The sequence below is a fragment of the Hibiscus syriacus genome, unplaced genomic scaffold (genome assembly GCF_006381635.1).
Source record: "Hibiscus syriacus cultivar Baekdansim isolate YM2019G1 unplaced genomic scaffold, ASM638163v2 tig00110580_pilon, whole genome shotgun sequence".
Taxonomy (NCBI): Eukaryota; Viridiplantae; Streptophyta; class Magnoliopsida; order Malvales; family Malvaceae; genus Hibiscus; species Hibiscus syriacus.
Window position 1 is genome coordinate 819,904 of NW_024062791.1, and position 55,641 is coordinate 875,544.

Below are 55,641 nucleotides of genomic sequence, written 5' to 3' on the forward strand. Positions count from 1 at the left end.
TTAAAAGGCTAAAATGACACAAACAAAAATTCAAAGACTAGAATAATAAAAATATAAATTTTGAAGACCATTTTTGAGTATATATATATATTAAGGAAAATGTATATGTCAAACGAACTAAAATACAAATAAGTTCAACCAAAATATCATAAATTAATTAAAATTTATTATTAATATGTATTAAGTAATATATATATATACACACACACAAATATATCATAATATTAATTCTTACTAGATAAAAATAAAGTAAACTAAAACTCAACATAAATAGTAAAATATTAAACATATAATTAACATAGAATCTAAACAATAGCAAAACCAAACAAGCAAATACATCCAAAATGGAATGAATGCTTTCAAAATAATGGTGGACCTCGTATAGTGGTAAAATTAAATAATGGATTCTTGATATCAAGTATTTGAAAATGGGTGCCACTAAAACTAAAAAAAATAGCCTAGGTGCTCATCTCAAGGTTTTAAAAATTAAATATGCACAACATGGGTGAAATTTAAATATTGATGAAAAATATACCGATTATGTTAAGGAAAAAAATATGTATAATATAATATGGTCGAATTGAAACAAATAATATAAATAAACCTGAAACAAATAATATTATAACAATAACATGGCTAAAATATGATATTTAAAAATTTAGTGGTTAAATTAAACATAACCAAAAATATTATAACAATATAAATCAATGACTAAGATACAATAATTACGAACATTATAACTAAAGTCAAATAATAATATAACATATAATAGTGTGACTAAAATATAAATATTAAAAATAAAATACTTAAAACAAAATAAACATAACTTTATTTTATGACATGAAAATAAGGATACAAATGCATAAGGACTAAAAAGAAACATGCAGAAAATTAAAAATCAAATGTATAAACAAACAGAAACTAATTACATTAACAATTAGGACTGAAATTAAATTCGGATAAAGCATGGAGAAGAAATTAGAAATACAAAAATATTGATCTAAGGACTATAATATATAAAACTGAAATGTTAAAACTCAAAATAAGATAAATAAGACTTCATTTAATGACTATAAGGTATGGATACAAATCAACAGGGACTAAACGTGTGGTTATTCCATAAGCTAGGTGTATGGAACCTTACTATCAAAACATCACGGTATCCTTGTGTATTTTCTCATTTGCTAAATCCCTAGGCCACATTCCTTTTCCTCTTTACTTTCCCTCTTGCCGTTTTACACTCTAACTCATCACTTTTCCTTTCTTTCTCTTTCTAGCAGACAAGGCACAAGATGGGATTCACCATGGCCTTTGTCATCGGCTCCGTTGAGGAGTTAAACGACACTCCCTACTCTTTCGGAGGTTTTTTCTTTTCGATTTAAGGTAAGCTTTTCGAATGGATTTTTTTTCAGTATTTTCTCACAGTTTTTCCTTTTTTTTCTTGTACTCTCCCCTCTCTAATTATTTTTCATATTATTTTCTGTTATTTGTGGGCAACTAGGTTAGATTCGAAAACAATAAAAATGTATATCTATGTATATATATATATATATATATATATATATATATATATATATATATATATATATATATATATATATATATATATTCCATACCCTAAGAGAATCGAAAAGAAATTTTACTCAACCTAATCGAACATGAAAGGATTTAAAGTGAACAAATCAGAAGAAAAAATGCATTAAAAATGATGAAAATAATAGGAAAAATAGTAAATAATTGATACCTTTTAGTTTGTTATTGCTTGAATATAGAGTTTACAGTGTGTCGTTTGCCAAAATTTTCTCCAATCCCTGTTTCAATCTATTTTTTTTTGTTATTCCTATGCTCTCTGATCAGTTTTTTCCCTTTTTCTTCTCAATTCCTCTTCTATTTTATTGTTGAAATCTTCACCGAATCTCATTGGATGCATCTGCATTTTCTTTGCGTTTGGTATGATATTGATGGGTTAGGTGAAATCATTAATTTTGCTTGACTTTGGTGCATGCGACTTTATGAATTTTGTTGTTTGGTGACCAACATGATGATGATGATGTTTCAACTTGCTCGGAGGTGACTCGCTTTGGTGACTCGTCGGTGGAGAGGCTTGGTACTGTTGTTGATCTGGGTCTGTTGGGTTGCTTATAATTGGGCCATATTTGGCCTGCACAAAAATATAAACACACTTAATAATAATAATAATAATAATAATAATAATAATAATAATTTAATAATATTCTTTAACCCTGATAAAAAAATGGGTGTCTATAACTTTTATTGATGTTTATGGGTTAAGGTTTTAGGCATTTGGAGTTTACTATCTTGTGCTCTAGAGGTTTTTTGTTTATCGATTTTAATATGCTTAAAGGATGAATTAAGGTTATGGTTTATTGTATTTGCGATTTATTGGTTTTGTTTTGTTGTAAATAACAATGATTTATTTAATGTTTTTTATTATTGTAAAGATTTATAATTTATTGACTATTGTTGAATTGTTATATAATTTTGAAATGTAAAGGTAGCCTTAGATACTTTACTATCTTAAATTGTTGAATTGAAAAAAAAATACCAATATCAATATGCCAAACATTTCAATAACCCAACTATGCAAAAGTTCACAAATACTTGTTTGAAGGACTTTAAAGGACTAGCAAAAGTTCCATCAACCAATCTAGTTTTATACGAAACAAAACAATCAAAGACTAAACATGATTGGATCTTTAAGAACAAAAACCAAAATTAGTTTCACTAATCAACATAAAACTCAAAATGTCTTTGAAATCAAAGATTGCATTCATTGTATCCTTCGAATTTCGGGATGCTTTCGAGAGGCATTTGAATGTTCATCTCGAATTTGCATAGTACTGACATCCTTTTTCATTTCCACTTCAATCTAAAGACCCTTCCATGTATATTGAAATTGGAAAGTATGAGTTTCAATCTTCTTTGGGGCACTATTAGAGCTTATAATAACCTTTTCATGTAAAGAACCAGTCTGTAAACAAATTTAACATCAATGTCAAACAAATTGTCATAACCTAAAATTCAAATATTTATTGCTATTCAAAATCTATATAAATAGTTATATTCATAACCCAGTTAAACATTTCAGTATAAACTGTTATATTCATAACTCAACTAAACATTTTAGTATAAACATTTCAGTATATACAATTATATTCGTAACTCAATTAAACATTTTAATATAAACATTTCAGTAAAATTTCACTATAAATGGTTATATTCATAAACCAATCAAACATTTAAGTATTCATAACCCAACTAAACGTTTCAGTATGCCGCAAAAAATACAAATATGCATTTTCAATTAAAACACAAAAATTACTCGCATTCAATATTTCTCCCCCAGTTTTCTGATTGGTATAACGACCAATACTAACAATATAAACACTTATATTCATAGCTTAACTAAACATTTTAATATGTCACAAAAAATACCAATATGCCATTTCAATTAAAACATAAAAATACTCACATTCAATATTTCTTCACTAGTTTTCAAATTGGCATAAAGATCAATACCAACAGTATAAACACTTATATTCATGACCCAACTAAATGTTTTAGTATGCCACAAAAAATATCAATATGCATTTTCAATTTAAATACAAAAAATACTCACATTCAATATTTATTCACTAATTTTCATATTGATATAAATACCAATACTAATCTGTCTTTTTATTTTTTTTATGGTCCAATATGATTCTTAGCAGTAGAAGTCGAAGTGGTAGACTTCTTAATTGTTGAGGATGATCCTATAATTGTATTTGTATTAACCTGTAAAACCATATAAGTTAGTGAATATAAAACCCCCCAAAACATAATTAAATAAGATTGAAGTATACCTGATTTGGAGCCTCATTAGTTCTCATTTGTGGACAAGTTTGCTTGTTGTGGCCCACTGTTTTATAATGATCACATGTAATTTTAAGCCATGATCTTGTGTATTTTCCAATTTTCTAATTTTTTGGCTTATCTTTATATTTTATTCTATTTTTCTTAGGCCTTCCAGGTTTTAACCTTCACTATAGGAGGTAAAATTGAAGCAAGATCCTTGAGCCAAAATTTATTTCCCCTCAATGGTTGTAGTATATGTATATAACTTGCCATATACGTTTCTTTAATGTTCCATTCAGAAACATAGTCTTCAGGTGCTTTTGAGTATTAATACATTGCACAAATGGCATGACAACAGGGAATCCTATTGATTTTCCATTCCCTACAAGTGCATGTCAACTTCTTTAAATCAACTAAATGTTTGCTATCTAAATGAATAACCTAAAACCCCTCATCACCATTTCATTGAAACTTACATTGAGTGAAATTGACCACGTTCCTTTCCAACTTTTCAAGTACTCTTGGTGAGATGTTGGTTCTCCACTTTTCTGCCCAAGTCAACATACATCCTAGTCATTACTATGGTTCTAATATTCTCCAGCATGTTGATGATAGGCTTGCATATTGTTTCAGCTATCCATCCATTAAATGCTTCAACCATATTATTGTTCACCACATCACACTTGTAAGTCCCTTTAAAGTAAGCCTTTGACTAATATTGCACAAGGGTCTTTAAAAGGTATTTTGAGGAATCATGCCCCAAATCTTCCATTTTTTTGTAACTGTTCATCGAAACTCAATAAAGGTTGCTCTAACCGTGTTCTAGAATTGAACTTTTTTGTTCATCCATTTCCATTTATTATGTCAAGATGCATAGATGTGTCGTGCACACATCCTATGATATATATTAGGGAATGATTCCCTTAGAGCTGATATAAGGACCTATAATAACAAAATAAAAAAGTTAATTTGTATTCAATAATCAAATAATAGTTAAAAATAATAATTAAATAATGAAGCTCAACCTTTTATATGTCTGACATTAGTTTAATTCCCTTGTCATTAGGGTGATCTAAGTCAATCATAGGTTTTTGTGAAAATTATCTCCATGATTCTTTTATTTCTCTTTCAACAATTGCCCATGCAATTGGAAACATCTAATTATTACTGTCTCTACCAACAGCCACAAGAAGTATCCCCTTCGTAACAGATTTGAGAAAACATCCATCAACACCAATAAAAAGGCCTACAACTTTTTTCCAACCTTGCTTCAGTGCATGTAATCAAACATACATCTTATAGAATGTTGCCACGCTAACATTATCTATATTCACTTGAATTGTTATTGTACTTCCAGGGTTAGAGTGTAGTAACTCCACAGCATACCACCAAAGACTAGCAAACTCATCTATAAAAGAACCACACATCTCCTTTAAAACATCAGATCTAGCTCTTTTGACACATATTATAGGTTGCATAAGCCTTCAACTTTGTTTTGCACAGTTCCTTCAATGTTGATATTTTCATTTTTTGTTCCATTAATATCCTATCTTTGAATTTGTTCTGAATCATCTTGCAAGATAACATTGTGCGTCTATTACTCCTATAACACTTGTGCACCGAATAACATGTCTTCACAACATAACAATCAAATCGACTATCATGACTAACAAATATTTTCCAAGAATAATTTACCTTACAACACACTCTTGGCTTCATTTTTCAAAAATCTTCGGACACCTTTTGCCATAAAAGACTTCTTCAGAACCTCTTTGAACTGAAGATTGTTTTCAAATCTCATATCAAATTACCATGCTGAGATTTCACATTTTACATCATATATAAGTCCTAATGTTCGGGTCCCAGAATATGCCTTACAAATATCCAAAGAGTCATCACTGTCACCATATTCTTCCGGATCTGAAGAATCCGAGTAGAAACAAAACTAATACATCAACTAAAATAAGTCAAACAATACAGTAGAAATGAAAACATGTAGTACCATAAATTCCAACCACACTAAAAATAAATATAAATTATTATAGTAAATAAATAATGGCAAACAAAAAAAAATTCAATACATAAATTATTATAGTAAAACTATATTTGACTGAACAATAACATATAGTAACATAATGAAAACCATAAATAAATACATCAATTAGAAGAAGTCAAACAATACTTGACCAAACATTACCTTGATGATATTATATAGATTCTAACCACGTTCACATGTGAGAGCAAGAATAATTTTTTTTAGGTTTTTTGAAACTAATACTAATAATCTATAATAAACATAAAAAATTAAAATATTTGAACAAAATCTTTACATTTTCTAAAAAAAAATCAAAGTCAAAATCCCTAAAAAGTCAAATTTCAAAATGTGATTATGTTTTTTAGGGCTCCACTTCCTTCGAATTCAAAAAGTGGAAATCCCTAAAAAAAAATATAGTTGCATGGGAGTATTCCTTCGAATAAAAGAATTGTCAAAACTCACTGATTTTACGACTCCACTTCCTTTGGAATAATTTTAGTTTGTAACAGAGGTTTTGATTTTTTGACTGAGTTTTTTGAAAAAACAAGAGTAGATTCTGGATTTTGATTCTGAATTTTCACATAAAGTTGTTTGGGATAAATCGATTAGCATTGGTAACAAGAAAACAATATTGTCTGGGTTTTTTGTGGGTTGTTCAAAGAATTTTTTTGAAGGGCTTTGACAATTTAAGGTTTATGTTTCAAGGAATTGATTCTGGTTGATCCAAAAAGCCTTTTCATTTTTTAGAAGCCACATACCCACTTTCAATCGATTGCTTTTTGATTTTTTTTTTGTTTAATGCAGTGAATTGAGTACACGACAAGTTTAATTTAGGCTCCCCAGGCAAAAAAATATTTAGTTTTTATTAATTATTTAATTTCCTAGTTAGCATTTTAATCTTAATCATCATCAAGTCATCACTAAACGGAGCGAGGTGACGTGTTTAACGTATCACGTCATCAAAAATTAATGATACTATTGGTCAAAGACGAAAAACGTTGATCAAAGTATCATATTGAATTTTTTTTTTTGACTTCAAGGTTCACATTGAGTGCAAAAAAATGTGATTGGTCATATTAATTTATTTTTTTAAATCAGGTACCCTTTTATTAAAAAAAACTTAAAATTTTCTAAATCTTAAAAAAAACTTTAATTTTAATCTCGTTGCCACCATCGTCTGACACCAACGCCATTAATTGGCCAAACACTCAACGACATGTGACCAACCAGCCACCCACCACCAAAATCCCCATACTTCCGCAACCAATCGAATGCTAAAAATGGTGTAAATGAAAGATTTCACTTTAGTGTTTTGAAGGATTTATGTTTAGGAATTTATTGATTTAGGGAAATTTGTTGTTCGATCAGTTGCGAAAATATGGGGGTTTTCGTTGTAGGTGGTTGGTCGGTCACACGTCGTTGGGTGTTCGACCGATTGACAACATTGGTGGCGGTCGTTGGTGACAAAGGGATTAAAATTAAATTTTTAGAAGCTTTGGGCTTTTTTTTAGATTTGAAAAAAATAAGTTTTTTTAAATAAAAATTCTCGCAATTACCAGAACGGTATACGTGTTACTTAACATAGATTTTTAACGGTGTTAACGCTCGGGCACCTAAAATGAAACGGAGAAAACGTTAGGCACCTATTTTTAACGAAAAATTCTTTAAGCACTAAAATATTTTTCGAGACATAGTTTAGACACTTATTTTTATATTAAACCATAAATAAAAACAATAAAAGAATAGTATATTTGTTTATCCATCAAATGACGTTTTAAATTTTTATTGGGTAAATTATATGTTTAGTACTTTAACTATTACTTTTTTCGTTTTGGTCATCTAATTACTTTTTATTTCAAAATTATACTTAACGTTACGTTTTATTTTTATTTTGTTCACTAGTTGTTAAAAACATAACAAAACTATTGATTTGATATTTTAATTTTTTTTATTGATGATGTGGTATTACCTTGTGACATGTCAATATCACTATTAAAACTAAAACTAAAATAGAATAAAACTAAAAATAAAACATAACATTAAGTATTATTTTGAGAGAAAAAAATAGTTAAGTGACTAAAATAGAATAAAAATGATAATTGAAGTATTAAATATGTAGTTTACTCAATTTTATTTTTTCGAATCTGATTTTAAACAAATCAAACTTGTTAAACTACTGTTGTATAAACAATTAAAATAAAATTTAAAGAATGGTTCAATTATAAGTAATTCAAAGGACCGTACGAATATTTGGAGAAAATATGGCAGTAAAAATAGTAATAATCGTGGCGGTAAAGGGCGAAATGATTTGGGAGAAAAACAAAACAGCAATTCGTTTGCATCAGAATTATTAAGATGTGAATGTGACACATGGAGTTTGGCTTTGCCTTCAGGAAACTACCCCCTCGCCTCCGCATATTCGACTTTTTTAGAGTTGCGTTGTCCGTCCCTAACGCTCTCCACGTAACTACCAACTTATGGACTACATTTCTCTTCCTCTACACTAGTCATTCTACATTGATTTTTTTTAAATAATCATACTAGCTTTTTAATTTACAATATAAGTTACTTTCATTAAATAAATAAATAAAAATCGTGATAATAAATATACATTTTATAAAAATATTAAAATTAATTAATTATATTAATCAATTATTTTTTCAAATAAAAAATATATAAATTAAACATTGAATCTTAAGTACGAACTAAATTATTTCAGTGGTCAGAGGGATGATTGTTATCCTTAGTGGTTCCAAGTTCGAGCATCAGAGGTTGCATGAGTATTTAAACTTTTATTATCAAATAGTTAATAATCTTTAGAACACATACTACCTTGTAACTATCATAAACTAATAAAATAAATTAAGTTATAAATTTAAGATTATATAAAATATATTAAAAGATTAAATTAAAGTAAAACATATAAAAAATATCATTATAGATGATGATCGACGAATATTATCAACAACGTAAAAATATAAATATAACGATGATAAAACCTCGATAGTTAATATCAATGATAAATGTTATCAAATGACTTTAGTTGTTAAAAGGAATATTCTTCTTTTTAAGGGTCACGAGTTCGAACAACAACTTTTGCAAGGAATTATAACTTTTAATAGTTGAATTATTTATTAAAGTACCTCATATAATCGAAGACTATTTGAAGCAAACCCCTGCGTCATTGCCCTCTCCCCTCATTTTTTTCGACATCCTCTCTCCCAACTTTGCAGTTGTAGACACTCATTTTCGTTCGGGGCTTATTTAGTATATATAATAATATAGTATAGTTTTTTAAAACATATTTTTAAAAAAACATATAATATACAGTTTTTAAAACATTTTTGAAAACATATATATATAATATAGTTTTTTAAAACATATAGTATATAGTTTTTAAAATAATTTTGAAACGTATGATATATGGTTTTAAAAACATTTTTGAAAGCGTATATAATATATGGTTTTGAAAATGTTTTAAAAACGTATATAATATATAGTTTTGAAAACATTTTTAAAAAACGTATAATATATGGTTTTGAAAACATTATATTTTGTAAAACATTTTTTTGAAACGTAATATATTATATTATATTGTATTATATAGTTATATATTTCATTTATTTATTATTATTTATTTTTTTCACGTCCATTTCAAGTCCAAGGGTCCAAGTCCAGAGCCCAACCGAGTAGCCTACCACAATAAACCCGACGGGAGCCCAACAAAGGAGAAAAGGGCTTGACCCAACCCAAAAGGAAACTAGGGTTACACATGTTAAGCACCAACGCCGCACGACCAGGGCCATTGGATCTGGTCTTTTGATCAAACGACCGAAAATACACCAGACCGTCAATCAACGACGCATGGGAGTCACGCGCCAGCAAGGCCACCAACCGGTCAAAATTTTCTGAGTGGAATAAAAGCAAAAGGGAAAATATTTCCTCGATTTTCGGTCAACTTCAACAACGAAGTGAAAACGTGTAAAATCCCCAACATATCGAGACTGCACCATCCCACTATAGTCGGAAACAATCCCGTCGAAGGGGCTGTATATACGACGGAGAAAAACCAAGAGAGATACAGAAAGCAACCCAACAATATATAACAAAAGTATCACACAACAAAGAAAAAGGGCAAGACAAGCAAAAAACATTCGCACAATTAGAAAAAAATCACAAAAAAAATTCAAGGTTATCATCGGTCTGGCGTCGGAAGGAGAACGGTCACCGTGAAAGTGAAAAGACTTCGTCGAAAAAAGGTAAACCCGAAAGTATTTTTTTAGATCTACGCTGATATAGTTATTTTATGGGTATTTGGGGTTCGCTTTTGGTCTTGGGGTGTCAAGAGGAATATTTGGGGTAGTTTTAAAATTTTTAACCATAGGAGGAGGTGGGCGGAGCGACGATGAGTGGCGGTCGGTGGCTGGCCATCGGGGCCTGTTGAAGGGAGGGTTTGGTTGAGAGAATTTAAGGGAAATGGTTGAGAATATTTTCGGTGGTTTGATGCAAATGAAGTGAAAATGGAGGCTTGGGGTTTTTTTTTATAGAGGGGACACTTGTGTAATTACAGGATTTCTAAATCCTTTTTACAGTCCTCCCATATTTGAAGTGTAGTTCAATTCGGTCACCATTTGTAATTTTACCTCCTAATTTTAATTTAGCTTCAATTTTATCCTTTTTGTTATTTTATTCATTTTACTTGGGTGCCCTAGTTTTGTTGTTTTGCATTATTTTATTATTTTATTTATTATTTCTTTTATTTAATTATTATTATTATTATTTTAATATTTTTAAGACTTCAATTAAATCGCTAACGTTCGTTAAAGGTAAGTAATTTGAATCGAGACTCTAAATTTGAATTTGAATTTGTTTTTTTGCAATTAAGACAACCAAGAAATTAAATGATAACGAAAGGGCAGTTCAAGGGTACTAATCATTCATTGATTGTAATTGACTCCCGAATCCGACACATTTATGGTAAATCACATATCAGGTAAGATGGTGTCCGATCAACCAATTTTTTGTTTTTAAAAAAATGATCGGTGGCGACTCTAACGTTTTTATTTAAGTCGAAGCCTAATTTCAGTCCTACTCGAAATACGGTTGCGACAACGTCAGGTTGTTGTTAGCCCAAACAGTCGATTGTCTAATTGTTTCGGTCAACTAGAGAGATTTATGAGACTTTTAGGGATTTGAATATTTCAGATTTTAGTTTAAGAATTGAGGGGATTGGAACAATGACTGGTCATTAGGATAGTTATTTATCGATGACGATGATTAGAACCACGATGGAAGCGATCAAGACAGCGGTAGTGATGGCGATGACTGGTGTTTTAAATTATTTTTTTTAATATTTTAGGGTTTTTAAGATTTGAGAAATATTTGAGGATATTTTTTAAATATAATAATTTTAAATTTTTATTTTAAATAATTTTTTTTAAAATTTTATAAACATGGCACTATCATATAACGAAACTTTTTAGCAACCGTTACTAATTAAACGCTTAAAATGGGAGTCTTTCTTTTTCCAAAATGTATATTGAACAAAAACTGAAATTTATTTATAAAATAATAGAAAGAATTAAAATTACAATAAATCTAAGAACAATAATAAAAAGAGAAAATCGCCTCAGTGACCAAAAAAAAGTTATAATATACGATTTTAACCAACTTTTTTTGGATTTGCCAAAATGACAAACAAAATCGCAACGCGAAATAAAAATCGCAACGCGATCCCCAGAATCGCAAATCAGTTTCCAGAATCGCAACGCGATTCTTGAAAATCGCGATGCGATAGTACAAATTCGCATTGCGATTTTCCATAATCGCAACGCGAATATGAAAATCGCAACGCGAACACATAAATCGCAACGCGTATCCGTAAATCGCAACGTGTATCCGTAAATCGCAACGCGTATGGGTAAATCGCAATGCGTATCCGTATATCGCAACGCGTATCCGTAAATCGCAACGCGTATCCGTAAACCGCAACGTGTATCCGTAAATCGCAACGCGTATCCGTAAATCGCAATGCGTATCCGTAAATCGCAACGCGTATCCGTAAATCGCAACGATAATCCGTAAATCGCAACGCGTATCCGTAAATCGCAACGATAATCCGTAAATCGCAACGAGAGAATCGCAACGCGAGATGACAATCGCAACGAGAGAATCGCAACGCGAAATGAAAATCGCAACGAGAGAATCGCAACGCGAAATGAAAATCGCAATGCGATTTTGGTTTCGCGTTGCGATTCTCTCGTTGCGATTTTCATTTCGCGTTGCGATTCTCTCGTTGCGACAGTCATTCTCTCGTTGCGATTTTCATTTATCTCGTTGCGACTCTTCTGCAAATTGAAACTTGAATGGATTGCATTACTTCAACCAAAAGACAGAACAAAGACAAAGACAAATACTAACTTGAAAATCGCAACGAGAGAATAGCAACGCGAAATGAAAATCGCAACGACAGAATCGTAACGCGAAATGAAATCTAAGTGAAATGGTTAATCTATTATTGAAATGACCAGTAAACTTATCATCAGTTTCAATATGAAAAACCTACAATAATGCAAACATTTCAAAATAAAAATAATTAAAAAAACTAACCCTCGGAGGTTGATTTTCCATTTCTGAATATTGTGAGGGATTTCTGACCGTGAATGGTTGTGAGGGATTTCGCCGGAGATGGGGACGGAAATCTTCGGAGATGGGGACGGATTTCTTCGCCGTAGAGAGTGAGAGATGGAGATGGGACTGAGTTGTGATTTTAGGTTTTAGGTTATGAGTTGCGATTACGGGATTTTGTCTTAATATTCTTTTTGTAATTTGAAAATAAAATACGCGTAGCGATTATAATGGCGCTTTAAATATCGCGTTGCGATTTACGGATACGCGTTGCGATTTTATGTATTATCGTTGCGATTTACGGATACGCGTTGCGATATACGGATACGCATTGCGATTTACCCATACGCGTTGCGATTTACGGATACACGTTGCGATTTACGGATACGCGTTGCGATTTATGTGTTCGCGTTGCGATTTTCATATTCGCGTTGCGATTTTTGAAAATCGCAATGCGAATTTGTACTATCGCATCGCGATTTTCAAGAATCGCGTTGCGATTTTGGAAACTGATTTGCGATTCTGGAAACTGATTTGCGATTCTGGGGATCGCGTTGCGATTTTTATTTCGCGTTGCGATTTTGTTGGTCATTTTGGCAAATCCAAAAAAAGTTGGTTAAAATCGTATATTATAACTTTTTTTTGGTCACTGAGGCGATTTTCTCTAATAAAAAATATATATATAAAATAAAAATTTTAAACTTTGAAATACAATATATATTTTTAGCGTGCAGTAATTTTTGGTAAATAAATAACTAAATTATTAAGTAAAGTATTTATCATCATCGATATCTCATGATTCACGGCCTCTTCTCTCTTTATAGTTTTTCTTCCTTCCTTGCATCACTGCATTTTTCTCTCCATTGAACCACTAGGGTTTTGATAGGTATTTATTTCTTTTTCTCTACTACAGTTGCATCTATTTTACTGGTTTGATCAGATCTTGAAATTTCTTAGTTAAACTCCTTCACTCGATCAATATTTGATCGGATTCGTTTCATTTTTTATATTTTCAGTTACGAAAGTAGAAAAAAATGCCGGCAGCTTTCGGAGCCAGATTGACGACGTTTGAGGATTCAGAGAAAGAGAGCGAATATGGTTATGTTCGTAAGGTGAATTCCCCCCTCATTATATTATTTCTTACCCCCCCAACCTCGTTTTGATTTGTTTTTAGGTTGGATTGAGTTTAACCGGTTATGTTTCGAAGATTTTTATTGGACGGTCTGCATTCTATCATGTGTAAAACCTTTGTTTTTTTAGACGTTTTATGTGCTTTATGATTTATTTGATCTCTTTTTTTTAAAAGTTTGTGTTGAGTTTTTTATTCTTGATTTGCGTTTCCTTTGTTAATATTAATTATAATGATTTGGAAATTTTGAATCTTTGATTTCTTTTTCTGGGGATTTTTTTTCTTTAGATCTTTGCAATGTTTGATCAGTGAATTTTGGACTGATCTGGATGTCAATTTACACGAGTATTCCGACGCTTAATTTTACATGTTTCTATTTTTATTCAAATGACTAGTTAGCCTAATAATATGTATTAGGGTTTACTTTTTTTTTATGTTTATTCTTTATCGCATGCTTTCACTGCTTTGTAGTCTGGTAGTTTTAGCTTATTATTGATTTTCGTTTATATTTCCCTTTTTTTGAGGATTAGAGATTCGTTAGTAAAGTTTGGTTCCTTTGATGGTTTCCAATGACCGTTTATTTTGTCAAACTACTGTAGGTTATGTTAGACCGGTAGTAGTAAATGTTGTGATTTGTTTTGTTTGAACTGCTTTCTTTGCTCAATGTGAGTTATAGTGATCTGCCCGATTTGGATACTTGGCCTGGTTCAGAATCAACTTTACTGCCACATTTTATATCAGAGCATTTGATTGAGGAAACTTGCTATTATGAATTCAATGACTATACAAATGTAAACTGACACTTTTACGAGGATAGATAACTAATCGTGTTGTTGAAGAAATTGCTCGATATTCATTTTTGCATTTTCCACAAAAAAGAATATAATGCTTAAAGTATTTCTGTTCTATCAATTTGAATTGCTTTTCTGATTGGCTACCTACCTACTGAAATAGTTGGGTTAATGCATTTTACCCTCTTCTTTTTTTCCCCTTATTCTTCTGGTAGTTCCTTGTTTCTTCACTTCAATTTTCACATTGCAGGTGTCAGGACCAGTTGTCGTTGCAGATGGGATGGCTGGTGCTGCCATGTATGAACTAGTCCGTGTTGGTCATGACAATCTAATCGGTGAAATTATTCGATTGGAAGGAGACTCTGCTACAATTCAAGGTGTTTTATTAATAATAACATTAGCCTTTGCAGTTATAGCTGGCATCTATTTATGCCCTTTGTTGTTCGGAAAGATAGTATTTACATAAGAGATAAGTAGAATTTCCGTGGCTATGGTGAAGATCCTTAGCTGACATTAATTAGAAACTTCCAATCTATTTTTATTTCAGTTTATGAAGAAACAGCCGGTCTGATGGTGAATGATCCAGTTTTGCGGACACACAAGGTGTATTATTGTTTGTTATTTTAAAACTGCACAAAAAACCAAGTATCTGACAGTGTGTTGATTCTATTTTCAATCTTATAATCACATGTTAATGTTGCAGCCTCTGTCAGTTGAGTTGGGACCAGGAATATTGGGAAATATCTTTGATGGAATTCAGGTTCGAGCATACTTTACATGACGTCTAAATTAATTTATTCCTAGGTCTTTCCATGGTTTATTTTGTCATTAAAAGCCATTAACCTGTTACTAGCTATGCTGTTATTTATGATTGTTATTGTGTACTCAATATGAATTGATATCTATTATTCTGATTTGTTTCGATGCTATATATCAACACAGAGGCCTTTGAAAACTATTGCTAAAAGATCAGGTGATGTGTATATCCCTCGTGGCGTCTCTGTCCCCGCTCTCGACAAAGATGCTCTTTGGGACTTTCAGCCTAAAAAAATAGGTATGGAGCTTCTAAAATGCAACTTACACGGAAATTGGTTTATGAGGTTGATGTTCAATAAATTGCTTCCTGCAGGTGAGGGGGACCTTATAACTGGTGGTGACCTATATGCTGTAAGTTTAATGCCTATTCCCTTGTGCTTTCATATCTTTTAAGAAAAAGGAAAATTATCTGGTTTTGGTTTTAAAATAAAATTAATGGGGAGGGTTGATGAGAGTTGCTAATTGCAATTTCTTTTATTTTGGCGTGCAAATTTGAGAATATAGACAATTCTGTCTTCAAACACCTACGAAAAGGAAGCTGTCCTTTTAGGTCTAGGGGAAAAAGAGAACGTATTAGAATATATATGATTTCAGTGCTTTGCATTTTCTAAAGCGAAATGTACACACCAGTTACCTTAGTGTAAAGCTGCTGGGGGCTAAGCTATCTGCCTAGCCCTGCTCAAATTGGGCCTGACCTAGGCATGATTTTTTTTTCATTTTTCCTGAATTATTGTTTATTTAATAATAAAATATAATTATAATTTTTACAATATTTTATTACTTTTTATCTGTAAAATGGAATTATGGGCTGTCTCAGGCTTGACCACAGCTTCGGTAAAGGAATGCAAAAAAAAAAAAAATTGGATGTGGCCTGGCCCTTTAATGCCTATGCTTAATAGGATATAGGATGATAGTTTGGTTCACTCATTTTATTTCATTAATTTTTTGTAAAGTCTTTATATTGATACCTTGAAATTCAAATGCAGACTGTCTTTGAAAACAGTTTGATGCAACATCATGTTGCCCTTCCTCCTGATGCAATGGGAAAAATCACTTACATTGCTCCCCATGGTCAATATTCAATAAAGGTTTGGCTGTTGAATGTTCATAACGTGCCATTTATCTGCTTTAATGTGGTAAAAACTTTATTTTTGTTATAATTGATCCTTTTACTTAATGGCAGGATACGGTGCTGGAACTTGAGTTTCAAGGGGTCAAAAAACAATTCACCATGCTTCAGGTTTGTGCTTTTCCTTTTCTTCATGACATTTTGCATGACTTTATGTGACAGTAGGTGGGTTTGGGATTTGGGTTCAGTTGTTGGGTGGGTCTGGTCATCCCTACCTAGGAAGGTTGGGCTGTGTTATTGGCTGTCAATTGTTAAATTTGTAGTCACTTTACATTTGGTTTTGACCATTTTATTTAAGTGAGGTCAATACTTTGCCTGCATTACTGATAACTGCTAATCGCATTTTTTGAAATTTCAAATTTCTGACTTGGAATGTTCTACACCTGTCTGTAGACTTGGCCTGTGCGTACGCCAAGACCTGTTGCATCCAAGCTTGCTGCAGATACACCTCTGCTTACCGGACAGGTAAGTCTTATTGTAGGTTGTTTCCATTGACGCCTTTTTCTAAGGATGTGATTTGCTGATGAATATTTTCCCCCCTTTTTGATCAGCGAGTTCTTGATGCCCTATTCCCTTCAGTTCTTGGTGGAACTTGTGCTATTCCTGGTGCATTTGGCTGTGGTAAAACTGTCATCAGTCAAGCTCTTTCCAAGGTAATGTTTTCCCCCCATATATTTCTATTGAGAGCTTTAGCTTCTTCCAATCATAGATATTCATTGTGGTTACTTTGATATTTTCCTTATCACGTGCAGTACTCTAATTCTGATGCTGTTGTCTATGTTGGTTGTGGAGAGCGAGGAAATGAAATGGCTGAGGTGTTTTTCCATATTCTGTTTTGGAATATTAATCAATCTTTGGAGATTTTAGTGTCCTGATTCTATGTTTTTTTTTCTTTTAGGTTCTTATGGATTTCCCTCAATTGACAATGACATTGCCTGATGGTCGTGAAGAATCTGTCATGAAGCGAACGACGCTTGTGGCAAACACGTCGAACATGCCTGTGGCTGCCCGTGAAGCCTCGATTTACACTGGTAAAAGCTATGATCTGCTTATCATATCGATTGCATATCAAATAATTGCTTCAGGAGTAATCTTTGGTGCTAAGGCCTAAGAGTATCTGTGTAATACTTGTGGGAAATTTCCACAAATCATAATAATGATTGCGAGGATCTTGATTTGTTATTTCTATTATTCTTATTCTTATTATCTAATGTGGAACAATACATCTGCTTTTATTATCTAATGTGGAACAATACATCTGCTTGTAATATTCTTTTGAGTTTCTATTTCGCGGATTTGCAGGGATCACTATAGCTGAATACTTCAGAGATATGGGATACAATGTTAGTATGATGGCAGATTCAACATCTCGTTGGGCAGAAGCATTGCGTGAAATTTCTGGGCGGCTGGTAAAACTCTTCTTGATAACTTCACTAATGATTTTTTTTTATGAATTTTCATAAAGTTCAGGCCTTTAGTGCTACTAATGTTTATCATTCAACAGTTTATTCAGTGTCTTATTATTTTCTTGTGCTTTTTATATCTAATTTCACTTCATCAATGAAAATGCATGTAAATATTAGTTGTTTCTGTGTCTTATGATTCTGGTATTCACTTGCCTCACGGCTTTCTTTCTATTAAGCTAATTTTGCTATCTGTTTTAACGTGTCTTGCAGGCAGAAATGCCCGCTGACAGTGGTTATCCTGCTTATCTGGCAGCAAGATTGGCTTCTTTCTATGAACGTGCTGGGAAAGTTAAATGTCTTGGTGGTCCAGAACGTACAGGGAGTGTCACAATTGTTGGTGCTGTTTCTCCTCCTGGAGGAGATTTCTCTGATCCTGTGACGTCTGCAACCCTCAGTATTGTCCAGGTATACATAGTAGCAGTTCAGTATTATTGCTTTTCCTTATAAAAGAAGCTGTTTGCTGCTGCCTTTTAGCTTCAATGAATTTTACACTTCTCTACTGTAAAAGCTTAGCTTCTTTTCCTTGTTGGTTTGAATGTTAGGTTTTCTGGGGTCTTGACAAGAAACTTGCTCAGAGGAAGCATTTCCCTTCTGTCAACTGGCTTATTTCATATTCAAAGTACTCAGGGGTATGTTCATAATCTGATCCGTCTCAGTTTGAATTTTCCCAAAATTCATTTTCCGTTTATTCTTTTCCTAAACTGGCTTTTCCCCCCAAGTGACACCCGTCCTTAATGGTTGCTTCTCTTTTGTTCTCAGGCACTGGAAACTTTCTATGAGAAGTTTGATCCAGATTTTATTAATATTAGGACAAAAGCCCGAGAGGTGCTCCAGAGGGAAGATGATTTGAATGAAATTGTCCAGGTATGTTTCTTTATGTTGCAATGGGTCTTTGATGGAATGTACCTATTATACTCCGCTTAAAGACTAGAAAGAGGTATAATATTTGAAATGTGGAAGTTGTGAATTCTGTAGTTCAGTTTTGACAAGGCATTGAATCGTACACAGCATAATGTTACTTTCTCCCTCTTGTCCCCTCCTTTTTGTTTTCACCATGTTCGGTTTTTAATGTTAACACAAGTTTATGTAGCCTGCGGCTACAGATGTTTAGAACATCTTTCATCTCGCCTCATTTCAACACTCACTGGAATTTGTATTTTTTTCAGCTTGTTGGAAAAGATGCTCTGGCTGAAACAGATAAGATCACACTGGAAACTGCTAAACTTTTAAGGGAAGATTATCTTGCTCAGAATGCATTTACTCCGTAAGCTTCAGCTGTTACTGTTTTATAGCATAAGTCTTAAGTAGCTATCATTGTATCAATGTCTGTCTTCGTATGATAATCCTTCTATGAACATGGTTTTGGATTTTTGAGACAGATATGACAAGTTCTGCCCATTTTACAAGTCTGTCTGGATGATGCGCAATATTATACATTTCAATAATTTGGCCAACCAGGTGAAGCATCTATGCTCTCTGCCACTGTTCAACTGTTGATCAATGCTACTATGTTTCTGTAGAATTTTTATTATGGTCATTTGCAGCTATTTGGAGAGCTAGGGAAGAGAGAATGACCACACTTTTTAAGTGGATCCTTACTATGCTATTTTACTTGAAAAGTTGTTGAAGTTGTATTTGAAAGTCTCAATATCCATGGGGCTAAAGAGATTTAGACCGTGCCATAATGCTTCATTTTATGGCTGATAAAGAAAGTACAATTCCAGGTTCTAGAAAAAGAGGTCCACTTTGCCTCCAGCAAATTTATACTGTTCTTCTGGAATTCTAGATAAGTAGGTCAAGAAAATGTGTACTTTGAGAGATGTATCACGAGATCGTATCATTTTGCCTCTAGCTTTGTACATTTCAAACTCTTCGGTGTCTACGCTACTTCATTGCTGTACTGCTATCTTTTTCGTCTATCAACTGGAGGCTGTAGGACTAAGGTGTACTGCAATTTCTGTGTGCAGGCGGTAGAGAAAGCGGCCGGTATGGATGGTCAGAAGATAACATACACTCTTATCAAGCATCGTCTAGGAGATCTCTTTTATCGATTAGTGTAAGATGAAGTTTTGTGATGAAAATAGATCTCGTTTTTGGTTTTTGGCTACAAGCAGTGGGCGGTGCTTAATGTGTTAATTTCTCGACACAGGTCGCAAAAATTTGAAGACCCAGGAGAAGGAGAGGAAGCACTTGTGGCAAAATTCAAAAAGCTCCATGAGGATCTGACTGCTGGTTTCCGTGCATTGGAGGATGAGACTAGGTGAACGGAAGTTTACAAGTTCGACTTTACCAGCCCCAAGGTTTTGGTCGTTGGGGTAGGCTCTTTCTCCATCAATGCTTGAGTGCAGGGAAATTCTCTCAGTAGATGCATGTTCTAGCGTTGTAGCCTTTCTGTTGGCCTGAATTCTAGAGTGCTATATAGTCATGAGTTCATATTTATGTATTTTTTTGCCCGTTTCTTTTTTTTACAGCAGGATACTAGAACCTTGATTTATTATTTTACGTTGATAAGATGTGTATTTATATTTTTAGTTTTGTCTTTGTACTTGGCTGGGTGTGGAAAAATGATACCACGGATAATAAACTATGTTAATTCAGTATTATTTATTAATATAATATGATGAGATATTAAACTCTTAAACAAGATCAAACGGGATCAGAGGTTTGAATATTAACACAGAAAATTGATTTGAAAGAATCACATCCCATATCCAGTTTTATGACGCTATACTTTTTCATTTTTAAGACGCACAACAAACCACCCTTGCATGTAAACTCGTATCCAGTAAGATCATGGTGGATTTGCTGGTTTGAATTATAATCAAACGTTCTTTTATTTTCATTGAAATACACTATAATAATAAAAATCTTCCTAGTGTCCTCGATAAAATTTTCATCCCATAAACCTCCATATGGGAGCAACACAAACCTCCCTTTCAGCACTACTTTAGAAGAACAAAATCCACAATTCCTTTCCTCCCAATCCCTTGGGAACTTAAAAAATCACGAAAGTTGGAAAGAAATCAATCAAAATTATCAAATCTCGGTCTAAGATGCTTCAGTTTTGCAAAATTCAGCGAGGAATGGACCAAGTAAACTGAGCTAAACTGAGAACAAATTTGAAATGTAATGTCCACTTTGAGTTTGGTTATGATACTACTTTTGATTATACTTGGTACAAATGACTTTCAATTCATTAGTTCAAAAACTGGTGAACCAAACCAAAGAAATTTGCTTAAAAAAAAGTGCAAATATTTTTTCCATATTCGAATTGAAGAACGGTTCCCAACCCTACTAGGTATGCCAAAGCAGGTGGAGAGGCCAGAGGACAAGCACTAGTTAAAACATAAAGTAAAACGATCTCAAGTGAGACGATCTCATTATATGCTGGAAGCCTGGAAGTAAGAATGATTGAATACAGCAACTACAAATTAGACAGCATAACGTGTGACGTATCAATTAACAAACTCCACAAAACAAAGCAGTTATTGGTTCTTGACCTTTGGTACATTACAACATAAGTTCCATCTAAAAACACTGAGATACCGTGTCGCACGAATTAACCAGGTCCAACTTTTGGAATGTCATAATGCTCACTCATGTTTGCCAGATACTGGTTGAAATCCTGGATTCTATCACGGTGAGATTTATTAGCTTGCTTAGCCAACCTATTAATGTCAAGTTGCTCTCTCTGTTCAATGTACCGCCTCTCTGCTGGGGTAAGATAATCATCATAATGAGGAACCTTCCTCTCCCCACTTGATTTCTCAGCATCATTGACATCTTCTTCATTTGGATCAACAGAAACTTCTGTGGTTCCACCTACATCAAGAACCAGATAAAATTCTGAGGTCTATAAACAATTATGATGCACTAAACTCAATTAAGGGGAACACAGGCATGCATTGAACCAAATAAATCGAAAGTGTGTAACATGATGGAAGCAGGTTGAGTCAAGTAAATTAACAGAATCTAAACAATACAATGTCTGGTTATAGATTAACAGTAGAATTCTATTACAGTCTACTGTTGGTAAGATGTCTGCCACACAAGATGAAACAAGCAAATTGGAACCTAAGTGCCTACAGCCCAAGACAGTGCCTTTTTGTGAAAGGGTAGGCACAAGCAAAGCCAAGGTGCCTTGTGTTCTCTTTAATTTCTTTAATTATAAATTTTGTGGTAGTAAAGAAAAGGGATAATATCATACTTTCAACTTTTCAAAGTTTTAGTATTCAAAGACAGACATGGAATCATAACAAAAAATAATCTTGTTGGTCAACAAAATAAAAAGAAAACGTTGCAAGTTTTGAAAAATAAACTAGACCACTGTTTCGAGTCTATTAGAGCATAGAGCACGCCTTGTGCCATTTACAACATTAGTCCAATCTAAATCCAGCCAAGCCAAGCCAAGGGGCTACAAAATATGAATGCAGCTAGAAAGATTTGAATGTCTCAGTTATGTACTGTCTAAAAGCCATTTGACCAGCAAAAAAGAACAAAAAATATGTCGCCCTAACAAGTTTAAGTGAATCTCTATGGAGAACTTTCACGGGAATAAAACATGAACATTTTAAAGAATTGGCCTTAACTTCATCTAAAAGCAGCATCAACATTGCAATATACATAAGAAATCAGAGTAAAGAAAAGGAAAAGGAAATGACATATTATTGATATGAAAAACCGACAAATACCATAATCGAACATGAGTATACAGAAGATTAAATACACACACATTAGAACTCGAACCAAAATCCAAAAATATTATCAGAAAAGTGAGAAAAGAAAACAGACCACAAGCAGCATCAGAGAGATCGTTTTGGGTAGTTTGGTCATGATGTTGAATCTGCTTCTTATGTTTCATTTTCTTCTTGATCCCACCAGTTTTAACATCTAAGGCTTTTCCCTTCAGCTTCAGCTTCCCACCTACTACATTCTCGTATGATGACATTTTCCGTTCCCCCTGAAACCGAATCCGAATAAACATCAAACTTCCAAACCCTAGAAAAAAGTTAGCTAAAATCAAAATAATCTCTCACCTTTGAGGGTTACGGGTACTGATTTGAAAAGAAAAACGTTTTTTGGATGATCAATTCGAAGTTGAACTCGAAGATTCTAAAATCAATTGAAATATCCCCAAGCTGATTTCGCAGGGTAGGAGAGGAGAGACTGAAAATATGAACAGAAATTTGATTTCTTTCCCGGCCCGAGGTTTTGGGGTTTTTATAGGATGCAGTAAATCAGTTTTTTTACTCTTGGGCTCATAGTTAGAGGCGTCCATGCCCCCCTCACCAGGCCACGGTCTTTTCTTTTAAAGAAAAAAGATGAAGAAGGTTTAACTTTTATTTGTGATATGAAAATTTTATATAGGTAATTTATTAAAGAGAAAATAACCTCAGTGACCAAAAATCTCATATAATATACGATTTTAACAAATTTTTTCCGGATTTGTCAAAATGACCAACAAAATCGTAATGCGATCGCTAATTCGCAACGCGATCTCTATTATCGCAAATCAGTTTCCAGATTCGCAACGCAATTATTACCATCGCAATGCGATTTTCCAATTTCGCGTTGCGATTTTCCTAATTCGCAATGCGAATAAGTAAATCGCAATGCGAATTTGGAAAATCGCAATGCGATACTGACTATCGCAACGCGATAATACAAAATCGCAATGCGATACTGACTTTCGCAACGCGATACTTACTTTCGCAACGCGATACTGACTTTCGCAACGAGATAATACATAATCGCAATGCGATTTTCAAAGCGTCATTTGTATCGCAAAGCGTATTTTATTTTCAAATTCCAAATACGAATATTAATATATTGGAACATTGAACCGTCCACAGTATATCCCGTAATCGCAACTCATAACCTAAAACCTAAAATCACAACTCAGTCCCATCTCTATCTCTCACTCTCTCACCCATCTCCGACGAAATATGTCTCCATCTCCGGCGAAATCCGTCTATCTCCATCTCTCAGAGCCACCCTCATAATCAGAAATGGAAAATCAACCAAATCAACCACCGAGGGTTAGCTTTTTTAATTATTTTCTTTTTGAAATTTTTGCATTATTATTAGGTTTTTCATATTGAAATTGATGATAAGTTTACTGGTAAATTCAATAATAGATTAACCATTTCACTTAGATTGCTTATTAAATCAACCGAGAATCGCAACGCGAAATGAAAATCGCAACGCGAAATGAAAATCTCAACGACAAAATCGCAATGCGATTTTATTCTCTCGTTGCGATAGTCAAATTCGCGTTGCGATTGTCATTTTCGTGTTGCGATTTTCATTTTCAGAAACTATTCTTCTTCTGCAAATTGAAACTTGAATGAATTGCATTACTTCAACCAAAAAACAAAGACAAATAAGAAATTCACAGTGTTGCAAATTTAAGTTTGAAGAATAAACTACTACTCTTTATGTTTATTATTGTTTTTGGTATATCTTCACAGTGTAGTTTTTGGTATATCTAACTTAGTATGTTTATTGTTTTTGTAGAACTTTTATTCGGCTCAATTGACCTTAAGAAATAAAGTCAGCCTGGCCAAAACAATTGCGTCGAAGCTTTCACCTGCACAAAGAAAAATGTTTGAGGATACTTGCTTCGGGCCATGGCTGAAAGTATAACATCCCGGTGGAGATGCGATGTTGACACACCTGTTTCTTCAAACCATGACTAGGGATCTAACAGATACTATACAACGTCGTGATGAAGAGATATGATTTGATTTTCCACCGGCGTATACGTGTTTTGGGCGGGAGGAGTTTTGCTTAATCACCGGTCTACGCTTCGGACACGATGATGTAGGTCGGTACACTAGACACATTACCCGCCCATCATGGTTATCCCGGGTTTTTCCTGAGCTGGAGAGGCCGAATCTACACGTGGAAGACCTGACGAGATTATTGAATAAGAAAGATGATTTTACTCGGATGGATGACGTCGATGTTGTCTGAGTATGCCTTCTAATACTTTTGCATGCCGGCTTTTTAGGCAGAGAGGCCAGACAACCTATTCCGAATGATCTAATCAAATTGGTAGAAGACCTAAATGCGTGGAACCTATTTCCGTGGGGCTCGTATTTATGGAAAGCTACATGGAATAAGTTATCGTCTGCCTTGGATGATCGAAAAAATTTGCATGGCGATGGTTCCAAATACACTTTGACAGGCTTTATTTGGGCCTTTAAGGTAAGAATTTTTATATAATGTTTCCAAAATTATAAGTAATTATTTAACAATTACTAATATTTGTTATTATATTGTTTGTAGATTTGGATATTTGAGGCCTTTCCCGCCATGAAGACATATGCAATAAAAACTTCAAATGATATTCCCATGGCTATTTCCTGGAAGAGGAAACGGACCTTGCAATGGGAAGATTTACTACGGTATACGACAATAAATAATGTAAGTTAACATAAATACTACCTTATGTTTATAAACAAGTTATTACTAGTACACGTTTAACTTTGTTTGAGCTTTTATATTGTTAGGAGGCCAACACTCCATTACAGAGGCTGACACCCACGGAAGCTGAGCTTGCCACTGATTGGTGGCAAGCTAGTAAGAGTTTTTTTGATGGCACGGATGATGAGCAGCCTCCACTTCGGGAGCCATCACCTCACCTAGAGCTATCACCTCACCCAGAGCCATCATCTGATCGACCCGACTATACACCTCCACAACGACAGCCATCACCTATTCTGTCACATCATCGAGCCTCTTCTCCACCATCACCGCAAGATAGGCGACCGGCAAAGATGCCACGACGTTCATCTCCCTGTTCTCCACCTCCACGGGATGAGTTAGGGGAGTTACGTGATGAGGTCAATGCCTTGCGTGAGGAGGTCGGTACTTTACGCAAAGACGATGGTGCATGGCGTGTTGAGGTGTCTACTTTACGCGGTGAGGTAGCCGCTCTACGTGAAATGGTAGCATCGTTGCAGAATGAGGTTCATACTCTACGCAACGAGGTAAGTTTAAGATTTTTCATATTTAACTTGATGATAAATTTACTCGTAATTTCACTTAGATTAACCATTTCACTTAGATTGCTTAATAAATTCATTCGGTTGCTGCCAATACTGCTAAACTGTTTTTGTTAGTATTTGTTTTTGGTTTTGTTTTTGTCTTTTGGTTGAAGTAATGCAATCCATTCAAGTTTCAATTTGCAGAAGAAGAATAGTTTACTTTCGCAACACGAAAATGACTATCGCAACGCGGAAATAGCTATCGCAATGCGAAATGAAAATCGCAACGCGAAATGAAAATCGCAATGCGATTTGTGTTTCGCGTTGCGATTTTCATTTCGCATTGCGATTTTGCGTTGCGATTTTCATTTCGCATTGCGATAGCCATTTCCGCGTTGCGATAGTCATTTCCGCGTTGCGATAGTCATTTTCGCGTTGCGAAAGTAAGTTTCGTGTTGCGAAAGTAAACTATTCTTCTTCTTGAATGTTTATATATGTTGTCCTTTTAAATTTTTATATAAGTGCTTACTTCTGGAATGTTATCTGATGCATTTTGTGAACTATGATAGAATAATGACTTAGGTGAATACAATGCAAGTTTGAAACATATTTGTCTTTGTTTAATATCATGTCTGTTTATTTACTGATTTATGTATTAATTTTTTTTAGCGGCCCGATAAGGTGGATGCTTTACGTTGGGTTTTCCTTGCACGACGAAGTTCACGCATCAGACGGCGTGCACATGCTATTACGTCTCCGTTCAACCCAATGGTGCGAAGACTCCGCAAGAAGAAGTCCGACTCACCTGTCATCCCTCAAGAGTCCCCTCCAATCGTTCAAGAGACCCCTATCATCCCTCAAGAGTCCCCCCCACCATTCAAGAGGCCACTGTCATCGTTGAATAGGTCCCTCCCACCATTCCAGAGCTCGATTCACATGGGGTAATATATCGAATTATTGAGAAACCCCTACCGTTACCGGACATGATGGATGAGAGTTGGCTCTCGTATGAGTTACCGACTAGTACCCTTCCGGTATCTGAAGTGGAGAGGAGACAACTACCGAAAATAATTCTGGATAATACCCTTTGGGCTAAGACCGCAGTTGATTTTTATCTACATGAGCGGAGCCAAGGGTGTTACACTAACATAAGCAAACTCAACGATGAGATGTATTTGTTGCTTAATCGGTCTTGGTGGGGTGTGTTATTAGGGGTTGAAGACAGTGGCTATTTCGATGGGGAGGTAAGTCTTATATTTGTCTTATATATGATTTTGATTAATTTTTTTAAAAATTAATGTAATTCACTAATATATGTCTTTTTTTGTAAAACAACATATCGATGCGTGGGTGTCACGTCTTCTAATAATAAGGAAGCTTAGGAAAAATAAAAAAAATTAGCGATATACAATAATGCTGGCGGCTTTTCACGCAGTTCACTTGAAGAATCAACGAGATGAATCATTTTCGTTGGGCAATGGACAAGCTAAACTTTATCCTGCATGGTGGGAGGTCGATAAGGTTAGTGTTTATTTTTTATAATTTTTTTAAAGGTGTTCATAAATAAGTGCGCAAATAAATGAATTATAACTTATGATTGCAGGTGTTTATCCCTGTTTTGGAACGTCGTCATTGGCTTCTCGTCCAACTTCAGCTCCCATCCCTGAAGATAATAGTATATGACAGCATGATAAATTACATATCACTGTCTGATTTGAGAGATATTATCAAGGGATGGAGCTCTCATTTGGCTAAATTCTTGGATGGGATTAATTATTGGACTCATTCTGGACACAAGAAGCCAAAGAAGTTCAATGTCACAGTTGTCAGAGACGAGACCGCGCCACAACAATCGCCGAGAGCCAGAGGGGATTGTGGTCCTCTCGTATGCATGTGCTTAGCGCGTTTGACGACGGGAAGCACAGAGTTTCTACCTCCCACCGATAGAGATAGAGCTGTAGTAGGCTTGTGGTTTCGGTATTATATGGCTAGAGCGATATATTCGAGACGATGCCTACCTGCATCCTATGAAAGTATCCATTGTTAATTGGTAAGTCAAATGCAAGTTTTTTTAACATATATACTCCTTTTGGTTTGAAAATGTTTGGTTAAGTACCTAGAATTCAATAATTTGTTGTTTGTAGGTTTTAGATGTGTAGGAAGTCTTGTTTGAGCAAATGTTTGGTTTCTGCAGGTTAATCCTTAAGTGAGCTGCGTGAAATGGATGTACGAGTGCAAAAATTGATTCATTGATTCAATAATTGATAAGGAAATAAGAATTATTATTATTTTTTGATTGTTTAATTGATTTGTAAAAAATGATTTGTAAATGTTGATTTGTTTAATTGATGTGTATATAATTCTTATTTGTGCTTGTTTAATTGATTGGAATGTAATAGTTGATTTGTTGATTTTCAATTTGCATTATGTTGAAGGCAAAACAGACTGTCGCAACACGAAACTGACTATCGCAACGAGAGAATCGCAATGCGAAATGAAAATCGCAACGAGAAAATCGCAATGCGATTTTCATTTCGCATTGCCATTTTCGCGTTGCGATAGCCATTTTCGCGTTGCGATTTCCCCGTTGCGATAGTCAAATGAATGTCTAATAAGTGATAACAACTGAACATATCATAGCAATGTTCAAACTCAAGTTACTAATACATGCCTAACTGAAAATGTTAAAAGTGCACACATAAAATACACATAATACAACGTTTGCATTTAAAAATCACCTAAGTTAACAGTCCCAAAAGGTGAAGCCGGTTGTGATTGAGATTTTGAAGATGATTGCGATTTTGATTGCCTTTTGCTTGACACCATATGAGCTTTGGATTTTGATGAGGATCCATATTTTGGTAGAGGAAAAGATGATTGTGATGGCACTGGTGAACCACATGTCAACCTTGTATGACCACTTTCCTTGCACCGACTACATGTCGATCTCTTCTTCTCTTCACCCTTAGACGGTATACGATCGTGACTTTTTGGTCGGCCAGGTAGCCTTATGTCCATGGCTGGTGGCAAAACTATTTGTAAGTCATCTGGTATGTCCCACTCAGAAGAATGTTGCGAAACTAAAACATGTTGCGAACTTTGAAAATCGCATTGCGATTCTGTATTATCTCGTTGCGATAGTCAGAATCTTGTTGCGAAAGTCACAATCGCGTTGCGAAAGTCAGAATCGCATTGCGAAAGTTAGTATCGCGTTGCGATTTTGTATTATCGCGTTGCGATAGTCAGTATCGCATTGCGATTTTCCAAATTCGCATTGCGATTTACTTATTCGCATTGCGAATTGGGAAAATCGCAACGCGAAATTGGAAAATCGCATTGCGATAGTCATAATCGCGTTGCGAATCTGGAAACTGATTTGCGATAATGGAGATCGCGATGCGAATTAGCGATCGCATTGCGATTTTGTTGGTCATTTTGGTAAATTCGAAAAAAGTTGGTTAAAATCGTATATTATATGAGTTTTTTGATCACTGAGGTTATTTTCTCATTTATTAAATGTTTATTCTGTATGCTTTTACGATAATAAATTATATAAAAATCACAAATAAATAAATTTTATGATTTAAACCTACGACGTGAGTTAAAAAAATGAAAACTTTTGACTAATATATTAAAAAGTTGGTATCCAAATAAAGTTTAGATTTAAATATAATCTAACTTTGAAAATTAATATTTAAAGCTCGACTAGAATTTTAGGTTTGACTATGAATCTTCAAACCAGATTTTGTTTGTTGCAATTCGACGAACAGGTGAAGGGCATGGTTCTCTGGATTGGAAACGGAGATGTGAGAAAATACTAGGAACAACAAAGGGAACAGCTTATTTACACGAGCAATTTCATGCATGCATCATCCACAGGGACATCAAACCCAGCAATATCTTTGAGGCCTACAATGTCAGAGGTGTTTGCTATGGTTAAAACAGTGAGTTCATTAGAGCCAAGACATGAATGTTATTTGATTGTGCCAAAATGCCAGGTGACTATGACCCATTGTTAAAAATCCGTCATGCTCTCTGTTAGTATTAATCTCTGAGTTTTTTTTTTCAAATCAATAAATTAAAAAACCAAATTTGGGTCACTATTATGATAATATATATATATGAAGATTAGGGAGAATGGGGAGAGTGCAACTGACGGGTGAGGCATGACCAATTGACCATTAGGTTTACACCTACGCTTCAAATGAGAAGTCTGGGCTAAATTGGCCAAATTCTTTTGAACAGACGAGCATCCATTTCGCATGACAGACACAACCACCAGACTCCCATTATCTCTGGGAAAGAAACAGCCAGATCTTTTGTGTGATGGAACAGTTGATGAATGGTTACGTATCTCCCGCTTCATCTCCACCATCACCTCTCCCAATTAGCATCGGACCCGGCAACAGAAACTACTTGTTCTCGCCTTCCCTGACTCCTTCACCGCCTACTTCCGGCCACGCTTCAGCTGAAAACCTGCCTCTTTTGCATTTTAACCAGACGTCCACTCCAGCACGAGTAACGTCAGCTTTTTCACTGGACGGGAAAGCCCCGGATGAATTGGAAGACCAAAGTTCATGTCTTAAGGACTTGTAAGTTCTCAATTTCTTCCTTTAAAAACTCCTCACTGCCTACACTTCTGTTTACTTTCATCTGAAATTGTACCATATAGTCGTGCATAAATCTTCACCATAATAGCAAAGATGGAAAAGAAAAAAAACAAAGTACTTATGTGTTTACCATTTGGTAGCTTTTGTATTTTCGACTCCAAGTTACAGTAGTCATTTTGTGGAATACAGGTTAGAATGGTTGGTGCAAAAATGCTGCAGTTGCTGCTCCTGATTCCATGTCAACTGATTATTGCTTGTTGAATGCCTGTTCGAACCATAGTAGGAATCATTCAGCTTTGAGTAGAAAATAAATGTGGCAAACCCAAACAAACTCTAATCATGTACAAGCAAGTGCCATGAAACCATTAGCAAATCGATTAATGTATTTGATGGAACATTTTTTCCTATTCAATTAGTAGGACCATCGGGTTAAGTCAGATCAAATATTTTTTTTACTTAAACTTGAATATAATTTTATCCGACTTCATCTTTTATAAAATACGTCTCGAATTTAATTTTATTATTTTTTAATAAAAAATTAAGATCTTATCAAATTAAATCAGATCATATCTCATCAAATTTAGATCAAATTACCATCTCTACAAGGAAAAGCAAAATTTATGCAATTTATAAACCAGGGCAAGTATTTCACTCCTGAAACCTTTAAATATTCAGAAAAGATATCCAGTTCAGGAACTGAACGACGACGTTTGTTGCGGGAATATCATATCTATCAGAAAGTGCGGAGAGTAACAATACGTCGTTTAGTCATACACGGATTAATAATTTATTTTCAGCAAGTTGCAACATTTAATTTAAAATCTTTTGACTAATTTTATTCTAACATTTTTCTAGAGCTAATTGCATCACATGTCCTCAAAGTATGATTCTTATTTTAAATTAATCCCTAAACTTTTTAAATTTTCCAATTTTATTTCTAAATTATGACTATCATTCTAAATTGGTTCCAAACTTTTTGAACATTCCAATTTCATCACAAACTATATGTATATACTCATTACATCCCTTGTTAATAAAATCGTAAGGAGAAGTTATATTACTATATGTTTCAAAAAAAATAAGATTCAAGTTAAACTATGGTTGAAACTAATTATATATTTAGATGAACTTGGGGATGTAATTGAAATATTCAAAGGTCTAGGGACCAATTTAGAAAGAGTGTCATAGTTTAGGGATGAAATTAGAATGTTCAAAAGTTTAAGGACTAATTTAGAATGAGAGTCATAGTTTGGGTTTAAAATTAGAATATTCAAAAGTTTAAGGACCAATTTAAAATGAGGGATTTAGTTTAGGGACATGTGACTCAATTAACTTTTTTTTCTCTAAAATTTAATACTTTTGGGCGCTTATAATTTAATATTAGTTTCACTCGGTTTTGCAGCAAATGTCCAGCTCAGAAAAAATTAACATCAAGAAAAAATATACATACGAGTAAATTATAATTATAACGTATATTATTTAAATTAACCTTCATTATATTCACGAAATAGATAAAATTATTTTATATAGTAATATATCTAGGAGTGTGTAAAAATATTCGATCCGGTTGACCCGACCCACCGACCTAAACTTTAAAAAATCGGGTAATTTTCTAAAAAAATTTACCCGGTCAGGTCGGGTACCCGGCCCGACATTTTCAGGGTCAGGCCCGGGTCACAAAATTGAATTTTTCCGGGTTACCCGAGTACCTGGTTAGGAATTTATATATATATAAAATAATATTATATTATTATATATATAATTATAAATAATATATTATTATATATTATTATATATAAATGGTTGACCCTTGTTCCCATATGTAATGGGGTAAGGGGGAGGTAAGATAGTAGGTTGCCCCCGACACCAGGTTGAGAGCAGCTTCCGTAGGAGACTTCCGAATTATGAAATGCCCTCCGTGAAACTCGATCCCACGACCTCAATGTTAAGAACCTTGTGCTCTACCGGGTACCCGATTATTGGGTATCCGCAACATTCGAGTCGGGACACGGTCTGAGATATTAATTACTCGAAGATTTGGGTATCCGAAAATTTGGTACCCAGATTTGCACACCCCTAATTATATATCTATTATTATTTTTATTTAATAAATAATCTCAATCAGTGTAGATTTTAAGTGTATGAAAACAATCACGTTAAATAAATATGGCGCATATTAAAATAATTTGCTTTGAAGTAATGAACTTTCTTATTTTTTTTTTATAATTATTGGTATTGAATCTATTAATCGACTAATTCAGATTAGATATTATAGAGATGAGAGCGATTATCTCAACACAATTTACTTCATTTGCAAACGTCAGGAAACATCTGACTTTACGTAGGGGATTTAGTGCATCATCCTACATACCAACTGATAGTTGGTGTAATGAATTTTCTATTATTTTTAACATTTTATTGATATGCTGAATATTATTTATATTATCGTTTCAATATTTTATTCTACCTAAAAAAATATCTCACTTGTTTTGAATTTATCAATATAAAAAACTAGTTTAATATCCTTATTATATATTCTGTATTTTATGTTCATAGATGTTGAACATGTAAATGGTTTAATAACATTAATTTATATGTCTAAAATTTATTTATTTTTAAAAAATAAAGCTAACCCGTGGTACGTTCATAAATTAATTTATTAATAAAATAATTAAAAATAGGGTAAAATTTAGTAATGGTCACTGAACTTTTCTAAAGCTTGCATTTAGGTCTCTCAACTTTTAAAACTTACAATACAGTCCTCCAACATTTAGTCCATTTGCAATATGGTCCCCGACGTAACTGACTGTTTGCAATATAGTCACTAAACTTTTCAGGCGCTTGCATTTAGGTCCCCCAACTTTTAAAACTTACAACACATTCATCAATTTTATTCTAAACCCCAAATTCCTTTTCGATCTCGAATTTCCTTTTTTGTTTCTCTCTTCTCATTTCCAACGTAACTTTTCAGTTGGGGATGCATGGGAAATTCTAATCTAACTTTGAATTTTGTGGAGGTGTTGACTTGAATAATGGTCCATTGAGAGAAGACTCGACCAAAGGACTATCGGGACCATCAACGATTCAAGGTGTAATGTTATATACAGGTCATCTCAAGTGAAGCATAGATGTTCGATGAAATGCTTGTGAGAAAAAAAATGGGGTTAGAAATGCAGAGTTGACAAATACTACTAAGATTAACTAAGTATCATTGTTGAAAATCACCAACAAAGCTGGAATTATTTTTGTATAAATGGCATATAATAATTTCTTCGTTTAATCCTTGTGGTTAAAGATTTTCCAACTGATGTTCAAATATAATGAAATCTCAAACAACGCCTTCACCTCTCAGTCTCTTTCGCTCACATGCACTCTTGTTTGGTTTTTTTCTGCTTCAGTTTTCCACCATGTAAAATTGTAAACCCAAACAGTGCTCTGGCTTTCAGCTTTTTATTTACAAAGAAAGAAATGGAGGAAAAATTGATGGAACGCAACACTGATTGCGTTTATTTCTTAGCTTCTTCCCTCACTTGCAAGAAGGTATTTATTTTCTCTTTTGAGCTATCCAGAAGTAGGCTTTTTGTTGAAAACATTTTGATGTTTCGATATAACAAATTAAGTTAAATGAATTTTAAGATTTTACAAAAGATTTTCTAAGTATATTCGATGTAATTATTCGAATATCAAAATATTACTCCAAGTCTTTCAAAGTTCATTTTAATCCTTACTAAAGTGTAAAATTGTGTTTTATACTTAAATTATTTTTAAAACAATTTTACAAAGTATTTCGAACCGTTTCAAAGGCAAGAAAAATCAGATTGCCTAGGGGGTACAGATTACCCCTAGGGGGAACAGATTCCCCCCAGGAGGAACAGATTCCCCCCCCAGGGGGAACAGATTCCCCCCTCCAGGGGGTATCGATTCCCCCTGTCTAACGGTCAAAAACAGATTGCACTTAGGGAACCAATTCCTCCCATGCTCCAAGCTGTTTTATTAATTGTTTCTCATCCCCAAACAGCTCTAAAACATCCCCAACGACTATATACAACTTCAAACACATTCCAAGCTATAAATACAAGCTAAGGAAACATGAAGAAGTAAGAGAACAACTATCCAAGCAATCAAACACAAGAGAAGAGTTTTCAATCTTATTTCATCTTTCTCTTGTAACTATTTTGTTCTTGTGAGCTCAATCTTGTAAACACATACCTTTGAGAGGTTTTCTTGTTTACTTATTTTATCCTTTTGTAAAAGGGAAAGGTTCTATCTTATCCCGTGTAAAAGCTAGGGAAAAGTTCTAGTTTAGCCTGGAAAAACTAGGGAGTTTGTAAGGTTACTCTTTATCCTCAAAAGAAAGAACAAATTAGTGAATTTGTTAGAAAATCCTTGGTGAGGAGCTAAGGTAGTGGACGTAGACTTTGGTTGAGAAAGTCGAACCACTATAAATCGCTGTGCAATTCTTTATCTTTCAATCTCCTTACTCCCTAAACACAAAACCATTTCGACCCCTCTTTACAAACCGTTCCGGTTGTCGATTCGAGCTTCCAAAAATCCTAACAATTGGCATCAGAGCCTAACTCATTAATAAGGTTTAACCACCTTGAGACGATCCTCGAAGAAGATTTACCAATTCTCGATGCAATCGACAAAGAAATGACTTTTTCCTTCGGTCTTATTATATTGAAGAATATCCTATTATGGATTCACAACCGGTCAACAAGCCACCCTTCTTCAATCGAGCAAATTATGCACATTGGAAGAATAAGATGATGTACTTCATTCAATCCTACAATCTAGGAGCTTGGTACTCAATCATGGACGGTTACTCCTCTCCACCCGGAAAGTACAATGATTGGAGTAGAGAATAGCAGAAAAATTTTCAGCTTAATTCTAAGGCTATACATGTTCTATTTTGTGCTTTAGGCCCAAATGAATATGGAAGAGTCTCATCCTGTTCCAGTGCCAAAGAGATTTGAGATAAACTCCAAGTCACTCATGAAGGAACCGACGAAGTGAGGGAATCAAAGAAAAGTCTTCTCAACCATAGCTACGAGAACTTCAAGATGAAACCTGATGAAGACATCAAAGGTATGACGGATAGATTTTCCGTGATTGTCAACGATCTCAAGGGATATGGAGAAGTAATCCCAAATGAAAAGCTTGTGAGGAAGATGATTTACTCTCTTCCAAATGAGTGGCAATCAAAGAAGACGACCATTATCGAAGCAAGAAACCTAAAGTCTCTCACTCTCGATGCGCTAATTGGTTCCCTTCTCACTCATGAGATGATGGTGAAGAAAGAGGAAAAAAAAGGGAAGAGAAGAAAAATAAGAAGAAGAATGAGGACGTAGGTATCAATGAAAGCTATTAAGATTCAAATGATGAGGTGGATGAAGACGATGATGAATAAAATGAAGAGATGGTCAAGCTCTTGAAGGAACTCAAGAGATTCATGATTTCCAAGGAAGTGAAACATGAATCAACCAAGAAGAAGAGTCCCCCGGTATATTTCAATTGTCAAAGAAATGGGCATGTCATGTATGAATGTCCTCTTCTAAAGAAAAAGGGGAATAAGGCATGAATTCCAAATATACGAAATTAATTTCAAAACTCAAAAATAAAGATAATTTTATTTTGAAAGCAAAAGTTGATTTTGAAAATCAAAATGAAATTTTGAAAAATAATTTAGAGCTTTCAAAAATCAAAATAAATGATTTAGAAAAATAAAATTTTGAGTTAGATGTTAAGTTTGAAAGCTTAATAAAAAAAGAATTAATTTCTAAAAACAAACTATTATGTTTAAATATGACAAAATGCTCACATTGTCATTATTATGGTCATATGTAACATACTTGTCCTTTGAAGAAAGGAAAACGTTTTAAAATTAGGCAAGTATGGGTTCCGAAAGGAACAAGGGGCATTGAAACTAATGTCCAAGGATCCAAAGCAATTTGGATACCAAAATCTACTTAAATGTCTCTTGTAGGTGTGTGGGAGCAATGGTGATGAGAGTGATGATATCCAAGATGCTCCAGCCACACATGAAAAATGAATGGGTAACCTCTAAGCTTAATGCTTTTAATTTTGGTTATTTGATTGCTCATTTAATTTTAAGCATGCATGAGTTTTGTTTTTAAATGATTATGCATCATTGTTTTAATCTCATGTATGTTGAAAAGATGATTATGATGAACATTTTAAAGTTATATTAATTTTTAAGAATTTTTAGTTCATCATAATAAAATTTTGGTCAAAATTGGTTTTAATGCAATTGATATCTCTCTAACAATTGATGTTAATTTTTCAAATACTTTGATTTTACAAATTTTAAAATTTTTGACCTAAATTTGAATGTTTATGCATGTGTTTTAAATGAAAATGATATCTCTCTAACAATTGATATCAAAATTTTCAAAATGCATAACATTTTGGGAAAACTTTATGCATATGCACTTAATTTTAACAATTGATATTGATATCAAATTTCAACTATTAGTATTGCATAAAGTATTTTAGACTTCGATGTATTAAATTTCATGTGCTACTAACATGTTTGTTATTCTTTGTTGAAATTCAATTTTGTTTAAGTGTCGAGATCCTAAAAACATAATTTTATTTGGAATGCATTTATTGAGGGGGAGCTTTGATTTTTTCAAATGATTTTTAAAATGTCAAATTTATTACTTACTCTCCAAAGTTATTTTGAACTTCAAAGATTAGAGTCTTTTTGATTTAACAAAAAGGGGGAGAAGTGTTAAGGTGTTAAAGGGGAGAAGTGTTAAAGTAAGGGGGAGTAATTTCAAACTTGATTTCAAAATCTTAAAATTACTCAAATGTTTTGTTATATCAAAAAGGGAGAGATTGTTGAAAACATTTTGATGTTTCGATATAACAAATTAAGTTAAATGAATTTTAAGATTTTACAAAAGATTTTCTAAGTATATTCGATGTAATTATTCGAATATCAAAATATTACTCCAAGTCTTTCAAAGTTCATTTTAATCCTTACTAAGTATTTCGAACCGTTTCAAAGCCAAGAAAAATCAGATTGCCCAGGGGGTACAGATTCCCCCCAGGGGGAACAGATTTCCCCCCCCCCCAAGGGGTACAGATTCCCCCCCAGGGGGTACCGATTCCCCCCAGGGGGTACCGATTCCCCCTGTCTAATGGTCAAAAACAAATTGCACTTAGGGAACCGATTCCCCATGAGGGGGTACCGATTCCCCCTACGCTCCAAGATGTTTTATTAATTGTTTCTCATCCCCCAAACAGCTCCAAAACATCCCCAACGACTATATACGACTTCAAACACATTCCAAGCTATAAATACAAGCTAAGGACACTTGAAGAAGTAAGAGAACAACTATCCAAGCAATCAAACACAAGAGAAGAGTTTTCAATCTTATTTCATCTTTCTCTTGTAAATATTTTGTTCTTGTGAGCTCAATATTGTAAACACATACCTTTGAGAGGTTTTCTTGTTTACTTATTTTATCCTTTTGTAAAGAGGAAATGTTATAGCTTATCACGTGTAAAAGCTAGGGAAAGGTTCTAGTTTAGCCCGGAAAAACTAGGGAGTTTGTAAGGTTACTCTTTATCCTCAAAAGAAAGAACAAATTAATGAATTTGTTGGAAAATCCTTGGTGAGGAGTTAAGGTAGTGGATGTAGACTTTGGTTGAGAAAGTCGAACCACTATAAATCGCTGTGCAATTCTCTATCTTTCAATCTCCTTACTCCCTAAACACAAAACCGTTCCGACCCCTTTTTGCAAACCATTCCGGTTGTCGATTCGAGCTTCCGAAAATCCTAACACTTCTCCTCTTTCGCACTTTCCCATTTTCAGCTCGCATTTTGTGTTTTTTGTTGAAATTTTTATGTTTCTGGAATTGCATGTCAAGGATCTGGATATTCAGTGTTAGTTTTGAACCAAAACCATTTAATTTTATTTTTTTTCTTCTTAATCAAAACTTTCAGTACTCCTTATGAAAGATATTCAGTCCATCAGAATAGAAGTGAAAGAGGATCATAGGCTAAATTGTTTTGATCTTCTTGTTTGGTTTTTCTTTAAATCAGGGAATTGGTTGTGAGTATCAACATAGTGAAATCACCAGGCTCAATCCGAAAGACTGCTGGTACTAGTTTACTGGAATTGTATTGATCCGACCGATGGTTTTCGGCGTCCTGTGAGCTCATATTCTTTTTAATAAGTTTTAAAAGTTGATTATGAGACTGATATATCGTGAACGAATTGAATTTTTTTTACATGTTTTGGAAATTTTACAGTTTAATATGTATTGAATTGTAACTTTAGAAGACAATTCTGCATGCACATAACTCGAAAGACATCATGACATGGTAGTATATTTGGAGCAACTGCTTGATATGTTGCCCTGTCATTGCACATTTGCACCTTCATTTCTGGCATATATATGTTTCTTGCAGTGTCCTCTATATTTTACAATGTCTTTTATTGCTGACATTCCATGAATTTACAAGAATTATGGGGTCTTATGATTTTAGTTCCGCTATCTGCTTTAGATTCTCATCATGTTTGGCTATTGAGGAACATTAAACATGGAGCATTAGAAGCAATTATATGTTAAAAGAGTAGGCCATTAATGTATTTGCAACTGGTAATGTTGTATTTGTCATCTAATGTTTATCTTAAACAACCTATTTGACGCCTTAGCTTTTGGAGTGACTATGACCGAACCTCTTTCCCTTTATTTATTAAGTCCTCATTTTGAATGAGTTATTAATTGATATTATTGGTTTATTTTAGTTATTGATTGGTTGTATGTTGTAGTCCTATGAACTAAAACTCTTTACTATTTTCGCAGCCGTTGGATGTGCATGCTCAAGTTCCATCCAAACCTATTGGATTGTCATACCAAAGTGTTGCAACTACGAACAAGATAAATTGACCTTGTTACTTTTACTTCAACGGTTTATGCAATAACCGTGATAGGTGTACTTTTCATGTTCAAAGTGCGGCAGCCGTTGGTTGTGTATGTAATAAACCTCAAATTTATATTAAAGTAAACACTGTCAAATAGCAAATTCATGTTCAAAATTTTAAAACACTTATTAAATTCTAAACCCCAGATTCCAAAATACTTTAATTACATTCTAAATCCTAAATTGAAGTATTTTAGAATATGGGGTTTAAAATTTAATTGAATTATTTTAGAATTTGGAGTTTAAAATGAAATTAAGGTCTGTGTTGCAAATTTTAAAAGTTGGAGGACCTAAATACAAGCGCCAGAAAGGTTCAATTACCATATTGCAAACGGCGTCATACGGCCGGTTACGTCGAAGACCATATTACAAACAGACTAAATATTAAAAGACTATATTGCAAGTTTTGAAAGTTAAAAGACCTAAACACAAATTTTAAAAAAATTAAATGAACATTACTATACTTTACCCTTAAAAATATTGGAGAAGTTGTCGGATGAGACAACCCACCTGTTGCTGCATTGCGGCTCTTTCAAGTCTCGAAGTCTAAAATATTGAAATACCAAGAATAATAATAATAAAAAAAAAACTTTCTGCTGTTCTTAAACTTAAAGTAAAAAACAATAAAACAAAAAGAGAGGAGAAGAAGAAAAAAAAACAGTAAACAGCTAAAACTTAGAGGTAGAGAGAGGGGATTGTCTTGTTTTTGTTTTGTTATGTTTGATTATTCTTTTACTCGTATAATGTCTCCAAATCTCCTGATTTCATCCACTTCTTCACTTCCTGGTATGTCTCTCTGTCTTCATATTCTTTTCACTCTTTGAAAAGCTTGTTCATTTTCCTCAGATCTACCCCATGTTATTGCTTTTTTTTTTTCAAAATGGTGATCTGGGTTTGCTTTATTTTGTTACCTAGACATTGATTTTACTTTTTCTTAAGGGTGTTGTTAAGCAAAAAAATTCCATTTTTTCATCTTCCTTGTATCTTTTCTGTATGGGTCTGTTGAGGAAAAGTGTAGGCTAAGGAATTTTTTATGTAATTAAGTATTTTAATTTTTACCATACATTGAGCTTCACTCTTTCAGCTTGAAAATCTCTGCTTGTTTATATTAGACTTTTTTAATCTCTTTTGGGAAAAGAAAATATGATGCGGATTCACTTTCCTTCTTTTCCTGTGATTTGGGCTGTCATTTTGCTTCTTTGGCTGTCTTTTTGTATGGTATATTTCTTAATTATAAAGTATGGCAATCGACAATAAATTTTTTATTGCTAGCCATAAAAGAAGCCTGAAAATATTGAATCGACATATTTGATCTTTGGGAACTTCTGTTACTACCGCCTTGGATATCAATCTATTCATTGGTTTTGTTTCGAATCGTGATCTAGGTATGCTTAGTGTTTTTTTATTATTTGGGTTTGTCCTTTTAGTGAAGATGTTAATGATTTCTTGTAGAATCCGAGTTATTTTACTTATAGTTTGATTTCGTAGTTCCTTAATCTTTTTAAACCATTCAAGAGGAAAATAAATAGTCTTTAGTCGATAAAATCTTAGTGAACTAAACAGGATATTCTGGTTCTTTTTCATGGTTTCAGATCTTCATGGTTCTCTTCACTTCCATTCTACTTGTTTTTGCTGATAAACTCCACATAGTAAGATGGGATGTGTAGTTGGTGGCTCTAGAATGCATAGATAGGTTTTTATGAAAATATGTAAACAAAGACCAAAGTTGTCTCGGCTCAATCATAATTAAGATCTTAAACTTGCTTGTAGGACATCATAGAACCTTTTAGAATATTAAACAGCAGAAGATATGGTTCTTATACTTTAAATCTGTTTTTCGGAGTCTTTTGGTGAGTGTTATAGTTAGCAGGGAATTCTTTTTGGTTGCAAATACTGCAAACAGGGATTCTTAAGGGGCTATTTTTTTTATCAGAAGACACTGGGAATGTGGTATTTGATTCTTCTTTCAACAACTATTAACTTATCTTCAAACCTGTTTTCCAGTGCACTAATTTGATCGAGTTGGTCTATTCAATTTTACCTTTAAATTTTCATTATCTTTGTCATTGTTTTTCCTGTCACTGTATTTTCTTCATTGATGTTCATGATTTCTGCATTGCTGCCATCAGTTTTTATGATGCATCACATTCTAGAGATCTGGCTAAAATTGGACTTGACTGTTGAACCAACTTATGCTTTAGCTCAAATGGAAATTTTGAGATGATATTAATTATTGGATTTCTTGTGCTGCTTCTTTGTGGTTGACTTAATTGTAACAATCTTTCTTCGTATAGAAGATTAATGTTGTAAATATGTGCTTTTTTTCCTGCTGCTATATGAATGTTTCTTTGAGTACCTGATCAGTTAGGACAGAATCCTTTTATGCTTGGTTCTTTCAATGCCAGCATATATCTGTGAAATCATTAGAATGGAACTATTCTTCTAATAGCTATGTTGCTGTTTTTTTCAGGAGGGCTTTGACACGACTTATCGGCATACTACTAGAAACCTTTCTTGTTAATTATCTTCTGTGTTGTACGTAGGAAGCTAGATGGGTTCCAGATTCCCATCTCATAAGCTCAGCAATGGGCTTTATGTGTCAGGCAGGCCAGAACAGCCTAAAGAAAGGACTCCAACCATGAGCTCAGTGGCCATGCCCTATACTGGTGGAGATATTAAGAAGTCGGGAGAACTGGGGAAAATGTTTGATATCCCTACAGATGGTTCTAAGTCCAGGAAATCTGGACCTATAAATAGCGCTCCTTCAAGGACTGGATCTTTTGGGGGTGCTGCTTCACATTCTGGACCAATCATGCCTAATGCAGCACCTCGAGCTGGCTATACCACATCAGGTCCTATTGCTACTGGAAGCATGTCTGGTTCAGCTTCATTGAAGAAATCAAACTCTGGACCACTAAATAGACATGGGGATCCAGTGAAGAAATCATCCGGTCCACAATCAGGTGGAGTGACGCCAAGTGGACGTCAAAATTCTGGTCCTCTTCCTCCTGTTCTCCCTACAACTGGCCTTATTACATCTGGGCCCATCTCTTCAGGGCCACTAAATTCCTCTGGTGCTCCTCGGAAAGTGTCTGGTCCTTTGGATTCTATGGGATCAATGAAAGTGAAAGGTTCTGCTGTTCATAATCAGGCTGTGAATATTCTTGGCCAGAATGATGATTTTTCTTTCAAGAAAAACTTCCCGAAACTAATATTATATGCACTGATACTGCTCTTTGTAATGGGTTTCATTGCTGGTGGTTTTATTCTTGGAGCAGTTCACAATGCGATTCTCCTCATAGTTGTTGTGGTCCTTTTTGGTACTGTTGCTGCATTATTTGCTTGGAACTCTTGTTGGGGGAAAAAAGCTATTATGGGTTTTATTGCTCGTTATCCAGATGCAGAGCTTAGGAATGCAAAAAATGGACAATTCGTGAAAATCTCTGGGGTAAGTAATCTAATTTAATGTCAGATATGGTAATCTCATAATTGCTACTGGAAAATAGCAATCTATAATCACACGATCCTATACAGTTTGAAGTGTGGTATTTTATTAAAAGATATTATTGGACCTTAAGTTGCCAACTCAAGGTCTTACTGATTAACATGGGCCTAAATGCCCATTGTATCAAAAACCATGTACAGTGAACATACAGCAGCATTTGTTTATGCACGTATGGTCCTCTGTAACTGTTGAACTCCTCTAACTAGTGGGAATTGCAATACTGATCGCTTATGTTTGTGTAGCTGTGCTTTTTGTTGGAATCATTTAATTTTACCTACTTGTTAATCTGTAGATGATATTGATCAATTGTTTTGTTGTTATTTTTGAAGGTGGTAACATGTGGGAATGTTCCTCTTGAGTCATCCTTCCAGCAAGTTCCAAGATGTGTTTATACATCAACTAGTTTATACGAGTATCGAGGATGGGATTCCAAAGCTGCCAATCCTACACATCGTCGTTTTACCTGGGGACTTAGATTGTTGGAAGTAAGTAATTGAATGGTTAATTTTTATTACCTTTTCCTGAATTTTAATGAAAAAGATGTTATTTCCTAGTTTCTTTGTATTTACAACTCACATAAAGGCTTGCCCTTATTTTAGAATTTCAAGTAGCTGATGATTTTTTTATGCTCTAAACAAGTGAAAAGGAAGAAGGCTTTATTGGCTTACTATCCTCTGAACTGGTACATTTCCCTCTGGTTATAGGTTTAGCTGGGCATATGGGCCAAAATTTGTGTGTAATTATTTTAACGCTCCTTGTAAAAGATTTGTTTCTTGTATTGTACATGTAGTTTAGTACATATTTTACTTTGAATTGGGTATGGTTGTTGAAAATGGATGTGTTTTACATATCATATTGATTTTTTTTCTATATGGAGTTGGTAGTTCGGATGGTCTCCGTCGACAAGTCGAGCAAGAAGAGGCAGCAAGGCGGAAGCTGATTCTTGTACACTTTTCGTGCGGAAGTTCAGGGTTTTGTTTTTGATTTTGTCTTTTATGGATTGAGTTAGCTGTGATATTCGGGTTCTGTTTTAGTTGTTCTGTTTTTGTGTTGGTTTTCTGGCTAAGTTCAGGTGTTAAGTCCTGGTCAGTCATTTTTGCTGTGTTAGTGTTGTTGTGAAGGGTTTTTTTCGGTTGTTTTGGTTGTTTGTTTACGTTGGGGTTGGCGACTTGGTTGTATCTTATGTTTAATGAAATCTTAAGGCACTCTTTCCTCCTTCCGTTGATTAAGGAGCTTTTTTACAAGATCCTTTAATGAAGAAGAAGGTTTTTAACGAGGCCTTCAATTTCTATAAAAAAAAAATATCCCCATATACCCATGTCTAGCAAATGTGTTGGACATGTGTACTATTCTCCAGGTTCCTCTCTCTTTTGAATCTAACCTTTTCGATGGCATTTCAACAGAGGCGTGCAGTTGACTTCTACATCTCAGATTTCCAGTCAGGGTTGAGAGCATTAGTTAAAACAGGGAATGGAGCATCAGTTACTCCTTATGTGGATGACTCTATAGTTATAGATGTCAACCCAGCCAACGAAACGTTGTCTCCGGAGTTCATCATGTGGCTGGGAGAAAGGAACCTTTCAAGTGATGACCGTTTAATGCGATTGAAAGAAGGGTAAATTTCTCTCCTTTTTGTTTCACCATATATTGAATGCTTATGTTGCAGGAACAATAAATGGTATGCCGGGGGTCTCTATATTTCACCGATGGCTAATATCTTGAGTTTGCAAATTCTTTGAAGTCATCTTCTACAATTCATTTCTAGTTGTGGAGATTAGGTGACTATTTTTGTTATCTGTTATGAACTCAGATCTGAGAGTAAAGCTTGAAGTAAGGTGGCCTAGCTAGGTGTGGCAAAATCTAATTCAACTTGAAAAATCATATAGAACTGTTTGAGACCAAACCCTGATATAATATGATTGCCTGAAAAAGTAGATGAACTTGATAAAATTCCAAACACTAAACCCAAAGCAACTTGAATCTGAAGTGATTTGAGCCTGAAATTGTCCTCCAAACTTGATATAATATGGTTACTCTAACTATGGAATGTGATTCTAAAATCAAATAATAGGGAAAAATTTCATTTTCAATTAAGTTGTGACAGATTCTTTGGGGTGCTTGGAGGTCAAAGAATAGTTGTAGCACTAACTTCTAAGCATATGCGAGACAATTATGTTTGCATTGTAGAGTATGGTTGGATGTACTTGGCAGAATACGATGACTATTTTGAAATTGCAATCTTATGTTTATAGGTATATCAAGGAGGGAAGCACGGTTAGTGTCATGGGAGTCGTTCAGAGAAATGAAAACGTCCTTATGATTGTTCCTCCGCCTGAACCGACTACAACTGGATGCCAATGGGCCAAATGTATCTTCCCAGCTAGCCTTGAGGGTATCATATTGAGATGTGAAGACACATCAAATAACGGTGCCATACCTGTTTAGAACCCTGTGCACTGTAAACTATTTTTACCCTACTGCATAAATTATGATATTTTTTTTCTTCATATTATTCTATTCATATTTTGGGGGGATGTGGTAAGGACAAGCGATGAACATGGAGGAGGCTGGTGGCGTTTCTTATCCTTTTAACTCGTTGTATAGCTTTTTCCAGGTTTCTTTGCCGTTAGTCTTATCTTGTAGGCGTCAATGCCGGTTTCGTGCAGTTTCGGATTTTGTGTTAGACAAAAGGTTCAAGGGAAAAGAAAAACAATAGCAAGGGTATTGAAGTAGATTCGTGATGTTTTTCTCTTACGTTGACCGTTATACTTTAGCAAGTTTTGTTTGCAAATGGCAAGCAGGACTTGATGAACTGATGACTTGGGATTGAATTTCATATTTTGTTATTTGAGTAAAAATATCAGTTGTTCCGTTTGTTTTTATGGACCTGGGATTTTTTTACCATTTGGATTTGGAATGCTCTCGTCAGAGTGAATTGCATTGCATTGCTAGTTTGGTTGATGACTATAAAAACTGAAAATCGAATTAACCAACGTATTATTATAAATAATAAATCTAAAACTTTACCTGGAAGTCGTACCAATGTTTCTGGAAAATATACGGGAAAAATGACATCGAAAGCTTAAGTCAAAGTCTAACTTCTGTTCTAACAAAAGAAAATGTTGGAATTTACGAAGGTTCACCTTCAGGGTTTGTTCACCTCCATCAACGGCAATTTTATCAGGTTTAAGCATCTCATATTCCTTTACATCGATCCATGCAACGGTGCCAAATCCTCCAATGAAATATATCACTGAAATAAATTTTGATAAATAAATATTTTCAATGTGTGCATTATATGACAAATTATATTAAGTACTAAATGTTCAAAAAAATTAATATGCATGAAAAGAAAAAGAAAAACAAATAAAAGAGGGGGATGTTAATTAATTGGTATATCCCACCACTAATCTGGCTTCTGAATCCAAAAGCATCTGGTTATTTTACAAGGTCACATATACTACACAGAAAATCAAGAGTCTTAAGGTAATTAACAACACAATGAAACTTACAATCGTAGCAAACACCAGAAATATTTCTTTACTTCTCCATGCCAAACCAATTTCAGTTAAACCAAGTCTTTGGGCAGTAGAACCACAAACTAAACATACACGGCAACTATAGAACATTGATTTCGAAATTCAATGAAAACGGGCTCTTTTCTATTAACAGTAAAACCTATTAAGAGCAAAAACTGCAGTCATATATGAAAATTAACTCGGTTCACAAATCAACTTGGCCAGGGCAAGTTAGACTAGAGTGCTGAAAAGCTTGAAAACTATCCCCACATTTCTTAAGGCAGGCCACTGGTAATAGGGAGCAAAAGACAGCCGAGCTAAGAAGCCATCCCCCAGCACCAAAAAAATTAACCTCTACTAAATGTTATAAGAAGTGCACGACTGTATGATAGATATTAGCAGTTTCCAAACGGAAGTATCAGCAAGAAAAGCAGGTCATAGATAATTAGCTTAGAGGCTTTCTGAGAAAGGAAGCCTAAGCTGGCATTAGAAATAAGAAATACTATATACCGACGCAGACCTTATGTTCTGCATCCTGAAGTAGTAGAAATTCCCCCACTGTTGTGACGTCCCTTGTTGATGTTTTGCTGCGTACTGTTTATGAGCCCATTCCTAGCAAAATAACCAAGGTGAGGACCTCGCAAAAAGAAATTTAGGTGAGCACCTGTTGATGTTCTGGAAGAGGGTAGACATCGCCAAATATTGTTACCCTTGCATTTGATAAGCCACTCCACCCAGGTATCTGTAAAACCATCTTCAATGCATGAACAATAACAAACCCATAGATTCCATCAGAACAAAAGGATCAAAAGAATTAACCTGCACAACAAGGGTGCATCTAGGGTCTGCTAATAAATTCCGCGTATGAATAGCCATGGTGAAAACGAAAATATTGGATCTGCAGATTGACAATCGAAGATATATCAAATAAAACCAACAACTTATACACAAAATCAACTACCGTTACACAGCTGTCCAATTTATAGCAAAAAAAAAACGTATGCTATTTTCATGAAGGATAAATGCATAGTAATGAAGGCTATTTCACTTCAAAAAAAAAAAGAAACCAAGAAAGTTTAAATGCTATTTATGGTGGAAAGAAATAGTAACCAAATAACAGAACTTCAGAAGCCTACTTACAACCCACTGAATCGGAAGCGAAATCTACCAGCTAGCCAAAGGGATACCCTTCTCTTCGGTGCTGCGTCCGAGACATTATAGTGCATAAATGAGCAAATCTGGCCTTAAATTACAGAGGCCAATAAATACAGGACTATCAAATTACAGTAAAACTGGAAAGGAGACAAAGAGAAAGAGAATAGATCATTTTTTTTCAAGACATGAACTCAAAAATAGCCTTTACTTGTTCCATCAGATTGCGGACCACTAAGGCTGGTCGGGGTAATCCATGTGCTGAAGTTGCACTCTGCACTCCACCAGATATTGGTGTTCTGAAAAGTCCAGCTCTTGTACCCGCAGTGACTCCACTTGCATGTGGAGCTGTAACTGAGTTTTCAAACTTTGTTTCAATCTTTGTTAATTTACCAGCATCCTTATCGCTGCATTAATTGTCATCCGAATCACCCTTCAGAACATGAGATAGACTATCAATTCCAAGCTGAAGTAGCCACTTGATACATCCAACAAGTCTCTATGACATCCAAGAAATTGAAAAAGGAAAAAATGTTCCAAAGATCATAAACTATAGTCACATCCTCACCCTTACAAAATCTTAAAACCCTCAACTGATCCCTTGCATTAGGCCATCTAAACTTGAAATTTTCTAACTTTTTAAGTTCCCTTAGGGTTTCCTTTTCCTTTTGCTTTTTTGCTTCTACTTTCTTCAATAGCATAAATTTAAGAAACATTCAAACATATCATAAAAATTGAAGCTTGGCATTTTTCCTAACCCAAACTGAATTGTTAATTTTCATATCATTAAAAAACAGTAGGTTTGCTTTTCACATCCTCGCCCTTATAAAATCTTAAAACCTTAATGTTCTCAAACAAGTTGAGGAGTAAAACAAAGCAAGCAATACATAAATATACAACTTAAGAGGAACCCAAATAAGCAAAGAGCAGAGAAACCCAAAAACCAAAACGGAAAACAGATTTAATCAGATTACCTTGGATACAAAGAGTCTAACTTACGAAATTTACTTCAGAAATTAATTACTGTCAGATAGATAAAAATTAGAGATTTATCAATTTAGACCTCTTATCTCCCGAAATATTTTGAACATGAAAATTGTTACATTATCAATCATGATCGTAAAATTTTAATTTCTAATAATTATATAAATTAAAAAAAGTATACTTTTTATTTATTTTAAACATGATAATATAAATATTTTATCAAAAAATATTTACTATAAACCATTTTTATCTTTTTGTGTATTAATCACATTTGCATGATTAACAAGAAAAATACAAAATAGGATACGTATAATTATCAATATATTATGAAAAATTTACTCATGTTTGTAACAATTGAAAGAAGGTTTGCTTTGTTGTTATGCGGGATATGATGTGTATATATAAATCATCGATATATTATGAAACATAATTGATAAAAAGAAAATGAAATTTATTAAGTGATTTCAGTAATAAAAGAAATATTATTTTTTTTAAAGATATTAAGTTCGAATAATTATATATACACATCATATATGTATTATCAATTAATTAAATTTATTTAAATAAATGTTATATTATAATCACTCCATCACTTGTTCACGATGTTATTAGGGTTCATTTTCCCATTTTATTAACCGTGTTTGAAGGCCTAATAAGTAAAATGTGCATCCCTTCTTCTCCGCTATTCTTCCATGCAAGAGGCCTGTATCTATTGAGCTGGGTTATTGAGTATAAGCCACGTGATTGAATATAAATGGATGGGCTATTCAGTTGGGTTTGTATATTCTGTCTTGTCTTAGCTCACTTCCAATAATTACACCAACCCAAACCCACATCTATTACACTAGTTTGACAAAAAAAAAATTGAAATTTGACAAAGTTTCTATATTCTAAAGATTGGGTTAAATATATCTCTCTATTAATCAATCCCTGTACTATTAGGTAGAATAATTTAATCTTTAATATTAATTAAAGTAATCAAACAAATTTAAAAATGCATACTTAATATTTGTTATTGAGAAATAATATTGAAATTATTTTATTATTTGTAATTCAACTTTTAATATAAAAAAAAATTATTTACAGATCTGTAAATGCTATAAAAATATTGATTTTGTAAGGCAGGAGCAAAATATACTTTGGTACAATAATAGAACTATATCTGTAAAGAGAGAAAAGTAGGACAAAACAGGAAATGGTAACAAAACAATACTAAACACCCATAGAATGGCCTGAACTAAAGCCAATAGAATAAAGCCCTGATCCGATGCAATATTCACGTCATTGTCGTGTGGCAGCCTCACTGAACATGGATACAACAATAGAACTATACACTTGTATCATTCTATGCATGATTTAATTAAATATTACATTTCGATATTTTCTCTTTTAAAAAAATATGAATTTATTAATAAAAAATTTAGAAAAGTACAAATAAATTTTAATTTCAGTTATTTAAAAATAGTAACTACAAAAGTTAGAGTTTAATTTAATTTCATCGATTTCAAAATTAAAAATATTTAAAATAAGATTCAATTATGAGATAAAATGTAATTTTATTAATCTTAAAAGTACCTAAAAAAATTAGGGGCCACGAGAACCCTCACCATTAAGGTTAATGACTTGCTAACAATAAAGGTTTATGGGCCATTATCTTGAAAAAGCTCATATTAGTTCGGAAAACAACCAAATGGATACATCAATATTATTATTTGTCAAATATTTATTTATAATAAAGTATATTTATTACTATAAAAATGGGAAAATTTGACAATAACGTATGCATGATACAAATTTAATTCCTAATTAATATGGTGTGTATTAAAAGTAGGTCAACCATAGTTTACCTCAGAATACTTTTAGTCATTGGGTTGCAAACCTACATTATTTTTAATCTCGATTAGTTAGATTATGTCATTAGACAAAACTCAATAACAAGACATGAACATTTAAGATTTTCTATAATATAAATTACTAAAAAAATTAAAAATTTTATATATTAATTTTGAGATCTTCAAAACCAAGTCTAGATTTAATTTTTTTGATTTTAATTATATTTTTAAAAAATAAATTATAATATTTATTTTTCAAAAATATTTTTATATCAATATTAATTATAAATTAAACAAATCAACTTCAATAACATCATTCTAATTTTATCATTGCAGGTTCAATCATGATTACAAAAATAATAATACATTTCAATATCATTCAGATAATATATATATAATAATATTTAAAATAAAATTAAATATAAATTAAATGCAAAGAATCTTAAGGCTATAATCTAACCATTAAATTAAGACACGGCGAGTATAAATATATAATTCTTAAATATAAATATAAAAATAGGATGAAAGTATTGGAAGTTGGAACCTAATTAAAGCGGTAGAGCAAGTGGAGTAAGTAGTACGAACGCACGCACGCAGTCGCACTACCATTGAGCCCTAACTTAAGGCGATAATCATTGCATAATTACAGGAACCATCCTCAACATTTCTTACTTTTAATGGCTTGACTTAGACTAACTGAGATTTCATGTCCTAATATCTCTCTTTTAAATCTTTGAATAAAAAATAAAGAAAATCAGACAAAAGACAAACGGAGAAGGACCTAAAGTCAGATATTCCAACTCAACTGTTTATTGATTTCCTTCAATACCGAATCCAAAGCCATTAATCCAGTTAGTCGTTTCTTAATTTTTATTAATCAAATCAAGAAATACTAAATTTATACTTTTATTTTTTCAAAAAATAAATTAAAAGAGAAATATGAGCATGGATGGACTGAAGAGGTGGGTGTAGACAATCATCTCCTAAAAATTTAAAATTATCATATATTTTTAATTTTTTATTAAAAATCTATTTTCATTATATTAAAATTTTATCATTAAGTTTTTAAAATTTCATCCTTAATATAAAAATCTGCATTTATTGAGGGAAGGTGGGTATGGACAGCTTGTTTGGTATTTGGTAGGTCAATATCATCCTCGTTCACATTGTCATCTCTTCAATTTAAACTGATAAATAAGAAATTCAAACCAAAACAAATTAAAATACTAAAGAAAGAAACAACCGGTCAAGTTATTTGATCTCAAGATTGTTAAAAAACAAAATTCAATTAAAACATTATTTGTTGTTAAATTTATTTGTACATTTTACTATTCGAGGATATTAATTTTTAAATATTAATGTTTAAAACTATATCAATAATATTTTTAATAATATGAGGTGATTATAAGATATTATTTGTTCATGAACTTTCTTAATCATTAATAATGCGTACACATTCTATAGATATAATTATTTGAATTCAACCTCTATATATATATATATATATGATTGTTTGAATCCAAAATTTTTAGAGGTGACTTGAATAAAATGTAAAACAAATATAAAAATCGTGTAAAGCAGAGATTTAATATTTTTTTTGTTTAATTTTATAATTTGAAGTTTGTTTAATTTATTTTATAAAATTTATAGTACGATCTGTTGCATGAAGAGATAAATTGGTAGGGAAAAAATTAGGATCAACAGTGGATGTAGAGACTTGCAGTTTTATTCTGGGCAAAAATATGGTGGTGTTGCAAGAAAAACAGGCAGCGCATCATTTTCACGGTTAAGTGTCGGTCGTGTAATGCCAAGGAGCTCTCTCTCTCTCTCCAAATAAACAAAGGGTTTTATAGGGTTATCATTTCCTGTCTACTTATTAAACTTGCCGTTTGTTAAGCGAGCCTCTTCCATTAGGTCTAAATTTATTGGGAGAAAACACCCACTTTGGGTGTTCCTTTTCACTGTTATCATAGAATCTGGTGAGAAAAAAAAAGAAATGGGAGTTGATTTGAGGCAAGTAGTGGCTGCTGTACTCACTCTTACCATGTTTGTGATGCTTGGTCAAATGATTAAAAGAGACCATTTTGATTCTCTTCGAGTAATGTTTCATCCCAATTTATCTTCACCTTTCATTACATTGTTTGAATTGTTTGGTTGCTTTTTCGGTTTTGTGAGAGTAAATCTGAATCAGTTGCTTCATTTCCCACCTTGCTTCTTTTTGGCATCAAATCTGCAACTTCCCCGGGGGGGGGGGATGTTATTACAACCTTGATCTTTAAAACGTTGTATTTGGTAATTGTTTGTGTATATTTGCAGCTAAATTTTATCACAAATGATTGTTAATTCATGATGAAGAAAGGAGATTTTAACTTGAAACTTCCTACTTTTGATCTGCAAGCCTGATTTGCTTTTCCGGTGAAGTAAATCTTGGATAATTGAATTGTCTTCAGATCCTTATATTTACTTACATGGTCTTTGCCCTGCCCCATGTTTTGTAGGAAACACTACCTGGAGAAAGTCTGGATGTTCAATTCAACGGTGCCAATACGATCGCGCACGATGGCCTTGTAAAACTTTCTAAGAGGAGTAAAGGACCTTGGATGGAGGGCATCCAAGAGCTAAAGCCATGTTGGAGCAAGGCGGATTCCGGTTCGTTGAATTCACTTAACTTCTTGAAAAATGACCAAGTGTTGTATAAATCGTCATGTGTATGCACAGATCTCCCCCCAGTCACTGTTGTGCACTCGCTGGAAGAAGTTTATGCTAATGCTTTTCTTTAACTGATCGAGTTCTTTCATGACTAACAGATGAGATCGGGCAGTCGAGAGGGTATGTTACTTTCTCGTTGACGAATGGTCCAGAATACCATGTCTCTCAGGTATTCTTTAGTATCTATTTTTGGTGTTAAAGGTATCTATTGTTGTTAATGCATATGAAAGTTCCTTTTCTATTGCACTCTAATCTATTGAAAGAATTATCTTGTTTTCCATCTCATCTGTTATTCATTCTGTGGTGGTTTGTTCTTATCAGATAGCCGATGCTGTAGTCGTAGCAAGTTATCTGTCGGCAACTCTTGTACTTCCGGATATTAGAGGAAGCAAACCTGGTGATGGGAGGTCCGTGCTCATGCTAGTTTTAACGATCTCATATGAAGAGTATTATTAAGCAACATAACTTTGAGATAATCTAAATTTAAAAATATGAATAGTACTAAGATAGTTTAACTTCTTTCAGAAACTTTGAAGATATTTATGATGTCGAGAAGTTCATGAAAAGCCTGGATGGGATTGTCAAAGTAGTGAAAGAGTTGCCGAATGAAATATCAATCAGGGATCTTGCAGCTGTGAAGGTTCCCAATCGGGTCACCAAAGATCACATTGTGGAAAGTGTAGAACCGATATTTAGATCGAAGGGCAACATAAGGCTCGCAACGTACTTCCCTACCTTGAATATGAGAAGAACCGCACAAAAGACTAGTGTCGATTCTGTCGCATGTTTGGGAATGTTTGGAACCTTAGAGTTGCAAGCAGAGGCTGTTGAAGTTATTGATTCGATGATTGAACGGCTTAGAACATTGAGTTGCAAATCGGATGGCCAGTTTATAGCAGTGGACTTGAGGGTTGATATACTAAAAAATAAGAATTGCCATGAAAGTCGCTCTACCAGGGTGAAAAATTGTTATAATGCGCAGGAGATAGCTTTGTTCTTGAGGAAGGTCGGATTCGATATAGATACCACCATTTACCTGACTCAATCAAGGTGGGAAAACAGCCTGAGTGTCTTGAAGGATATCTTCCCTAAGACATACACAAAAGTAAGTTCATCTCTTATCTAAACTCATTTGTTTTGATACAGTAATCTGCAATTTTTGTACAATGTTTAATGCTCGTAAATAATCAATGATTACTCGTAGCTCAACCTCGAAACACAACTTTGCTATTTCTATTGTTCTGAACCTCTGTTTGGTACTGGAACCAATATAGGAAACCATAATGCCTGAGGAGAAAAAGGGAAAGTTCCTTGAATATGAAGATTCAGAATTTGAAAAGGTTATAGATCTCTACATATGTTCTCAGAGTGATGTCTTTGTACCAGCCATCTCCGGCCTGTTTTATGCCAATGTAGCTGGAAAAAGAATAGCTTCAGGGAAACCTCAAATCCTTGTACCGGCTGACATATCTGGTACGTCTGCCACAGTCACCAACTACCTCTCTCCCTACGTTGCCAAGAAGAACCACTTGGCTTATTCGTGTTTTTGCTAGCCCTCCGTTCCGGAGGAACTTCGAAAGGGTGTTGGTTCGACGCATGAATCTGTAGAAGCCTTGTAAAAGGGTCCCGGGTCTTCCCATTTACCTCGGTTCAAGTCTCTTTGAGTAAGTAGAGGGAAAGACCAACTTTGGCGTTCATACTTGGGTGTCAAGTGCCCTTGATAAAGGTTATCCGTTAAGATGATTTTTGGTTTTTCAGTAGAGTAAGAAATGTTATAGGGTTTGAGTTAATATATTGCTTGATGATAGGCAAAACTTCATCGAACTGTCATGTCTTTAATTTATATAAAGAACATTTTTTAGATATCAAAATTGCATTAGTTACAAATAAAATGAAATGAATAGGCTTTAATATACAATGGCCAACGTATGCTCATTTTTTTAGTTCTCCTAAGGTTTTTTTCGTTCTAGTTTGGTGTTTAACGTTATATTCCATAACTCAGAATGAGTCACGTTGTGACGGACCATTAAGTTTAATCGTTAGCCCATTAAAAATGTCATGTGACATATTTTTTAATATTAAAAAATAATTTTTACAAATAAAAAATAAATTAAAATGAAAAAAACATTTTAATGGGGAAAAACCAATTATCTAGGCTAATTAGAACTCCCTTCCCCTTTACCCATTTTCTCTGTGTATCCCAAAAAACTCTTCACCCTCCGATCAGGCATCTCCGAACGTTGTGGAAGTGCCCCGTCGTCGCTAACGGCCTCAGCAACGATTGGCGACCCAACCCCGACACTCCAATCGCGTGATTTGATCGTCGTCGCGTCTTAATCACAATGAGAACTTTCGGCTGCTAATCGTCTATCTGCCAGTCCGGTCGCTGTTGAAGTACACCGCCAACTGGGAGTTCTAATAATGGACCCTCAGCTGAGAGTAACACTAAATGGGAATGCCTTGTAACACTAAGGATTTGATTTGGGGACCCTACTTCAAGGAGCCCAGCAATTGCTCCTGCAGCAGCTAC

General features: G+C 33.9%; 5 protein-coding genes across 5 annotated transcripts; 4 read left to right on the forward strand and 1 right to left on the reverse strand.

Moving 5' to 3' along the window:
- Positions 1 to 13,317: 13,317 nt before the first annotated feature.
- LOC120133504 (V-type proton ATPase catalytic subunit A-like) lies at positions 13,318 to 20,169 on the forward strand. The gene is made up of 21 exons (XM_039150076.1): positions 13,318 to 13,406; positions 13,537 to 13,632; positions 14,691 to 14,817; positions 14,988 to 15,043; positions 15,144 to 15,200; positions 15,383 to 15,494; positions 15,570 to 15,607; positions 16,243 to 16,344; positions 16,440 to 16,496; positions 16,779 to 16,850; positions 16,937 to 17,038; positions 17,138 to 17,200; positions 17,284 to 17,416; positions 17,688 to 17,794; positions 18,062 to 18,256; positions 18,394 to 18,480; positions 18,611 to 18,715; positions 19,018 to 19,115; positions 19,231 to 19,309; positions 19,819 to 19,907; positions 20,001 to 20,169. The coding sequence occupies exons 2-21, from the start codon at positions 13,555 to 13,557 to the stop codon at positions 20,113 to 20,115; spliced, it is 1,872 nt and encodes a 623-aa protein (XP_039006007.1). The 5' UTR covers positions 13,318 to 13,406; positions 13,537 to 13,554; the 3' UTR covers positions 20,116 to 20,169.
- A 1,113-nt stretch (positions 20,170 to 21,282) lies between these two features.
- Positions 21,283 to 23,027, reverse strand: LOC120133505 (protein FAM32A-like). The gene is made up of 3 exons (XM_039150077.1): positions 22,888 to 23,027; positions 22,643 to 22,811; positions 21,283 to 21,673 (listed from the first exon to the last, which is right to left on the reverse strand). Exons 2-3 carry the CDS (start codon positions 22,797 to 22,799, stop codon positions 21,411 to 21,413), a joined length of 420 nt encoding a protein of 139 aa, XP_039006008.1. The 5' UTR covers positions 22,800 to 22,811; positions 22,888 to 23,027; the 3' UTR covers positions 21,283 to 21,410.
- Positions 23,028 to 30,098: 7,071 nt separating this feature from the next.
- On the forward strand, positions 30,099 to 30,889 carry LOC120133474. The gene is made up of 2 exons (XM_039150050.1): positions 30,099 to 30,434; positions 30,642 to 30,889. The coding sequence occupies exons 1-2, from the start codon at positions 30,169 to 30,171 to the stop codon at positions 30,682 to 30,684; spliced, it is 309 nt and encodes a 102-aa protein (XP_039005981.1). The 5' UTR covers positions 30,099 to 30,168; the 3' UTR covers positions 30,685 to 30,889.
- Positions 30,890 to 40,056: 9,167 nt separating this feature from the next.
- Positions 40,057 to 45,826, forward strand: LOC120133512 (uncharacterized membrane protein At1g16860-like). The gene is made up of 5 exons (XM_039150082.1): positions 40,057 to 40,197; positions 41,882 to 42,859; positions 43,246 to 43,401; positions 44,320 to 44,531; positions 45,169 to 45,826. Exons 2-5 carry the CDS (start codon positions 41,963 to 41,965, stop codon positions 45,359 to 45,361), a joined length of 1,458 nt encoding a protein of 485 aa, XP_039006013.1. The 5' UTR covers positions 40,057 to 40,197; positions 41,882 to 41,962; the 3' UTR covers positions 45,362 to 45,826.
- Positions 45,827 to 52,316: 6,490 nt separating this feature from the next.
- Positions 52,317 to 54,974, forward strand: LOC120133513 (protein MANNAN SYNTHESIS-RELATED 2-like). The gene is made up of 6 exons (XM_039150083.1): positions 52,317 to 52,500; positions 52,901 to 53,051; positions 53,210 to 53,280; positions 53,433 to 53,518; positions 53,637 to 54,216; positions 54,386 to 54,974. Exons 1-6 carry the CDS (start codon positions 52,399 to 52,401, stop codon positions 54,662 to 54,664), a joined length of 1,269 nt encoding a protein of 422 aa, XP_039006014.1. The 5' UTR covers positions 52,317 to 52,398; the 3' UTR covers positions 54,665 to 54,974.
- The last annotated feature ends 667 nt before the right edge of the window (positions 54,975 to 55,641 follow it).

What these genes read in the sequence shown, in the direction of transcription:
- LOC120133504 (XM_039150076.1), top strand. Translation starts at nt 13,555, where the DNA reads ATGCCGGCAGCTTTCGGAGCCAGATTGACGACGTTTGAGGATTCAGAG. An exon ending in AACAATTCACCATGCTTCAG is followed by an intron (nt 16,497 to 16,778) that starts GTTTGTGCTTTT and finishes ACCTGTCTGTAG; the next exon opens with ACTTGGCCTGTGCGTACGCC. An exon ending in TGAAGCCTCGATTTACACTG is followed by an intron (nt 17,417 to 17,687) that starts GTAAAAGCTATG and finishes GCGGATTTGCAG; the next exon opens with GGATCACTATAGCTGAATAC.
- LOC120133505 (XM_039150077.1), bottom strand. Translation starts at nt 22,799, where the DNA reads ATGTCATCATACGAGAATGTAGTAGGTGGGAAGCTGAAGCTGAAGGGA. An exon ending in TCTCTCTGATGCTGCTTGTG is followed by an intron (nt 21,674 to 22,642) that starts GTCTGTTTTCTT and finishes TTCTTGATGTAG; the next exon opens with GTGGAACCACAGAAGTTTCT.
- LOC120133474 (XM_039150050.1), top strand. Translation starts at nt 30,169, where the DNA reads ATGGAACAGTTGATGAATGGTTACGTATCTCCCGCTTCATCTCCACCA. An exon ending in AGTTCATGTCTTAAGGACTT is followed by an intron (nt 30,435 to 30,641) that starts GTAAGTTCTCAA and finishes TGTGGAATACAG; the next exon opens with GTTAGAATGGTTGGTGCAAA.
- LOC120133512 (XM_039150082.1), top strand. Translation starts at nt 41,963, where the DNA reads ATGGGTTCCAGATTCCCATCTCATAAGCTCAGCAATGGGCTTTATGTG. An exon ending in GGGGACTTAGATTGTTGGAA is followed by an intron (nt 43,402 to 44,319) that starts GTAAGTAATTGA and finishes GCATTTCAACAG; the next exon opens with AGGCGTGCAGTTGACTTCTA. An exon ending in TTAATGCGATTGAAAGAAGG is followed by an intron (nt 44,532 to 45,168) that starts GTAAATTTCTCT and finishes TTATGTTTATAG; the next exon opens with GTATATCAAGGAGGGAAGCA.
- LOC120133513 (XM_039150083.1), top strand. Translation starts at nt 52,399, where the DNA reads ATGGGAGTTGATTTGAGGCAAGTAGTGGCTGCTGTACTCACTCTTACC. An exon ending in ACCATTTTGATTCTCTTCGA is followed by an intron (nt 52,501 to 52,900) that starts GTAATGTTTCAT and finishes CATGTTTTGTAG; the next exon opens with GAAACACTACCTGGAGAAAG. An exon ending in AGCAAACCTGGTGATGGGAG is followed by an intron (nt 53,519 to 53,636) that starts GTCCGTGCTCAT and finishes AACTTCTTTCAG; the next exon opens with AAACTTTGAAGATATTTATG.